General features: G+C 36.9%; 5 protein-coding genes across 9 annotated transcripts; 3 read left to right on the forward strand and 2 right to left on the reverse strand.

Annotated features, from left to right (window-relative positions):
• Positions 1-6797: 6797 nt before the first annotated feature.
• On the reverse strand, positions 6798-11492 carry oser1 (oxidative stress responsive serine-rich 1). Of its 2 annotated transcripts, XM_084426200.1 has the most exons (5): positions 11283-11492; positions 11074-11189; positions 10501-10606; positions 10277-10387; positions 6798-7941 (listed from the first exon to the last, which is right to left on the reverse strand). In XM_084426200.1, exons 3-5 carry the CDS (start codon positions 10584-10586, stop codon positions 7254-7256), a joined length of 885 nt encoding a protein of 294 aa, XP_084282326.1. In that variant the 5' UTR covers positions 10587-10606; positions 11074-11189; positions 11283-11492; the 3' UTR covers positions 6798-7253. The 2 variants fall into 2 exon arrangements, with proteins under 2 accessions (XP_084282326.1, XP_084282327.1); XM_084426201.1 differs by lacking the exons at positions 10277-10387; positions 10501-10606; positions 11074-11189; positions 11283-11492 and adding an exon at positions 9408-9515 and having other exon boundaries at positions 6798-8019.
• Positions 11493-22002: 10510 nt separating this feature from the next.
• rbpjl (recombination signal binding protein for immunoglobulin kappa J region-like) lies at positions 22003-37771 on the reverse strand. The gene is made up of 12 exons (XM_084426417.1): positions 37688-37771; positions 35479-35548; positions 33543-33677; positions 32717-32787; positions 32527-32642; positions 31414-31588; positions 30540-30677; positions 28367-28479; positions 25908-26048; positions 25661-25816; positions 25227-25330; positions 22003-22526 (listed from the first exon to the last, which is right to left on the reverse strand). Exons 1-12 carry the CDS (start codon positions 37719-37721, stop codon positions 22253-22255), a joined length of 1527 nt encoding a protein of 508 aa, XP_084282543.1. The 5' UTR covers positions 37722-37771; the 3' UTR covers positions 22003-22252.
• On the forward strand, positions 35153-59731 carry matn4 (matrilin 4). 4 transcript variants are annotated; one of them, XM_084426413.1, is made up of 19 exons: positions 35154-35483; positions 40260-40376; positions 41263-41826; positions 42973-43095; positions 43185-43307; positions 44980-45102; positions 45374-45496; positions 46253-46375; positions 46910-47032; positions 47916-48038; positions 48338-48460; positions 48746-48868; positions 49919-50041; positions 50548-50670; positions 52563-52685; positions 53189-53602; positions 54334-54486; positions 54786-54888; positions 58839-59731. In XM_084426413.1, exons 2-19 carry the CDS (start codon positions 40304-40306, stop codon positions 58897-58899), a joined length of 2844 nt encoding a protein of 947 aa, XP_084282539.1. In that variant the 5' UTR covers positions 35154-35483; positions 40260-40303; the 3' UTR covers positions 58900-59731. The 4 variants fall into 4 exon arrangements, with proteins under 4 accessions (XP_084282540.1, XP_084282539.1, XP_084282541.1 ...); XM_084426414.1 differs by lacking the exon at positions 49919-50041 and having other exon boundaries at positions 35153-35483; XM_084426415.1 differs by lacking the exons at positions 46253-46375; positions 46910-47032 and having other exon boundaries at positions 35155-35483; positions 58839-59730.
• Positions 59732-62386: 2655 nt separating this feature from the next.
• Positions 62387-63370, forward strand: LOC311301669 (odorant receptor 131-2-like; the record flags this gene model as incomplete). Its single annotated transcript, XM_084426945.1, has 1 exon — positions 62387-63370. One exon carries the CDS (start codon positions 62387-62389, stop codon positions 63368-63370), a length of 984 nt encoding a protein of 327 aa, XP_084283071.1.
• Positions 63371-69441: 6071 nt separating this feature from the next.
• Positions 69442-70425, forward strand: LOC311301670 (odorant receptor 131-2-like; the record flags this gene model as incomplete). Its single annotated transcript, XM_084426946.1, has 1 exon — positions 69442-70425. One exon carries the CDS (start codon positions 69442-69444, stop codon positions 70423-70425), a length of 984 nt encoding a protein of 327 aa, XP_084283072.1.
• Positions 70426-72089: the final 1664 nt, after the last annotated feature.

Raw genomic sequence — 72089 nt, forward strand, 5'->3', positions numbered from 1 at the left:
TTTTCTGTCCAATCAAATGCTCTCAAGAATCTAAAGTGTCCCGCCCCCTACATTATATATAGCTGCGGCTGAAATCGGTCACTTGATCACACATTTACTATTTTCTATATGGTGATTGGCACATAGTGCACTATATAGGAGATAGGAAACGATTGAGACTGACAGTGTAAATATGTTTTCCATCAGGGCGAATGAAGTCTGGTTTCACGTTAGCGTCACGCGAACCGCCGCAGCTCCGGTCCAGAGACACGACAGCACAGAGCGGATCATATGTGCGAGTCGTCGCAGATCACAAAACGTATCAGACCCATTTGAATTCTGCACAGAATGCTGTATTTTAAAGCGATGGATGAGATTAGAAGGAGAAACGGTTAGAGATTAGGAGGAAACTGCTGCTTTACCGAGCTCAACGGCTCTGGACGAGCTGTGATATAAACTAAAGCTATTGGCTATATATTTAAAAAGGGGAGGAGCTGCTCGATATGTCCCGCCCTGTCTTCCTGTTTCATTGGAAATTAATTTGAAATTTCCTTCAAAATATTTGAAACTCTCACCAGATAAAAAAATGTCCCGCAATTAAAGCAACGCCTTTGTTGTTTTCTATTCATATCACATGCAATGAAGTTCCAGTTTTACCATTTACTGCACTTTGTTATTCTTCTAGTGACGCTAATCCAGAAGCCACAAACAAGGAAGTGTGAAAAAGGCTAATTGCAAGTCTGGCATATTTAATAAAAATAGCTCAGTTCCGCATTGCAAAATAAGGCGGATATGCTTCTATGCTTCATTTGTATTTCTAATTACGGGGTTTGAGTCTTTGATAATGTGGACATCTGAGGTACAATTAATTGTTCAGATGTTGCTATTTTTTCCTTTGAATTAAATAAAATAGAACAAAGTGAGAGAAATGCACTCTTATAAGAGTCAAGAGCTTTTAATGTATTTAATGAGAAATGTTTTTTGACATTGAGTCTTTGCAAATCAGTGTTTCTGACCTTGAAAAAGTTGATACTGATGTTTTGGTCTGCCAGGCAGAGCTAGAATAGATAAGCGATGATGACACTTGACAAGGAGCCAGCATCTACCAGCATTGAGCTTGCAGTCATCATGATCATGATGAAGTGCTTGATGCAATCAATGTTCTGCTAAGCTTCACTGCATAGAAAGTCTCACCTCATCAGTCAGTGAACACGGAGATTTGGGTTGACTTTACACGTTTCCTCTCACATTACAAAGCTCATTAGAAGGTAGTTTAGAAAGTAATCAGAACAACTTTATCTTTGATCATAAGCCAGATGAATGCCAGCACTCTCATTTGCAAATGAATTGCCGTTAATTAGAACACAATATGTTGATTCACCTTTTTAATATGCATTCGATTGAAGATCAAAGTCAACGAGTGCTTTCATCTGTATTTCATATGCTTATGAAACCTGTAATTGAGTCCCATACATCTAATTAATATAGGAACATCATGCATTTTTTACATATTTATTTTAAGTTTAAAGATGCCACATGCTCAAATGGAAAGTATTAAAAGGACAAACAGAGTTTAATGTTTGTTTTAGGGCATACAGAGTAAATAAGGGATTGATTTATGTTACATAAAATGACTATTTTAACCCCCTTTTTGTGTCTGTTGAAACTAAATTGGAAATATGATCAAATATATGTATTTGAGAGATATAAAGACAACAAAATCTTTTGCGAAGATGAATTTTTCATCAATAAGATCTATCATGCAACGCATGCTGCATTTACAAAATAGATGTGAATTTTCATTTCATAACAGCTGTAATGCTAATGCAAATGGTTAATATCTAATATGTTATTTTAGATCTATCCAATATGACATTATTATGAACATGCCAGGGTAGAGTGTTTTATATACATAGAAATATAAAAGCCATGTGATCCACCTTAAAAAAAATAAATAAAAATTGAGCATTTCCCAAAATCCAGCTGAAGAGAAATGAGAAATAAGTGGTTGAACCCTTCAAAAACACATACCGACTCATCAGAGCGATCTAGAAGGGGTGAGATCTGGATCTTTCCAGTCTCACTCAACTCTGCTGACCTTTGACCCCCAGTTGCTAGGATCATGCCCCTGTGAGGGTGGCTGAGGGTTGAGTGGCGACAGAACCGCGCTATAGCTGTGCCGTTCTAAACACTTCCATATGACCGTTCATCCTACACCATGGGAAAAAGTAGCTCGGGTCAAAAAGTCCATCTAAACATTGTAAAATGTCTCTTTATATTATTAGTAGGTCTTGCTAAGAAAAGCATCACTGTTACTAGTGCTTACATAGTTCATTCAAAACCCCTAAGTATTCAATTTTGGTGCATAATCTTTTCCACACGGACATATATTTTCCCCTACGCTTCATAGCACTGCGTTGTCATACATAAAAGTGGAAATCTGAAAATTAGCCTGCATGTGTTAGAAGATAGCGAGAATCTCATCATCGGGCAATCTGTGCAGCCACCTTTAAAAAAAAAGAACATATTGTATTACATGAAATAAGTCTCCCGAGGGGACGCAACCCCACCAGGATGAACAATGCCGTTCCCTCTCCTGAGCCCTTGATTGAATGAGCCGAGGATTCAAGTACAAACATTCCAGCGTACAAAAGGAGCAGAGCCGGGAGGGCCGGGAATGAGCGGGGGTGAGGGACCGCAGGTGAGGAGACAAGTCTCGACAAAACCAGCACAGTAGCACTGCAGGAACCAGTCCGTGCACAGCAGCACTTTCAACCCGTAAAGCTTACTCTATCAGGTCTGATACGCAAAGGTCTAAATTATCAACATGAAAACCTGTTGCACACAATCTAATCTTCATAAGGCCGTGTGTAAAAATGTCCACCTTCAGGTCATGGTTAGTAAGACTTACTAAGACATATTGAGAGATATATAGAGTGACAACTGATATTTATATGCATTTTATAAAAGTATGTTATACAGATCTCATTAATAATAATGAGAATAAAAGACCTCATAAATAATATCTGCACCAAATTGCATATTTTTGCTTGTTTGTGCTCCATATTCTTACTACACTAAAAAAAAATGTTACGCCATTATTCAAGATCTACGCATTACAATTAATAGTAAAATTCCATCAAATTGTATTGAATAATCCTTACATAATATGAAGACAAGAAGACAAGCAGTCTCTCAGATGAAATTCAAGCCACTCTAGTTGCCCATGTCTTTATCAATGGTATGACTGTGAGGGAGGCCAAATTTGAGTCGCTTCACCGTCGCCTCGAGAACCTTCAGGGAGGAGTGGTGGCAAACAAAATTCTATCACTGAATAAAAGACAAACATTTCCAATACAATGAGGTGTATTTTCTTGCAAGAAAAGGCCAGCAGTCGTACAGTCACACAGAGTGGCACAGAGTGTGACAGTGAAGGGAGGGCATCCTTCATCCTTTATAGTCTTGACTCCCAGAATTGTATCTTTCTAGGCCAATGATGGTATTTCAACCATATGTGGAACATTCTTAGACGTGTTCATCATCATATTGTCTCCTTGAGTGGAGGCCCTCCTTTCACATTCCAACACTCTTTACCATTCCAATACAATTCCATATTAGAATATGGTTTGTGTGAGAACCACAAGCAACATAACTTACCAGTTTTGGAAATGTTGTTTTGAATTTACTGGACCAGTGTGTTAGACTATGTTGTAGTGTGTGTGATTTTGAGGGCTTTTGTGTCCTGTCTGAGGGCAAAGTTTGGTTTTTCAGCAAGAGTGAATGGTTTTGAGTGTAGAGCTTCATTTTGACCTGAAAATAGGATGTTTGGGAAATTGGGTGAGACGTTATGGATTTGTGTTTACTGTTTTGAGAATACGAGGCATAGTTTCAAGAAATGTGTTTAAGCTATCGAGAAAAACTGTAATATGAATAATATGCAAGGATTATTCCATTCAATTTGATAGATTTTACTATTAATTGAAATACCTAAATATATATATATATAAAAATACGTAGATTTTTTTGGAGTGAATATGAGCAATTTTCTCAACAAAAAACACATATGCAAAGCTATTTTTTTCTAAAGGTTTAATAAACTGTTCCATTAAAAAACATTCTGACTATTATTTCATGTCAGACTTTGCAGGGTTAAAACATGCATAACTGAAATACATGATGTGTGAGCCAGAAATGTGCACCGACAAACCACAGAAATGTTATTACGTAGAACAAGAAATAAAATCTCTCTTTAATAATATCTCAGTTGCCTCTTCTAGACAGCGATGAGATTGAATGGAGAGCAAATACAGAAATCTTTGTTAAAGCCACCTGATTTTTAGACGTTTTCCTTAGAAAATGACCTCAAATAAGTATGAGAATAATTGGTGTAAATAATAATAATGAAAATAATAACGGCAATAAATAGTCTCCTCTAGAGTTTCAGAACCTAAAATTGTCTCAAATTTTATTTTACCGAAACTCAAAAGTCAGAGACCACAGAATGAACTCAAACATTTCTCCCAAATCCTCTGAGCTGCAATCCACACTCATTTTACAGCTCTGGACTCTTAATAACAAGCGTTTCATTCGTCTCTATTTTAATTTCTCTTTAAGCATTTTAATAGAAACATCTGAGACAAAGTTGATGAGCTCTGAATGAGACAACCTCAAGCAATTTCAGACAAACCAACAACAGGCACACCACACCACAACACAAGCAGTGGCACATGTTCTCCCAGCACAATTCCCTGTGTTTCTTCAATCTGGTTCACAAAAGGCTTGATTATTAGGCAAACTGGTTAGCTGGGCAGCTTTTGTTGACTGGCAACATCCAACAGACTCTTTTGTGTGTTTCCATAGCTTTTCTTGGTATGCTTTGATGAGGTTCCCCTTTGTAAAAATCCATACAACCTCACAAGTCATTCTCACAGGAGCAGAGAGACAGAATTGAAACCAGTAAAGCAGAAAAAATGTGGATTGTTGAATAAGATTTAGACTTGCATCTACACACAAAGCAAACATTACAGATAAGTGAGAGATGACTTCCGCCGTGGCATTGAGCACATGTGATGATATGGAGTATCTGTGACGTGGTTGGAAACACAAGGTATGCTTCACTGGAATGTCCTTAAGGGCGTCTCACCCACTGACAGGGACAGAGTCACCTGACCGGCACATGTGCGCAGGGCCAGGGGACGTAAACACTGGGACCATTCTGGAATAAATCAATCTATTTACATGGATATTTATATTCCCTAGCTCTTGTGCTTTCTGTACGTTTACATATGAGAGAAAGAAGAAGATTGTGTAAATCTGAGTTGGTAACCCCGTAAACACCATGAACAGAGAATATGCAGATTATTACTTGACTTTAATTGTAAACTTGACTGCACTGAGTGTCAGTGGTGGATGAGTCAATAGTGTATTGGATGAGAACTGAACTGAACGATGACACTGTTTTCTGAAGAACTGCTTTATAGTTCTGCTTCATAATTTAATAATTGATGATCTTCTATGGAACTGAACCAACACTGAGCTGTCACTTCTGCTGAAATAAAGGTGACTGTACTGGGGGTTTGAATGGTTGAATATTAATATAATTATCCTACCTTTGGTCTGCCCATCCTTGAGTATATGATTACATCGAAACTTGAGGCCCATCTATAGACCAAATCCTGTCAATTCAAAAACCAGAAAGACCTAAAATTGAGAAAATACTCCATTTATTGCAGAATTTCAAATCAAATTGAAATTGACTACGGAGAAGCTGAGATCCAGATCGAGAGTGAACATAATTTTTGTTTCGAGACCGAGTCGGGGGAAAAAAGCACATTTATGTGGTCTTAAGATCAAGACTCCATGCAACTCCACACTAAGAAAATATATATATAAAAAAAATCGGTTCACGGAATGTTATGCAGATGTTGTGGTTTGTGTGATGTTTGAGATTTCTTTATGTGATTAAGTGAGATATCCATTAACTAGGCTATTTTATTTTGTGTCAAAAAGGCAAAGAGTAAAACAATGAGCTCATATCAGCTACTAAACAGGCCATTCATATGATACAACATTAATATGCATGTTGTTGATATTTGGAATCACTGTATGGTCTCTAATGGCTCACAAAATAAAGTTTAAAAACAACTAGGCCTACTTTACTTACCGAGTTAAGCAGAACCTGTGTGTGTGTGCGTGTGTGTGGAGGGAAAGTGAATGAATGCTCCAGTGTCTCCCCCTAGTGTCCATTACAGGAACATGATTAAAATTACGTCAGAAAAGGACTTGTTTTTTGAGGATTACATAATCATGGAGTACGAGCTCCATTGAATAACAAGTTTCTTAAAAGTTATGATCATATTTTTCTTTCTGATTGAGGTGCTATTGTCTTTTATGTTATATTTCAATGCAGTGCTGTTCGTTTTCGCGCAATAAAAAAAGAGAGTACTACTAGTTACACACTGGATTATCAGGTCGTTTCATTCCAGTTTACTTCAGAACTTTACTGGTTTTAAAGAGGAAGCTCCTCTCCATGTAACAACTGTCTTTATGTAGTAAAAATAAAAACTTAAGGTTATTTGCATAATGAACCCATGCAAGTATAACTTCTACATTATATCCTTTCAATTACTTTTTAAAATTAAAGTGGTTTATGGGTAAAGACAGCAAAGTAGTGCCATGGCTTAAAATTGTTTTGACTAAAATTCGACTACATACAGCAACATAATTTATTATTCCTTTCCTACAGAAATAAAACATCTTGTTAGCTCAGTCACAAAAGCAGCAGTAAGATACAAAGCAAGATGTCCAAGACAACAAAGTCATGAACAATCCCCAAAATGCCATTTTATTGAGAGTTAAGATGACATCACAGCCTCGGTCATGGTGAACAGAAATTATTACATGGCATTGTGGAAGTTTGCATATATCAGTGAAATCAAACCTGCAGTCTCTGGGATAGACCTTTGGCAACTTTAAAACGTAAACCAAACATAACAGTTATCAAGAAAAATCAAACAAAAAAACAAATGAAAGTTAGCAGTAAATCACAGAACGAGTCATGCTCCCATGATTCTTAGTCAGCACATGTTGTCCGGATGTTCTGGAGAAAGAACAAACATCATAAATCCTCAATACAAGTAGAACTGCTTTTAGATAACATCTTCATTACAATTTTTTATTATTCTTTTTAAATAAATCAATGGTTTTTCAATGGTTACAAGTACCCATCATCCATCTTTAATAATGCTTCAATTTGCTTCGTTAAATTAAACTTTTCAGGTGTACATCATCTCGGCCATGTGCGACATCTTCTTGGGGATGTAAAGGTAATATTCCATGTATCCGGAAAGGTCCTCTATTGTGATGTCATCCACGTAGGCGCGGGCCTGTTCGGAACAAGAACGAGGGGAGCTGGAAGTTCCGTTATTATTCCCAATGGAAGTTCTGCTGTTCGGAAGTTCACATTCGGAGATCACGTCACGAAGGCCGGTGAACGAGTAAACCTCGACCCCCTGCCAACCGGGACACTGGCATTCTCGTTGCCCACACGGGCACTGACCGGCTTCCTGCAACTTGGACAGAGTTTTAAAGTCAGGCGGAACAGCCTTACCTTCGCCCGCCTCCTGAGATCCCGGCCCACATCCTAAAGCGGGCCTGTTTTCGGGAGCGCCCTCGTCATCCGACGGCTTTCTCGGACTGAGGGGCGATTCCTGACCCTTAGGATAAGGGAGATGGGTTTCATACCCAGCGACCCCAAATACAGTGGAGCACGGGGCAGAGAACGGCACTTCATTCTTGACGCCGCTGGTGTCGTCGGGCTCTGGCGGGGTCTTGTGTTTCAGGTGTCCGGGAGGAGGAGACATTTTGCTGCAGTAGGTAAACTTCGGAGGATGAAGGATCGGAGATTTTGATCGTCGGCGTCGCTGGCTTCTCACAATTCCTCTGGATGACTTTCTTGTGCATCTATAGTACAAAAACAAAGGTGAAAACATATACATTTACTGATATATTTTTGCTGTTATTGCTTTAACCCTGTAAAGCCTACTGCAGTGTTTCCTCAATGTTGATTAGTTAATGGCGGCCCGCCACGGCAAAATTTTTGCCGCCACGGTAAAGTTAGGGCTCTACAAATGCGAGTGAAATGGTCGCACTGTAGAGCCCTAACGTTACCGTGGCGGCAAAAATTTTGCCGTGGCGGGCCGCCATTAACTAATGTGCACTTGTGCGACTGACCCAATCGAAGATTTTTTTTGGCGGCCGCCAAAGCGAATTTTTGTCCCGCCAGTCTTATTTGACCGGTGTGTAATGTAGATAAACTGCTGCGCTTGTGACAGCTGGGCGCATGTTTAAAAGAACGAGAGAGAGAGAGCGAGAGCGCGCGAGCAATCTCTTTGCGAAGCAAGGTTCCACGTTTTAATGAATGGTTAAACGACTGATCTTTCCAACACTGAACTCACGAGACGTCTGAATTGGTGTATTACAGAAACAGATCGGTAACACTTTACAATAAGGTTCCATTTATTAAACTCTGCACTTCTACAGAATGTATTAATCTTTGCTAATGTTCATTTCAACATTTAATAGCCTACATTATTGAAATCAAAAGTTGTATTTGTTAACATCTAGTTAATGCACTGTGAACTAACATGAACAAACAATAAACAGCTGTATTTTTATTAAGATTAATAAAGATGAATACATTCAGTAACATGTATTGCTCATGGTTCATGTTAGTAATAAACTAATGTTAAATCAAACCATATTGTAAAGCGTTTCAAAAAAATAATTTACAGAACACCTTAAAATAAGAACGTAAGGTGTGCTTACCCCCTTTACAGCCTATATGGTTAGCAAGATTTAGCCTTAATAAACTACAGCATTTACAACTGAATGGTAGCCTATTCAATTGTAGATGGTAGATTAAATAAGACTATTAGTTAAAATAAACTTTTTCTCTTGATATGACTTTTATATTGATATGATTATACACCAAAATAATCTATTAAAGAAGGATTTTATCTTACAAAGCTATGAAATCCTGAGGTAAAATTTATTTATTTTTTTTTAATTTTTTTTAAGTGTTGGCCACCGAAGACCATTTTTGACCCAGGTAAAACCCTGCAGGGCCAACAATGTTTGTGTGCGGACATTCACACTTCAAGCAAGAATCGCTATGAGGCACGAAATGTATGAATTTATGGGGGGTTTTTTATGCAATTTTTTTTTATGACAGCCAATGTAATTGTTTTTCTAAAACTGAAAATATTTAATGTTCATAAGGTAAACTTTTGTCACACAATGTGGCACAGTAATATTGTGTCGTTAAAGAAAAAAAAAAACTTTCAATTGTATGTGCTCCTAAATTTTGGACTGTGCTCCTGTTCGGAAAGACCTTCCCCCACTGCTAAAAAAAATCCTAAAGGAAACACTGCTACTGTACCATATTCGATACATTAATTTCTAAGGTCTCTATATAATTAAAATGATCATAACATTGCTGAAAACTGTTGCACATGATATACTACATGCCTTCCGCCTTTGATTAATAGTTTATTGTTTGCAAGTAAAAGGCCTTTTAGTGTAATTGTAAAAAATCCTTTAAGATTGTGTTTTACTTGACTTTCTACTGTGAAATCTTTACGTATTCTCATAAAGTAAGCACAAGAATACCCTATTATATTGTTAGCAATATTTCAAGATAAATACTTGTGTAGATTTACATAATTATCCATAAATCATTAAAAAAATAATTTTAAAATAAATGAAACATGATGCATCAGGCATTTGAGGATTCATTTCTCAATCGTCATTGTACTGCACTACATATCCACATATGTTTTGCCTCTCACAATTAAAATGACAGATCTTTGATTATAAAACTAAGCATTTAAAAATCATCTTACCAAGACATTTTGTTGGGAGATATAGAGAGACAATGGATATTTGCATGTTTTTTTTATGCAAGTAATTTGTAATACAGTTAGAAAAATCTTATTGATCTACATTACAAGCTATCAGAATTTCATCTTACTTTTTATATTAATAACATCTGCACCAAATTGCATATGCATGCGCAGTAAAATTTATGTTTTTTCTGCCTTGAATACGAGTTCAGTATTCTCAGTATATAATACTATAAATGAGACATATAAATGCCTGAAGTATCAAATATGATATCCAAACCTTTTTCTTTAGATTTGAGGTTCAATAATCTCTATTTTAAAAACAAAAATTCAAACTGATCATTTATATATCAGGCTTTTTAGGGTTAAGTAGGGAATCTTAAAGAGGTTCCTACCCAAGCCAGTTATCTTTCGAGGAGGTCATCTTGGATTTGGCTCCCTCCGGACTGCCTCGAACAACCAATCTGGAAGCCAAAGACTCAGAGACGCGGACTGTGTTTGTGGAACTGGAAAGAAAAACGTGCAATTATTCTCAGAGTACAAAAACCCTCTCTGCCAAAATAGTGAGCATCCACTTGTCTAGCAATCTAGAGCTGAAACAAATGAAAAGGCAACAAACCTTTCAGCATCCACACGCAGTTTCTTAAAAGCGGTCTGCAGGGTCTCCTCCTCACACTCCTTTTCTACTTTCTCCACAGCGGCCATAATGTTAGACAGCCTTAAAACTGAAACCAAAACCATAGGGAATAATACAAGTGAGCAGTTATGACAAACCCAAGTATTTATAGCAAGTTACTAACGCACTCAGTTACTTTTAACCATTAACAAAGATTTCAAACAGATTTCTAAAAGAAGAAAGACTGCAATGGCAGAATATATACTCAAAATAACATAGACATATTGTAATTTCCCCATGAAGGTTATAAAAAAAATGTATTATAAAATATTGACTTAATTAAATGCTTTTTTCAAATACACTCCAACATTGTAATTTCCTTTAACACTGATATTTTTATCACACTGCAGTAGTTGACAAGTTTTGTCTCATGTTATGAAACTCTGATCACACACACAATTCGCATGATGAAGTTTAGCTTAGCATCGAGTCCATCAAGGTGGCGCGGTTTACATTGTCAATTTTGCATGAACAATATACATCAACAACAATGGACCATTAGAGAAATATACTCACGGCCAAAGGACCAAACCCCGTGTAAAGCCTAGACATATAGGAGCTTGTTTCTCCTGTTATGAGGGTCTGTGTGCTCACAAAGCTAACGTTAGCCAGTTAGCATGCAGAAACGATATCTGTGAAAAAAAACTCGCTTTAAATCGACCGATAACAGGCTGTCGTCGGGCATAACTTGACCCAGACACTACGTAAATGTAGTAACTACTCACAATTATTAGAAGTAATCAATAAAGCATACACAATATTCTAGATTTTTCTCTCGCTAGTCTCTTGTTTACACTCAACCACTCAAGAGTGACTCTGCAACAACGCAGATCTTGATGACGTAGTACACGTACGCACAAACGTCAGCAGATTACGAAAATGCTCATAGAAGCTTCTCGGGTTGAACAAAATTAAAGTCTCGTTCAAGTTACTACACAGGTTTTACCCCACAAATGTATGCTTAAATAAGTTTAAGAATGACATTGATGTAAAATGCTCCTTTTGTGGCTTACATCCTGAAACTATTTCACATTTATTTTGGTCTTGTGAATTCACATATATAGGCCTAAGCTCTGGAAAGACATTCATTCATTTTTAGTTGACAATATTATTCCTGAGTTCTCCTTGTACTACAAAAATGTAATTTTTGGTTGTTTTAGTGACTGTGGGAAGGACAATGATGCACTCTTTCTAGTAAACCTAATCTTATTTGTTGCCAAATTCCATATCCATAAATGCAAATTCAGTAATAAAAAAAACACTTTTTTCGGTGCTAAAAACTTAAATGGAACAATATATTTCTACCATCTCTTCCATGCAAAACAAAAAAGCTGTTAAAACTGTGGTTGATTGTACTATGTTTAATGTGTTTATTTGATTAATAATCTTGTGTTTTGCTCAGTGTCTAGAATTTATTTATTTATTTTTATTATTATTTATTTTTTGTGTATTTCTTTAACTTTTGCTCCTTTGATTGTATTGTTGATTATCTTCAATAAAGTTAAAAAAATAAAAAAAAGCTTCTCGGGTTGTGCCTTTTAATTTGTAATGTAAAAAAATTTTTTTTGAAGGATGCAATTATATACAGAATATATAAAGTCCAATAATAAAATATATATGTGCAATAATATAAAGATATTTTTTATAAAGCTATACCTGAACCATGACCATTTTCTACACTGCTATCTCAGCCAATATTGTGTTTCTATAATCAGAAGCAGTGCGCATTGCTGACTGGTGTCCTCTTGTGGTGATCAAGTGAATTGTCTCAAGGCCTTCATATGCGCTCCATGCAAAACCTGCTTGCAGTTGAAAACAGGAAGCTTTGAGTTGTAAAGAAGCCAGACACAAAGTGTATCATAAGGCTGGAATTTATAGCAAGGCTGCCATGGAAGAACCACTTGTACTACTGTACAAAAAAACAAACAAACATTAACAGATGCAAAGCACATTAAAGCCAGATCCCTGGGGAATGGAAAAAGTTTGGTGATCTCTTGTTTACTCTTTTCCACACATGTGCATGAGTTTATGTTCGGAGAAAGCCATAGGAAGCCCTAAAACCCCAATGTCTGCTAAACGTGTCGGGTGTGGGCAGGATCTCACATGCAGACCAAGTGTTGCGCTTGTGGCTCAAATACTTTACGTTAAAAAAAGAAGAAGAATTTTATCGTCCACTTTCCTCATCCTTCTATTCGTGATTGTGTTTGATCTTGCAGAAAACATAAAATCTGAAGGGAAATGAGCTGTGAAATTCCCAGCATGTTCAAGCATTTAAATTGTAATTATGGGAAATGCCAAGACTTTTAGGCATGGTTTTACAGACAGGTCTTAAGCCAGGATTAGGCCTTACTGTAGTACAATTAGGACATTTCAGTAGCTTTTATAAACGTGCCATAGAAAAAAGAGGGTATATATATATATATACCCTCTTTTTTCTATGGCACGTTTATAAAAGCTACTGAAATATATTTCTGTACACACACACACACACACACACACACACACACACACACACACACACACACACACACACACACACACACACACACACACACACACACACACACACACACACACACACACACACACACACACACACACACACACACACACACACACACACACACACACACACACACACACACACACACACACACACATATATTATACATATATTATATCCTTCTCCATTCTCTATACTTTGGTCTGTTCAAGAAAAATGTTTTAAAAAAAATATTTGAAAGCATTAAAAGACCAGGTTCATGTCTATCCTTCTATTGTTCAACTGGTGGAGGTTGATATGGGATTTATAAAAGTAACTTAAAGTAATAAGAAATCCAATTCTTTTTAGGGAGAGTAATTAGAACACCAATTTAATTACACTGTTGAAGATGTGAGTAGTAGCTAGTAATTCATTACTTTTTTAGAGTAACTTACCCAACACTATGGTTAATATTAGTGCTAGACTTTGAAAGAACTGGACTGCGTTTCTCAAAAGCATGTAAGCGTAGATTGTAGAACCACTGGCTCCAATGGTCTCTATTGTCTCAACTTGGCTCAATATGCTTTTGAGAAACGCAGCCGTGATTGATACAATTTGATTATTTGCTTTTTTGTTGACTCTGCCAATATAATGGCTTTGTCCATTTGGATTTTGGACAATGTTGCAGTTTCAGGCTATCGCCTGCAGATGGTGCTCTAGTGCATGTTTGTGCTTGTGAAGAGCAATGTTTAAATAAAGGGCAATTTGTCATGTGTTGAAAAGATTATCTGTTCTCTGCAGTAATCAGGAATGAGGTTCCTCCCAATCAAAAAAAAAAAAAAAAAAATTCCTCATCTTATTGAATTTTACCCCATATATCACATTACACTGTTAAACACAAAGAGGAATTCTGAGCTTCACAATTACAGCTGATGGGGTTTATCCTAGCTTGAAAGATTGAAGCCCAAACGGTAGCACTGAAAGCACAGTGATGGGTAATAATGAAGTGTTTAGAGGTTATCTTTCTGTTTAGTCATTTCCACTAGGCCAGGCAAAGACAAACGCTGCATTGTTGAGCTCTTGAGGTCCTCGGAGGAGCCTTCATTCTAGACCAAATGCTTGTGAAAACAAACGTATAAGCTTTATAAACCATCATTTCTCAATTTATAGAAATGTCAAAGCATGGTGCATATTACAGGCCTCTATTCATTAACACAATGGCAGCCTTTTCTTCCAGCGCTTTCACTCTGGCGCCCGTGTGATGGGCTTGCAATGGAGGAGGGATTTTACACAGCTTTCTTTAAAATCATCAGATTTCAGCTCCCACATGAGGTTTTTATGGATGTTGAGGTTGTGTGCTGAACGTAAAGGCTTTCCTGCCCACATACTGTAGATTTGAGATTGTTGTGCTGCTTAAAGACTTAAAGGGATAGTTCAGTAGTTAAATTCTGTCATTAATTACTCACCCTCATGTTGTTCCAAACCTGAGCGACTTTCGTTCATCTTCGAAACACAAATGAAATAATTTTTTTGAGCTTTCTGTCCATTCGTTGACAGCTATGTAACTACCACTTTGACTCTTCAAAAAGTTCATAAAGAGATCGTAAAACTAATCCATATGAATTGAGCGGTTTAGTCCAAATTTTCTGAAGAGACTCAATCACTTTGAGTAAAACCCTAAATTAAATCTGTTCATCATTTACATTTAAACATTGATCAGCGAACAAACAGAAGCTCAACCAAACCTGCTTGACTCATGAGAACAAACCTCATTGGTTCTTGCGGAAGCTCAAATGTGCTGCGTAACATGAGAATGAACCTCATTGGTTCTTGTTGAAGCTCAAATGTGCTGCGTAACACACGAGAATTAACCAGATTTCATCAAAAAGATCTTCATTTGTGATCCAATAATGATTGAAAGTCGTATGGGTTTGGAACAACGTGAGAGTAAGTATTAATGACATAATTTTTTCGTTTTTGGCTGAACTATCCCTTGTCTTGCTGTGGGGTAATTGCTAAGGTGTTCTGGGTGGTTGCTAGGGTGTTTGTGGTTGCTAGGGTGTTTCTAGAGTGTTCTGGCTATTTGTCACAATGTTGCTAGGTGATTGGGTGGTTGCTAGGGTATTCTGATTGGTTGTCAAAAGAATCGAACTTCAAGCCCATTTCATTAGAGCTCATGTCCCTCCTTCATTGTAAGTCTACGTTTTTTTGTCAGTAGAAAAACATAATTTTGATTGTTTGGTAAAAGTAATAGCACACCTCTTCTTCAATATCATTAATTTCCAATGTGCCAAGTTCCCTAATCTTACGTATGAGCAACAGTATAATGATGTTTGCTTTAGCGAGCACCACTAATGAAATGAAATGTAACCCCAGACAGTCTTTTATCTGGGTGTCTGATGATGATTCTCAGTTTCTGCATACCTAAATAATTTGGATTTTATTTTTAGAATAATAGGTTACTATGAAAACACAGAAGTAAGATTGCGACTTAACTGCCTTAAATGGACAATTTCAGTGCAAACGTTCTGCACTAGCTGGAATATTCAGTCATATTATTTTTGGCAATAATGGAGTATGGGAAATAAACATTAAATGAAAGATTACGTTTTACAAGCATGTCCTGGGCATAGTCACAATTCACTTGTGACTCTTTATACTTGGTTCCAAAGTGAATAATATTGATGGTCATGCTTTTCAGATAACAGGAATGGGAAAATATTCACTCTTGGTCCATCCTCCAAAGCTTGAGATCCATATTGTGACATACGGTGGTTCGTGGAAAAAGTTGCTTTATGCATTTCTGAGAGTCGCCAGTCCATGTGTGTGTGTGTATATATACATATATATACTGTGTATACATATATAATTAACCACCCTGTTTATGTATTTATTAGTGCTGTCAAATCGATTAATCGCCTCTAACATAAAAGACTGTATAATGTGAGTGTATGTTTGAGTGTGTATGTATGGATGTAAATATGGATGCATATATTTATATTTCTATAAACACATATATTATATTTACAAACTTTTGTTATGTGATTAATCACGATTAATCAATTTGACAGCAGTATTTATTATTTTATTATCCTCTTGTTTTTTTGTCTTGATGTTTAATGTTGTGTCTGCGTCCTCTTGTTTGAGCAAAAAGACAATAATTCATTATTAACCGAAAATCTTGCCCAATGCAATAGCTATAAAAAACATTTAAAATGTAATGCTTGCCGTCAATAATTGGGTTTTATTGCTGCAACAAGTTTAATATTGTGCTGCATTTGATAAAATCAAAGTTATGTGCTATTATCAAGACAGAAGCAGTAGTAGTTTTATATTAATACAATAACAAAAAACAGACAAAATATCAAACCCTATCTTTTGTAGGAGCAATAATAGTGATGCTTGCTTTATGTTTGATGGCTACATTAATCTATGGTTTAAATAATGGAGTATTTTCATCATTCTGTGCTAGTGAACAAAGCAGTTGATGGTGGAATGTCCTCCAACCCTTCAAACAAGTGGCTCCTAAGAGCCCACACACCCACAGCTGCCGGTCAGACCTACGCGTACACACTGCTGTACATGTGAGTGCACACGCTGGGCTGGGGTCTGAGCAGAAAGGCTTATTGACTCTGAAAGGAAACCTGCTTTCTGAGAGGAAAGAGATTCCCACAGGAATACCAGCATACTGCCGCAAAGAGGAGGTACAAGGAAAGGAGAGCCATGCTGAGAGATGAGGTTCTGCTCTGGACTTATAGATGTTTCTCCCTTGAAATCTCATTTCAACCCACAGGAAAGGAAAATCACAAATGGCATCAAATATCTTGTTTCTGCCAGATAGAATGTATTTGGACACTTACCAGAAATGATCAGACCCAGTCTGCAATCAGAAGTCCTACAACTCAAACATTTCTCATCAAATTCTTCCAACACTAAATTATCTGCGCTGATATCCACATTCATTTTAATATCTTTACCATTTTTTTGTACACTCTGAAAAATAAAGGTCCCAAAATGAGTTTTTTTTCACAGCGATACCACTGAAGATCCATTTTTGGTTCCCCAAAGAACCTTTAAGTAAACGGTTCTTTTCTTAGTGTAAAGAACATTTTAATAATCTAAGGAACCCTTCTCCACCTTTTCCTTTTGTGCAATTGAAAGGTTCCATTGATATTAAAGGTTCTTCGTGGAACATCTGAGACTTCGTTGACACTTAAATGAGATCTCAAAAGAGCAGACTCTTGTCATGATTACATGGGAATGCTGGTGATTACACCAGGTAAGCTCTTTAACAAAACTTGGATGCTGGAAAATATTCTCATTCTGCATGAACAAAGCGGTGTTCTTTACAAAGTTCTGGGCTTTCCGCCCATGTTTTTGATCCACTTGGATTTAAGACATTCTGACAACATGGAACATTTGTGGGATTGCTGTAGGGAGCGATTCTGTTCCGGATGGCGGAAGGATGCGAGGTCAGCTGGTTCCCCTTCAAGTCAGGCATCATTACAGACGTCCTGCGGAGGCAGAAGGGCTTTCTAGAATGGACCGTTTCCAGGTTCTCATGCAGTCAGAACAAAGAGAGACTCCATCTCACACTTAGGCCCTGTTTACACCTATTAAGATGCATTTTGACCGATCACAAGTTTACGAGGGAGACACAAAGGCCTACCCGTTTTACCCTGGTGTTTTAATCCGTCTCTTTTGTCCACTTTCAACCACTTCTGTCCTGATTTCTTCAAGGAGAGGGTCTATGGGCGGGTAAATGTATGGGTTTTTCAGATCTTTCCATCTAATGGACAAAATAAGCTCTCACAATTTACATCTGAAAATGACTGTAGACGACTGAGAAACATACAGAGAGCATCAGCTTTAATTTCTGCTCTGACAGACGCAAGACCAGCCGAACACTGTGATTGTGTGTTAGAAATCAGGAATGGTGAGAAAACTTTGTGTTTGGTACGTTTTTCGTCTTCAAACTAACCTTGGGTCTCCAGCCGACAAAGTTTAAACCCCGTCTGGCTGGCGCGCATTAGGTCAGTAGGCGGAGAGTAGACTGTCTTTTGTGGCTGTTGAATGAACGGATTCGACCACATGAACGTTTACACTACAAAAGCAATCCGGTTGAATGCGTTTTCAACCTCTGGAGGTGGAGGAAAGTGGACAAGCTCAAAACGTTTTAGACCTCGCTTACACCTGTGTAACACCAAAACGCATCTTAATACCAGGTGTAAACAGGGCCTTAGAGAGACATGTGATGTCAAATAAATGCAATTACTAAAAAGCAAGCATTAATGAATTCAATATCCTCTAAAAATCTTTAAAGTGTGCATAGAAATCATAACATGACCGTTTAAGGCTTTCTCTAAGTTAATGTCTCCATCTTGTTGGTCTGGCAAATGTGCCTCATTCTTTGCTGTCTAGTCATCTAGTCTGTTTGTAAAATCTGGCAAACATCTGGAATCGGTCACTACATTTGCTAGGGTGTCATGTCAAACTAAGTATAGTTAATAGTGACCTGCATGTGGGTCATACACACCAGTCATGCTGATAAATGAAGATAATAAGGACTGAATGCATCATATTGAGTTATTCACAGTCAAACACAATGTCTGCTAATAAAGTAGGGCTATTAACTCGTAATATGTCCTGGCAGGTGCACAAGAATGAGTTTAAATGGCTTAGTTAACTCTAGAGAAAAGTTGCTTTTAATAGGCATTGAAGGGATAGTTCACCCAAAAATGAAAATTCTTTCAGAATATTATTATTAATATCATTAATACTCACCCTCATGTCGTTCCAAACTCGACTTTTGTTCATCTTCGGAACACAAATGAAGATTTCTGTCCCTCCATTGACAGATACGCAACTACTGTACTACGTTGACACTTCAAAAAGTTCATAAAGAGATCATAAAACTAATTCGAATTGAGCAGTTTAGGCCAGATTTTCTAAAGAGACATGATTGCTTTATATGATGAACAGATTAAATTTAGGCTTTTATTCATTTGTTTTTTTTGGGGGGGGGGGTGAACTAACCCTTTAAAAGCCATAAGAGGCTGTGCATTACAGTGATTTTACAGCACTACAATGGTAATATCACGGTAACGCACAGACTTGAGTGGCTTTTTTAACTTACATAATTTTGTGGTTTTCTAACACTTTACAATAAGGTTTCATTAGTTAACATGAACTAACAATGAACAATACTTCAGCATTTATTATCTTAGTCAATGTTCGTTAATTCCAACATTTACTAATACATTTTTAAGATCATTGCTCCAGTCTTCAGTGTCCCATGATCCTTCAGAAATCATTGTATGATGATTTGCTGCTGAAGAAACATTTCTGATTATTTTCAGGATACTCTGATGAATAGAGAATTGAAAAGAATTTGAAATATATGTTTTGTAACATTATACATGTCTTTTTATAGTCAATTTTGATCGATCTTTTATTTTTTTAAATATTATATGTACCTCACTTCAAAAAATACTTTGAAATCAGACTGACTTTCAAGTCAGTGACTTTCAAGTCAGTCTGTTTTTCTTTTGTGCAATGTTCAGGAAGAAGAAATATTAAGGAAAATTCGATGTTGTCAAACATGGCAAATCCTTCAAAGCATTTACAATAATCCATTTCTTACCATAGCAAAGGGTTTGATCTATTCCAAATCTGTCCACTCCACTGTACTCTACATTGACGCACTAATTGGCTCACATTTGGCCCCTGAACACACAAGTCCTTCGGAACAATGAGTACAAACATATTTTTCATTCTTCTCCCATCTTCTCTGCCCAGGCACTGGCCTCTCAGACCTTAAAGGGCCCTTCTCAGAGCTGTAAATGAGCTGTCAATCACAGGCTAGATCACTTCGCTGATTGGAGCAGAAGGCCGATCGGGGTGGAATGATGGGAGAGTGGTGATATATTAGACAAATGCTTGGCCAAAATAAAGGGACAGAGGTTTCTTTATGCTCCGAGCATAAGGAGACTGTTGATGCGCCACGTACACATGCCCGAAGTTTAAGTTTAAGCCACTCAGAGAGTTTCATTTCAAGCAGGAAGCAAAAGCTGAAAGAAATTTCCTTTTTATGGTATTGAAAACTATCCGTCCTGTTACATAAGAGGTGTGAAGAACGGATACAGATAGAAGAATAGGTCCCTTCATATCTCGTCTCAGAGTGGAATGGATTGATGTGAAAATAAATTCCAGGGGCCCGTTGGCAATGGTGGACACATGATAAAGATTAGTTGATGTGCTGATCCCTCTCACGCATATTTTCTTTAGTAATTAGGAGGAAACGAGCCAAAGACCTCTAAGACCCCTAAAAAATATGCGCAGACACAGTTTCACACTTTTCAACACAATTTATAGAGTATGTTCTAAGCTTTCATCCTTTGAAGATGATCTTGGATGTGGTAGTGATGCTGTATAATAGCCGCTTTGTGTAAAGTTATGTGTTGCGTTGTGTAAAAGATATCAGCAGCAGAGTGAGTCGCGATAGACGACATAATAACATCAAATACATTACTGCATCATTGTTTTTTAGATACTGTATGAGCAATTCTGATCTAATTACTCATTAAAATATTGTAGTACTGGTGTTTGTTATAGTTTAAAGTGTCGGGGTCCAAAACCCTGTACGCAGTCACAAATTAACAAGTATAATCAAATGTAACATTTATAAATATTTAGACCCATTTTAAAAGTTATTTTTAAAATACACTGCCCGGGAAGAAAAAAAAAAGTTGGTGTTTGGATTTGTGGTGGATTCAATCAAATTGTGGGGATATTATGTAATGCAGCATGACATTTTTGTCATACCTCCTTATTCTATAAAAACTGTTGTATTCGTGTTAGCTGGTGGGATTCTCAATGGAATTTGTCTGAGATCCTCCGGCCTTGCTTCTTCTTGGGGGAGATTCTCTGAGAACTGCTCAAGAGATCCTCCGGCCGTGATTAATGCATTTAAAGGACATTTGCTAAGGTCTGTTTGTCGATTATTCCTGCGCAGGAAGAAAGCTAGTTAGGGAAGCAAGTTAGTTAGGTAGACTATATATTAAGCGTCGATTGGAGACGTTAGGGATCGTCGATTGGAGATGGCCCAGGTATTTATTAAGCGTCGATTGGAGACGTTAGGGATCGTCGATTGGAGACGGCCCAGGGAGAGCGTCGATTGGAGATGTCCCCGGTAGACTTAGGTCAGATGAGATAGGACTTAGTTAGGTTTAGCGAAAAATCTACGACAGATTTAAATAAGCAGTATATGACTGGATCATTATTGCAGTGATTATTATGTTTCTACCATGTTATATGTTTGGCAACAGTTCTTCTAACCCTAATTGATGGAGGGTGTAGCTTTTCATTTCTTGAACAACCATGTAGGAAGACTCATCATGGCCATATTCCAGGATGACAATGTCAAGATTCATCAGGCTCAAATTGTGAAAGAATGTTTAAGAGGGAGCATGAAGAATCATTTTCACCTCTGAGTCCAGACCTTAAAATTCATTGAAAGTCTTTGGGATGTGCTGGAGGAGACTTTACAGAGTGCTGGACTCTTGCACTGATGCACTTCTTGATGAAAACAACATAATTTCTGTTATATTCTGTTATACATCTCATACTTGACGAATTGTACATTCATATACAGTACACTACCATTCCAAGGTCTGGGGTTAGTACTTAAATTTATTTTTATTTTTTTAAATAATACTTTTATTTAGCAGGGATGCATTAAATTACTCAAAAGTGACTGTAAAGGTTTGATGATGAATAAAAAGTTCAAAAGAACGGCATTTATTTGAAACCGAAATCTTCTGTAACATTATAAATGTCTTTACTGTCAAGGCATAAAAAACATAAAGGTTTGCTAAAGTGAACTATTGCTACAGCACACTCTGACATAAGCATCCATTGACCGATGAGAAATTCACAGATGTCATGAAGCTAATGAACTGTATTCCAACTTTATTTCAGACTGACTCGGCTCTCTCCACAGCCTCAATACATGGATCTTGTGCATTCACAATTGTCAAACGCTCCATCAGAGCTGTCTCTAGTGTGTAAGCTCATGTGATTCCATGCTGGGAGAGTTTTTCTCGTTAGCGTAAGTGTTAACAAGAGAGTAGAGTCTGAACCAGGGCTGGACATAATCTGACATAAATATTCGCCTGGATTAATCCTTGGTTCAAGGTGTGTGTGTGTGTGTTCTCAGCTCTGCATAAATAGGTGAAAGTTCATCCGAGTGAACTCCTGGTGTATGGTGTCTATGAGCGAGTCCGAGTCTGCGGTTCTCTCCGCTGTAGCGTTTGCTTGAGAGGGGGCGCTGTGTTCTGGTGTGTAAGTAAACGAGTATGAACTCCTGTAGATCAGCCCGTCAAATCGGATCAGAGATAAGGGCACTGTGATTGGTTGTCTCATCCATCTCCACTCGCCACTCAATATAGACACATCAGGAACGACACTCAGCAAAGACCTAGAGGACCTGAGATGGACAAAGTGTCATATTTACATGTTTACTTTGATTAAATACACTTATCTTCCATTGTCCATTTTGTAAAAAAAAAACATATATATTTATTTTAGTTTTAGTTTGTATTTATTTATTTCAAGTTAATAATTTTAGTTCTTCAGTTCTTCAACTTCAACTTATTTCAGTTTATTGCCAAGGCAATTTCTAATTTTTTATAATATTAATATTTTATTTTATTTAAGCTTTATTTCAATTAAAATGTTTTTAGTAGTTTTAGTTAACAATAATAACTATATATATTGCATGTAATCACTGTCAAACTTTGAAGTATTTAATGTTTTCCTCCTGTAACTTAAGATGAAGGAAGTTACACCTCACTGATTTGCAGTCATTTCAGTTGCAGATCACCCACTGACCTTCCTGACACTTGACTATACAGCTCTGAGAACCTCCCTACAAGGACCTGAGAGAGACCATCATTCCCCTCCAGCCTGCTGAGACAGGAATGTCACACCACGGCATCCCTGGAGCCTTGGCAAGGTGGACACAACAAACTAAAGCCCCTTTCACACAAAGATTCTGGAAAATATAGTGTCCCGAGATTTGTCCCGGGATCGTTTGATTTTGGTTCATTCACACAGTCAGTGATTTTCCGGAATCTCACACACATCCCGTAAAGATCCCGTAAAGACAGGTGACGTCAGGATGTGATAACTCCTGTCTGATCCCGGCAATGTTACTAGGTCCCCATCCCGGCATCAATCCCGGGACGTGTTTGCGTTCACACAGAAGGCACTCTAGCAATTTTACGGCAATTCCCGGGATCAACGCGCTGTGTGAAAGGGGCTCAAAATTATTGCACAGGGAAAAGTTTAGTATGAGAAGGAAGTTAGTTTTTTGTCTTGCTATGAACTTGCATGCACCTGTGCTGTATTATTTACTACATAGTGACTTATTTCAATTTATAAAATAGATAATGATTCCAAAATAGTTAATGATTGGATGAGCCATGTTCAAAGCCACTTAAAAATATCTGCATGCCTGTATCTGCACATCAGTTTATTTCAGTACTAATGTGGCATGTTTTTTTTAAAAGACATGGAGTGCAAAACCATTGGTTCATAATGCACTGAGTCAGAAATCTCCACTTCAATTGCACTTACATACGCCACACTTTGCAGGTCTATATTCTGAGGGGTTTGTGCATATAACATCTTTAACAGTACTAAATAACACTATTACTTTTTGATAATAAAAACATTTAACTCTATGTCAACAAAAAGAAACAATAATTTTGAATATAGCTTCATCCAATGTTCAGATTTCTGCTCTGGAAATGCATGCAGATTTAATTAGACAATGCCTCATTTACATATTTAAACATAACTTTTAAGAAAACTTGCAATGCAAATCAATTATCTTGTTCAAATGTGGTGCCTTACATTGAAGGTTTCAGCCAATGACCTGCAATATTTAGTGAATACTGAGATAATTACTATAAATTGTTTATTGAAAACTGTTGTCTTTATCACGTTGCTGTTGCATTGATTTATACAGCAATAAGCCACTATGGGCAGGGGTTTAAACTGTATACCATGTTTTAAGCACTTAGAACCCCATTTATTGTGATAAACTCACTGTAATTATGACCTCAAGTGGTTTATACTGTTTTGGTACAGTAACTAGCCTCCAATTAGCACAATATAAGAAACATCAACCACATTCTGTAACATCCTGTTGTTTCAGTGTGTATAACTTCCTTCCAGTCCTTCCTTGTGACATTTGGGCTTTATGATAAATGATGAGATCTGTACTTTGTAGAGGAACACTTCAGACCCTAATCTTGTGTTACACAGGACCTTCTGTGGTTTACAAGAACAGGAAGTCATAAACTGAAAAGAGTAGCACATTCACAAAACATGTCGTATTCTGACTCAAATAGCCTAAATAAGTTTTCCTGTTTGTATCTACAGTTTTGAGGAGTAATGGTAAGGTTTCATTAGTTAACTACATTAGTTAACATAAACTAATAATGAACTGCACTTCTAGAGCATTTACTAATCTTTGTTATTGTTAATTTCAACATTTACTAATACATTATTAAAATTAAAAGTTGTATTTTTTTCAGTAAGGGATAGTGTACATCCAGCCGGTTGTTATCTCAGAATAAACCTTGACAGGTCGATCAGCGGAGGGGTCTTGCATGAGCCTGAAGGGGTTTATTCTGAGATAACAACCAGCTGGATGTACATTATCCCGCTTATTACACGGCTACTTGCCACATAAGTAAATAATTTGACTCAAAATAATGATCTGAGTCGAAGTATTTTATTAGCTCTTTAAACGCAAAGCTTCCGCAGAGCTTCTCTGTTTTCAGCGGTTGTGATTGGGGAATAACATACAGATGGCGCGATTGACCAATCAGAATCAAGTATTCCACAGAGCTGTGTAATAACATTAGTTAATGCACTGTGAAGTGACATACACAACTGTATTTTTTATTTACTAACATTAACAAAGATTAACAAACTCATGGTTAGTTCATGTTAGTTAACAAATGAAACCTTATTGTAAAGTGTTAGCGGAATTATAGTTCTTATAGTATAATAGAATTATAGTATATAGCAAATAAAAGTAGCAGCAATCTTACCAGCTAACACCTACCTATCACCTACCCTACCTTTAATCCCGCTATTTATGATAAATTCTAACCTGAACATGGTCTCTGCCTCCATGTCACCAAACCAGACCTTTAAGTGTGGACTGAAGTTTTCTCCGTGAAGCTCCAACATGGCCACATGTCCCCCTCCATTTAGCTAAATCACAAAAACCATGAACACTTGTTAGTGTTGTTTAGGTAAGTAACCATATTTTCTTGAATGTACAGCTCATATTTACAGTTTTACATTAAATTACACTCTTAGAAAGAACTTGTAAACATTTGATCACTAGAAATAAAAGTATTATGAAATCATTTAAGACATTTCTCCTGCTATAGAACCTGTTTGGCATTAATAGTTCAACAACCCTAGAGTTCTATATAGAACCCCAGTGAACACTGAAGAGTGTAGCATTCGATTTCTCTTGAATTCATCTTTAAAATTAAATTTGAAGAGGTGAGAATCATTGAGTGCTTGATTTCTGACCTCTAGTCCATTGATCACAGGCACAGGGCTGATGGTGGTCGGGTGACAGGCTAGACTCTCACTGAAGGTGTATTCAACCACCTCTGTTCCAATGATGGTCCAACAGGATCCATCATTCAATAACACCTTATTACTTTCCTTAGGACACGGAGAGGCCTACAAGTTTGGGATCACATGAGGGTAAGTAAATGCATTTTCATGGTGGGGTGAACTATTCTTTTAATTAAATGTCATTGCCTGTGTTCACCTGGAACTGTATGATTTTCTCATTGGACAGGCAGAGGTACATGTGGTTGCTGTCTCTGAACTGGAAAGCACATTTATGAAGCTGAGACACGGGCTCATCCACGTCTAGACATACATGCTGCTTGTTCACCTTACGTATTACCTGCAAAGACAGAAAAGCGCATCGGGTAGCATTCACACAGCTGACCTTTTTTCCACCTTTTCTCATTCTTGCTTCTGAAAGTTTTAGATTTTTGTTTTTTAATTCAGTTTAAAAAGAAATTGAAATCTAATGGCTTCTACAGAAGCATTTAATCATGGTAGTGCGTTTATATGGTTTTGTTAAAAGGGAATTATTCTGTAAAGAAAAAGAATGATATTTTACTTCCATTTTTAATGAGATTTTTTATGTAAAAAAAAAAAATATATATATATACTGTATATTCTGCTCCCCAAAAACAGTAATATTGTGAAATATTTATTTCTGTGATTCAAATCTGAATTTTCAGCATCATGACTCCAGTCTTCAGTGTCACATGATCCTTCAGAAATCATTCTAATATGCTGATTTGCTGCTCAATTATCAATTATTATCGGTGCTAAATTATAAATAATGGTTCTTATTTATATATATATATATATATATATATATATATATATATATATATATAAATGTCTTAATTTACTGTCACTTTTTATTAATTTAATGTGTCCTTGTTAAATAATAATAATTTTTTTAACAGTAGTATATATATATTACAACTTTGAATGATGATATTTATCATGATTTCCACAACAACAACATCAACACATTTTTTTTTTGAAAAACTGTTTTCAACACTGATAATGAGAAATATTTCTTAAACATTAAATCAGCATATTAGAATGATTTCTGAAAGATCATGTGACACAGAAGACTGGAGTAATGATGCTGAAAATTCAGCTTTGCATCATGAGAATAAATAAACAATTTCATTATATTAAAACAGAAAACAGTTATTTTAAATAACTGCCTTTTGGCTTATTTAAAAAAAACATTAAATAAAGGTTCTTTATTTCCATTCCACAAAAGGTTCTTTATAGTGGAAAAAGGTTCTTTAGATTATTAAAAATGTTCTTCACATTATTTTAAAAACTGTTCACTGAAAGGTTCTTTGGGGAACTGAAAATGGTTCTCCACCACTGTGATTGGAACCTTTATTTTTAAGAGTATAAAGTCCTCTTCATTGTTCGTTCTCAGAAATCTGATATGAGCAAAAAAAAAAAAAAAAAAGATTCATCGGCCTTCTATCATGCACCATGCACCTGGTCTCATTCGACTGGCCCCCGCAACATCTGTGTGCTGCACAATATGCCTGACTGTTCACACTCCTCCAAACTGCAGCTCGGGGATCAAAAATCCTGCTGCATGAGGGCTTCAAATACACCCTTGCAAACCAAAACAAACCAGTCAGCGATTTCAAACAACTAAAACAACATTGTGAAGGTCTATTCTGTTTGCTAGTCTGCTAAATGTGGTATTTAAACGTTGTCCTTGGCATTTTGATCAAGTGCTTTATCAGCAAATTGTGGCGCAGGTTGGTAGCAGACCAGCTTCCAAAAAACACCACAGGGATGGAAATTTGTACAGAACAGACTTCAGAGGCATGGGTGAAAAAAACATAGATAAAAAATACACAGAACATGCAGATTCAACTCAACAAGGTTAAAAAAACACAAAAAAACATGGTTTTATTTACACTTTGTTAGCATGCAGTAGAGGACCAAGTACATTCCAGTAAGATTTGGTGAACACATTAAAAATAACTAAACACCAGAGAAACTTAACCCCAAAAAAAAAAAAAAAAAAATTCTGCAAGTGCACATTTTGCAGTTTAAGGTGTGCAATTTCTGTAGCACCAAACAGAATTGCAAAATAAACTAGATTTTTATATTTTCTGACCTGTACAACACTTGTAGTCATAATGCTAGGGTGTTGCGATGAGGTTGCAAGGGTGTTCTAAGTGGCAGCAAGGCTTTTACACTTAATATTCAGTAATATTATTGATCCGACTGAAATGACACAATTGGATTAGAACAAAACTTGAACTGAATTGAGCTAGATGAGGACACCAGTGTTTTCTGCAGAGGTGCTTTAGAGCTGAATCAACTGTCATTGAACTATACTGAATCAACACTGAAGGGACTCAGAAGTGAATAACAACACTATTGCCTTCTGTAGAGCTGCTTATAGCTGAATAGAACTTATTTCATTATTGGTGACTTTAACAGTTATTGAACTGACCTGAATCAATGCTGAACTGACTTGAGCTGAATAATGATACTATTGTCTTTTTTAGAGCTGCTTTACAACAGAATTGAACTTTGTTTGCATTATTGATCATTATATTTGTTGTTTATCACTGCTTTTTTTATAAAGTGCTACATATATAAAGGTGACTTGACATGTAATGGAAAGAAAAACGTTTTATACTTGCATACCATTGGTGGCAGCGCCACTCCTGAGTCAGTGCATACCAGCTGAACCACACAGCCGTAACAGATGTAGCTGTCACACATGGTGTATTCACTATGAAGCGCTTGCATCTCCTCCACTACGAACAGAGTTGAAACAGAGTGAGTATTAGTGTACAGCACTGTAGGGGGCGAGAGAGAAAATTAGACCTTACTCAGACCAGGATTTGGCCTTGGGCGCTGTACAGGGGTTAAACCCATTTATGCTACATTTATACCAGCTGCTGAACACATGTTGCTGACATTTACAATTGAAGCTTTTAGAATGTCTTTTCTTTGAGTGAAGTGTCGTATTTTGGAAAACTGATTTTACTCTCAAATGCGGCGAGGCACTATTAGCGTTTGTGAGAGTTGATTTACTTCTTCACGCTGGACGTCCAGCATGGAGTTTTGGCCAGTTGTTTCTAGACTTGTTTGGGTTTCTTGTGTTTATTTAGCTACTGTGGTGAACGGTGAATTAGTCCTAACAACATACAGTGGGGTCTGTGTATACGCATGGGTGAACCCGGGCTAAAGGAAATACTTCCGCAAAAGGGGTTTCAAATGTCATTAGAAGGTGCAGAATATGTTGTTATAATAATACTGTTAGGTGTGTAGTATATGCGCCAATTTTTTTAGAAGTCTCTGCATCATTTGCATGCAATAATTACTAAATGAGTCCAAATGTTATTAACCTTGTAAAACATATGACTGTTATAGACCCATATAATTTTTTTTTACATTATTACATTGTTTGGAGTTTAAGAAACAAATGGTAAAAAAAAAAAAAAAAAGTATGATATGTCCTATGAAGAGGACATCAGAAAATAAGAGTCTATAACCAAAACAATATATATATATATATATATATATATATATATATATATATATATATATATGTATTTTAACATTTTTATATTCAGTATACCAGTCCATTTTTAGTTTCCAGACTATTTTTTTCTATAACTTGTCCTCTGGAAAACAGATATGAGAAAATAATTTTGTATGCATCCAAACTATGCACAAAGACTTTTACAAAGATTCTCAACTATGGTATGAAAGATATTAGAGAATGATTAGATTTTTTTCAATTTTTTCAATTTTTACTTTACACAATATGTGTGTAAACATGGGGAAAAATTGGTTTTCCCATTATATACAATGGTCTTCTTTGGGCAACATGTAAAGAAAAAAAGAAGTAGCTATAAAAATGAGAGTAATAACTTGATAATATCTCATATTTCAAACAAATGTTGAAATTAAAAATCTCTTCCCTATTCACTTATTATGTCACCCTAAAATGCCTGATACGCATGCTGTGAGTCCTGGTGTCGTTTACAGTGGACATGTATGAAACTGATGCATGTCTAATAACAGAAAGTCATATTCTGATTGCAAACCCTACTAAAGTTGTCTTGAGATGTTAATTTACGACAAACAATATGAAAATTATTCAGATAATTACATGATTATAATTACAAATATCATCATATTCCAATAAGAGTGCTGAATTTAGTCATTCAGTCAATGTCAATCATATCTCTGAAAAGACCTGAATGAGCTCTTTACAAGACATCCAGACTTAAAACTGTGGCTCATATGGTCTCAAAGAAATTTGCTCAAATATAATGTCCTCTACAGAGGAAAAAACTCCATTGCTGACTCTCAGGAGGATACAAAAGACCATTAACCTAGGGTTCACAAACATGTAGTGTGAAATCTTGACATGATTCATTACTAACCAGTGTGAAATATGAACCCTGTGTTAGTAATTTCATGTGTGAAAAGCTCATAATTTATAGGTTTGGTCATTAAACATGGTTTTATTCAGTTATATTCCAACATTTTGGAATGGTCTCCCTTATCATGTGAGGGCTGTTCCTTCATTGGCCATTTTTAAATCTACTCTTTAAACTAATTTTTATTCTTTAGCTTTTGGAAACCTGTAATTGTTGTTGTTGTTGTTGTTGTGTGTTTTTTTTTTTTTTTTGCTTTTTGATAGTGTAGACCTGCTTTGTACTATATGTACAGCACTTTGGATCAATCTATATTGTGTTTAAATGTGCTTTATAAATAAATGTTGTTGTTGTTGTATATGTATGAAGGACTGAGATAAAGGATTAAAAGTAGAATAAAAGAGAAAAAGCATTGCATCTCAAACCTAAAGTGACAGTGAATGCCGTCCACTGTCTCGCGCTTGCAACAAAAGCCCCGTCTTCCACCGCCAGGTAACGTGTACTGACCGTCTGTGACCGCAAGCGGTTAAACAACGACACCTTTGAGCCTGAGGAAATACACACTGCAAAAACAAACACACATTTTTACAAAAAACTAAAACTATGGGCAAACAAAAGAAACACCATAATATTTAAACACTCACTGACATATATGCATACACATTCAGACTGACAAGAAGAAAGCAAACACAAATGACTGATATACTTTGACTAATGCCAGTCTGTTCTTTTTCTAGAACTTTGTCTCATTGTCTGTCTCTCCCACAAGACGGTGAGGAATTCAACGTCACTTGACTGATGCTCAGATGTCAAGCGCCTCTTTCTTCCCCGTAAAACCTCTCTGTGGATCCAATAGTCAATGTCAACAGCAGTTGCCCTCTTAGTGTGTGCTTTAGGATCAAAAGGTTAGAGGTCAAATGTCTGACTTCTGTGGCAATGGCTGCTGGGTGACTCTATTTAGCGGCTTGACCTCACTTCTCATACATGAAGACACGGCAACACAAACTTACAAGGGTTCGGTTTCTGCTCTAGATGACCCTTTTATATAACAGCCCTTAGTCAGGGTAGACGTCATATTTGATTTGATCCAAATGAGGGATAGATCAACAGTCCATTAAATAGGTTAACAAAACTAAAATAATAATAATAATAATAATTTGGGGGAAAAAAACATGACCTCATGACCTATAACCTTAAAACTGTAAAACTGAATTTCAGTGGACTGAATGTCTATCGCTTGCATCAAATTAAATATAGACTTTCAGAACTGCACACAAATACACACACGCACAGACTCACGGTCAGCATTCTTCATGGACTGTCTCTTCTGTGATGGTTTGGAGATGACTTTAATGAGCCTGCTGTTAAACGTGCCGATTTCTTGCCCTCCGCTGTGAAACAGGTGTAGAAGCAGGCGAAAGTGCTTTCGTTTGTCAGTATCTGAGATATACAAGGTTTTAGCGCAGGCAAACATCTGAAGGAAAGAATGAAATAGACACAAATGAGTCAGTTGTTAACGTTTACAAAAGTTCAAAAGCTTGGGCTCGAAAGTAAAAGAAGTCTCTTATGCTCATCAAGGCTGCATTTATTAATTTTTTTAAATGTAATTTATTCCTGTAATGCAAAGCTGAATTTTTAGCATCATTATTCCAGTCTTCAGTGTCACATGATTTTTCAGAAATCATTCTAATATGCAAATTTGTCGCTCAAGAAACATTTCTTCTTCTTATCTATGCCGAAACTGCTTAACATTTTTGTGGAAAATGTCATTCATTTCACCCCAGAATTCTTTGCTGAATATAAAAATCAAGAAAACAGCATTTATTATAAACAGAAATCTTTTGTAACATTATACATCTTTATGTCTTTACTGATCAAATGAATGCATCCATGCTGAATATAAGTATTCATTTCTTACTGACCCCAAACTTTTGAACAGTAGTGTAACTGTCAGATGTATATACTGTACAGTCTTAGAAGAAATACTGTAAAATGTCAGTTAATATTTAGATCTTTGACTTTTGGTAACAGACTTTGATTTCTTGGCAAATCTGAACATAGTTTGAGACATTTTTCAGATCTCTTCTTAAGAGGAGGCATGTTGGGTTTTTCCACAGAATACAAATCTGAGAACTCAAAAAACCATTTAATCTCATTGCTGTTTTTGGAGAGATATTAAAGAGATCTTGTTTATGATTGTTATATCCTGTGGGCAGGAATAAAGCAACTACAAGATCAAGCTCATATTCTTTGTTCATCCAACTGCCCTCCTTACATAAACCTAGTTGTAATCCAGGTAGAATAAACATATGATCCCAGCTCCAAATCTCTCTGTACACACAGGAGTCGTGTTCTCTCATAAGCCTGACAGAGACTCTCCTCTTTGATCGCTGTGTTTTGGCAATGTCTCACCCTCTTGTCTGTCTGCTCCTCAAAGCTCAGCTTGAAACTGTCTGTCCGTGGATCAGTGGAGCTGTCCAGACCCATGTACCCGAAAAGCTGACAACTGGACTCACCTAGACCTGATGCTGAGTGAATATAAATGGAAAAATTAGAGTGAATTACAAGATAGATAGTGAAGATACTCTCACAAGCCACTGACCTTTAAGCTGCTCCTGTCTGAGTTTCCATCCGTGTCCAGTGAGGTACACACAAGGAGGGGGACAGAAAAACCTGTGGAAACACACACACCATAATTTTTGGAATGAGACATGAAGAAAGAGATGTGCAATAGTCTTACTTTCTGTAAATGATGTTCCTGTGAGTGATAAAAGAACCTGGTGGAAATATGGCTAAAACAACCATTTGGAACAAGGAAGATGGTTTCTAGCTAGGCATAATCTGGTCCAAGCTGGTTAGTCAATCTTTATCAAACTAGACAGGACTGGTAGACCATCTTGAACCAGGAACAAACCAGCTTCCATGTTCCAAAAAAAAAAAAGTTTAAGCTGGTATGATTTTTCCAGCAAAGATTTGGTTTAGACATTTTCCCAAAAGCTAAACCAGCTGATTTTCAGTACATAGTGTGTGTGTGTGTGTGTGTGTGTGTGTGTGTGTGTGTGTGTGTGTGTGTGTGTGTGTGTGTGTGTGTGTGTGTGTGTGTGTGTGTGTGTGTACTGTACGTGTGTAAACCTTACATAATGTGGACAAAATGTCCCCACAAAGATGGCAATATCTGAAATCCTTTTCTTTGTGGGGTCATTTTCAGTCCCTATGAGGAAAACAGCTTATAAAACATACTAAGTGATGCTTTTTGAAAATGTAAAAATGCAGAAAGTTTTATGTGATGGGTAGGTTTAGTGTAAGGGGAGAGAACATACAGTTTTTACAGTATAAAAATCGTTATGTCTATGGAAAGTGTGTGTATGTGAATGCATGTGTGGTTCACTTTTTGAACATGTAAATGCACAGATGTAAATCATTTTTACCTTTTCTCATTCCCATAAGACTTCTGAGCAACTTTGGCATGCAGGATGATCACTGATTGGTCAGGTCTGAATTGAAGGTATTGCCTCACTGAATCTCTGGTTACTTTTTGCAACAAGGAGAAATTTTGTTCCTCCCTAGTGATGCACAAAAATATTTATTTTAAACTGGAATCCTCTCCATCCAAAGTAAACTATCTGTGCTTTTCTCAAAGATCCTATCATGGAATAGTTCTTTATATTGGGACACCATTCAAATTGGGGCATTAACAGCATTTTTGGCTGCCCTTGTTGCTGTGGTTAATGTCAGAAAGCTCAGCAGAACTAACCACAAATGCCAAGCAGCCTGTATGATTCAGTGATAGATATTATAGAGTTATAATGATAGATATACTGAAGCAAATAGTGGGCTGGATGTGTAGACAGTGATGCAGACAATTAGAGGACAGAACATGACACTTTCCCATCATTTTTGAAAACATTGTTTAATAGAGCTAGAAGATTTGATATACAGATTTTGGGGAAATATTTATACAAATAAATCCTTTTATCACAGTTTCCCTTTTAAATAATTTTAGGCACAGAAGAATAATCTTATAATGCTTGTTTTATTAAAACGTTAAGAAAGCATCTTTTATGTTCCACAGAGGAATGAAAGTATCATGGGATTGGAATTACAAGAGGATGAGTAAATGACTCATGATGTTTTTCATTTTTCGGATGGACTATTAAGCACTTTGCTCTCCATGTACATTTGAAACATGAAAAACGATGAATTTATTTGACTTTAATTAATTGTTTCATATGATCTATTTGCAGTTATTCGTTTCACTTTTCAATATCTTGTTTTATTATTACTCAATCTGAAATGGTTGATTTAATTAATATTATGGTAATCTCCTGCCCCAATTTTGTTCAGTATTTTTAACAGTGCATCATTTTCTGGGAGTCTTAATTTCTTTGATTAGGAGCCCAATGATATAAATGTGGTATTTCCCAAAAGAGTAAAATGCTTTAATTGAAAACTCACATAATTCCCAAGGCTTAGAATGTTTCAGTCTGTCTGCCTGGGTTTTTATTTGAGGCATTCCCAAGAGGATTTGGGGTCAAAGGCAGTAATGTTACTTACTACTTTGTGCGCATTAGGATGGAGATCAAATTGGATCCCAGTGTTTGGCTGATATTTTGAAGAATGTTGATAACCACTGATTTCCATAGAAAAGAGGGGGGAAAAAACTACGAAAGTCAATGGGGACCAGAAACTGTTTGGTTACCAACATTCTTCCAAAGATCTTCTTTTGTGTTCAGCACAAAAAGGAATTAATACAGGCTTGAAACAACTTGAGGGTGAGTAAATAATGACAGAATCTTCATTTTTGGGTGAACTATCCCTTTAAACGACCAGTTACAGTAGGCCTATCTAAAACACACTTTCCTTTCATTTAAACTGCACTCTTAAACGTTATTTGTCTCTTAAACGTAATTAATATTTCATAGAAAGCCTATAAAGAAAATAGCATCACTTTAAACGAAATTCAAAATGATAAAGTCAGCTCTGTGTTCAAAAGTGGCACTTCAAGAGCTCGTGCATCAATCGTGGACTAAAGCAGAACCGCAAGGAATTTCTGAAGGCTCACTAAAAGAAAGCTAATGTTCTCTCTCCTGCTGCAAGCAACCCCCCAAAGAAATCCTGCCTGCTCTTCCCATTTCGGACGGGGGTGGGATCTACATTTCAAACGTGCTCTGCAGATTTAATACCTGGCCAATGTCCTGACTGTTCACTCTATCCCAGAATAATCGCCTGGAGAGGTTACTACTCACCTTAAGGAACGGCTTGACACTTTTAATAGGCTTCCTGAACCACTTCAGCGTCGTTTTTGTCGTTTTTTTTGGATACCGTTGCACACTTGTACAGGAGAGTTTGTACCTGTGTCATTACCTGAGGTGAGTGAAGCACGCGTCTGATGTGTACAGGTGAGAGGCTTCAGCAGAGTCCACGATGGCCAACCCTGGAGAATTAAGAGGAAACTATCTTTGTTTCTTGTGTTTTACAAGTTTTATTGAGTTGTAAATTAAGCAAAACTACTGAAACTGTTTGTTTAATGACATGAAGACTGGCCTTCTAAAAAAAAATATGTATTACTTATTAGCAGTTGTGAAATGGTTAAATTATTTAATGTGTGCAACATGGTAAATGTGCTTAGGTGAGCAATATTTTCGTGCTATTTTTTTAAAACAGTGCTTTCAGGCTAAACGTCTTCTGCAATTTTCCCTGAGGAAAAATATTTTTTTAATTAGGCTAAATAATAATAAAAAAAACGTTTATTTTTTTATTTTTTTGAGAAGTTTTGAGAATGATTACTTGGGAAATACTAAATAAAAAATTGGCGCGATATTTAATAAAAAAAAATACACTTGATTTGTTGAATATATACAATCTATGTGCATTCTTACATGTTACAGTATGTGACCCATGTCGTGCTCCTACCTGCGAAAAGTGTATTTGTTTAAAATAGCATATTAACATACTATTCATACTATTTCTGCAGTATGTAGGCCTAACAGTTTAAAATAGCATATTAACATACTATTCATACTATTTCTGCAGTATGTAGGCCAAGCAGTAGCACGCACAGCAGCCTATGTAATTGTTCTGTAATGTATCCATTATAGTTTGCAATATAAAACTAAGCGCACTGTGGAATACTGTCTCCCACAATGCAATGGTCTCAAATTGGCCTACGATTTCCAAGAATAGGTCTCTGCAGGAGAGTAATGGGAGTTATTTCTGTCAAAGCTATGTTAACTGTAATTTTCAACCCATTATTTGTAATCTAGACAAAGTTGAATATAAATTGCAACATTTATTTAATGATCGATTGATTGATGACCTGAATCGTTGAATTAAACATGCAACATCATGAGGTTACATGACAAGAATGCAGTTTACTAATGTTTGAAACTTTTATTTCTTGCATATTTTATTCTGTTTAACATAATATTAAAGCAACTGTGACCGTAAACAGTAGCCTATACTGTGCAGTAAGTACTCCATTCTGAACACAGCCAAGAGCTGAACGAATCTAAATATAGATCAGCGTGTAACAGACTGGCCGTGTCTCAAAACCTAGTGTGCCGCCAACCTAAAGAGAATTTCCACAGTGCTGTCTAGAAAGGCAGCTCCCTTGGTTTTGGGACACCAGTACATGCTTTAGGTGCGCAGTGGTTGGCTGGAGGCGAAACCGCTATTATACTATAGTAGCAAAGCGTCACATCTGCTTTCAATCTTGCTTTAACTAGAAGCTGATGTTAGTTAATCTAACTGTGAAGCTGTCAGTCAATCTACTGCCAAAGAAACCACGCTTGTCATTTTCCTCCATTTGCCCTCTTCCTCTAATGCTCCTGTCTTCTCTCTCACTGCCTCACACTGGGTTTTTCTTTGGTCTGTCTGAGAGAAATGTTTACACTGTGAGGCTTTAACCCATGGAGATCCCTTTGGGCTAGAGCTGGGATCTGGGAAGCTTGAACAGTCTTCCAAAGATATATTCAGCACTCTGAAAGAAATGTGCTGTCACTCTTCTTTTTTTACTGCCTGTCACCTTTTCTCACTCCTCTACGTTACTATGTTGGGAGGCACTATCAATCTCTCAAGACTTTTTTTTTTCTCTCCTAAATTTTAATGCTCAGAGATTGCTGAAACGGAAACCTATGGTGATAGGGTCATATTTCACACCAGAGTCAAAACTTGCTTAAGGCCATTTTTAACAATTAAGAGCATTTCCCCCACCATGCAGTTTTGTACTGCCTTTAATTTATACTGATATATGATTTATGCTGAGAATTAGTATTTATTTATTTTAATGCTCAACAGTAATTTTAGATTTTTTTTAAATTATTTTTAATTATTTGTTATAATAATAAATATTATATAATATAAATAGAAATATGATTATGAATAAAATGCAATTTATTTTTCTTAAATGAATGCCCACCATTGTTAACAAGCATGTTTTAATCCATTTTTAATCAATAAATAAAAATATGACATAATAAATATTATATAATATAATATAAATAAATTTTTTTTAATTTTTATTTCTTTTGCTTAAAATAATGTCCACCATTGTTAGCATATTTCCCACACTGACCTGTTTCTCTGTCTCCTTTCCTTTGGTCCTGCATGACGCTCAGGTGTACAACAGCCGTTTTGAAATCTTCATAAAGTCCTCTGCTGTGCCAGGCACTCCACTGTTGTTCATGCTACCTGGTTTTACTTTATTCTCTCCTTTCGCAATGTGACGACAGTGTAACTGTCATAGCTCTGTTGTAAGAAGACTTCTCCATCTCCAATTCCAATAACTGTTATCAAGGGTATTTGTAAATCTATATACATGTTTGTTTTGAGAGATAGTCACCTGTACTCAGGTGCTGAATTCTCACGCCTCCCTCCACGTGGCAAGCAGTTACTGATACAAGTGAACATGGAATGAGCCGTAAAGTCCAAATAGAAATAAATGTGGGTGACATTTATTGCTGATTATGTTGTGGAGTGAAAGCATGGACACCAAACCATCTGGCTTTTCAGTTACTACCAACAAGCAAACAGGAATCATACTGAAAAGGATAAGTGATTTTACACAACTTGGTAGTCATATGGAATTTGCAGATGCAGGGCCTAACATTTTTAAATATGGGGGGTATGTGTTCATTAAACCAGCAAACCCCTTTTACAAGATCCTGCATGTTCTTCAAAGCCAGTTTAATGGAAACAATTTCAAAGTCAAAATTTTAGATCAGTACATACAAATGGACTGGAATAACAGCACCTCTTTATATGTCTGCTATGTTGTGCTTAATGTAGTGTAGTTAAAGATGACATGGGCTGCCATCCAAAAGCCAGCCATGGTGCTATATTCTCTGTAAACATTAAATAACCACTTTAATCTTCTGAATTTATTGGCTCTCTGCCAGCATGATGTGTGTGACCTACAGTGCTGAAATAATCAAAGCTGAGTTAAGGGTCTCCGCAGCTCATACGCACACACTTAAAGCCTAATGTACACATATAGCACAGAAGGCTTCATTGTATTTGCACACAGGGGACTGAAGTCTGCCGTTTACCTGGATGCCACCGAAACCGACAGTTATGTGCAGAATCTTAATCAAGGCTTGGAGAAACCACAGACCAGCACTGGTCATAGAGGTCACTCTATTTCATGCTGAGAGTAGTATATAGAGATGCATGTGCAATATATTTTCCCGTCTTTGTCTTTTTGAAAGGGGTAAATTCACCCTAAAAGGAAAATTCTGTCATTATTTACTCGCACACATGTTATTTCAAAACCGTATGAAATCCAGACTGACCAAAAATGACATGACATGTTTGATGTCAACGAGGCACGTTTGAATATGTAATCTGTAGAAACAGTGTATATTTTTCTAGCACCAATGTTAACAAATGAGAGCGTTCACATCGGAAGCGGGACGGACACTACTGTTCAAATGTTTGATGTCGGTAATTTTAGAAGGTTTTTGAAAGAAGTCTCTTATCCTCACCAAAATACAGCAATAAGGGTAATATTGTGAAATGTTATTATAAACTTAAATATGTGTTTTCTATTTGAATATATTTTACAATGTAATTTATTCCTGTGATGGCAAAACTGCATTTTCAGCATCATTACTCCAGTCTTCAGTCACATGAGCCTTCAGAAATAGTTCTAATATGCTAATTTTTTTTTTTTTTATCTTTTTTAATGTTGAAATCAGTTGTGCCTCTTAATATTTGATATGTGATCGATTTTACAGGATTCTTTAATGAATAGAACATCTTTCTTTTGTTACAATATAAATGTTTTTACTGTCACTTTTTACCGCATGTACATACTATGTACTTATAGTAATTACAATAACTGGGTAATAACTAGGTACTAAACCTGAACCAATCCCTAAACCTAACCTTAACCCATGTAGTTACCTTATATTACCAGTACGGTAACTACACTGTAAGTACACATACTGTAAAATAAAGTGTAACCAAAAAAAGCTTACTTACCCCAAACTTTTGAACAGTTGTGTATGGCCTTCTGTCTGTTCTTCGCATAAAGCTTTCATATTTGCAATATAGTGCACATCATATGGACAACTTTTATGGTACTTTTGTGGAGTGGAATGGCACGAGGGTAGGTAAATGATGACAGAATTGTACATTTTGTATTAAATCTTTCTGTAAGCATATCACCTTCAACTCTGCTGTTCAAATCCTGTTTTTGATTGAATAGATAGGAATGCAGCACAGCAGTAATCTGTCTGGCTGTTTTATCTGCTGAGTTCAGAGACAGTAAAATGAATGCCAAATCATGACACACTCTAGTGATACCATGACCACTGATAGTGATAACCCTTATCAGGCCCTTGGAGAGGTAGATCCCTTTTCTAAGTGACTGACAGCACTCTGTTTACAGCGCCAGTGTCCCAGACGCAGTTATTTTCCAGCAATTACTTCACACAGCGTTTGAACTCGGAGCCTGTGGTGATGTGATTGGCCCAAAAGTCTATTAACTCTTCCATGTTAACGGTCTGTTTAGAAGTGCTGCTGTGGACCATCTGTTTGGTGTCGCCGTTTTATTGCAAGCTCAGACTGGAATGTATGGCTGCCTTTAAAGCACAGATTTCCCTTGACCTGCCATTTTTCTGTTTCCTTCTCTTCTCCACCTACAGCCAGTGGGATTTTTACGGCGAGATCGGGCCTTTGTCGACGAAACATGACACATGTGTTGGTGTATGTCGGTGTGCTAATAGCCATAATGGCTGCAACAGAAGCAAGACCTAAATCAGGTTGGTTAAACCGCCGTTATAACACTAATAATTCAATCTTGACAGTAACAGCGGTAGACACTACCTCAGAGTCTGTTTATTACACTAAGCATTTAGTGGTGGCACAATTGTGTTGGTGTTGGCAAATCAGATGGCCATTGTAGAGCATGTTTTGTTTTTTTATCAGCTAGATCTGTGGTTCTCAAATGATTCAGGATCCAGATTTTACATGCAAAGATAAACCAACATGTATTATATTTACATGAACTGCATCGGCTCAATATGCAAAACTATTCACATGAGGTTAGGCTGAAAAGTCAAATGGACTGCATAATATTGTCTTTATAATTTGAGTGTTTGGTTTCTAAATGCCTCTTAAATTTCGATGGTTTCATGCCATTAATTCACCACACAAAGCATGTTTATCCTTGCTTTGATGGTGAACCTTTATTTAATTTATACTAGATCTTTTATTTCTGATCATTTTGTTCATGGTTACCAAGGAGCAGGTCAGCCATCTTCCTAATTTGACTACTAAATGACAGATTAAGTTGGACCTGAAAAGAGTTTGATTAGACAACATTTAATGTCAGCAACAGAAGATAATAGTGTTTTCTACTCCCTCTTAAAAATGATTACAAAAGTTATTAAAACCATTTTGGGGTTCCCTAAATAGTCTTTCAGTGATCAGTTCTTATAAGAACCATTTTTTTCCTAAGTGTCAAGAATATTTTAGTAATCTAGAATCTTTTTCCACTATAAAGAACCTTTTGCACACTGGGAAGGTTCTGTGGAGGTTAAAGGTTCTTCATGGAACCATCGATGCCAATAAAGAACCTTGTACTCACTTTAAACTGTCAATATTGTCATTATGTGGTTTTTAATTCTATTTTCCCACATTTTACAGCTGAACCAAAGTGCAAATCTGGTCCGGTTGACCTTGTGTTCATCATCGACGGCTCCCGCAGTGTTCGCCCCCATGAGTTTGAGACTATGCGCAAGTTCATGATTGACATCATCCATGAGATGGACATTGGCCTGGAAGCTACAAGAGTTGGTGTGGTCCAATACTCCAGCCAGGTCCAGAACGTCTTCTCCCTCAAAGCCTTCAGCAAGCCAGCGCAGATGGTCAAAGCTATCAACGAGATCATTCCATTGGCACAGGGCACAATGACCGGCCTGGCCATCCGTTACTCCATGAATGTAGCCTTCTCTGCCGAGGAAGGCGCCCGTCCCAACGTTCCCCACGTAGCTGTTATCGTGACGGACGGCCGCCCTCAGGACCGCGTGGCTGAAGTGGCAGCTGCTGCGAGAGAGTCTGGGATTGAGATCTACGCCATTGGTGTCGCCAGGGCCGATATGACATCACTGCGAGCAATGGCATCACCACCGTTTGAGGATCACGTGTTCCTCGTGGAGAGCTTCGACCTTATTCACCAGTTTGGGCTTCAGTTCCAAGACAAGCTTTGTGGTAAAGTGTTTATCCGTGTGATATATGCTCAAGAATCCCAGTGAATGAATCTAGACATTTGTGTTGAACTTTTCAACTTTTCCGATTCTTTTCTACCTCAAACCTCAGCTCAAAGTTGCAAGTTTTCCTTAGCAATAACAAAAAGATATACAATACTGTTTGAAAGTTTCGGGTTGGTACATTTTTTTTTAAGCTCTTGAAAGAAGGTTCTTATGCTCACTGAGGCTGCATTTGATCAAAAATGCAGTATTTTTACCAAATTTTGTTTATTTACGTGACTTATTTGAAAATCTTAACAATTTAGTTTAGTGTCCAATTCTCACAAATAATTAGTTGCTCATAATAGGATATTGGTTGTTTATTAGTACTCATAAAGCACATATTAATGCCTTATTTTGCATGACTTTATTCTACATCCCTCAATCCTATACTATACCCAATACTTAAATTTAATAACTACCTTACTAACTATTAATAAACAGTAGTTAGGAGTTTATTAAGGCAAAAGTCGTAATTAATAGTTAGTTAATAGTGAGAATTGAACCCTAATCTAAAGTGTGACCATCTTTTTCATTATAAATGATTTTACTGTCACCTTTGATATGATGCATCCATCCATGTTGAATAAAAGTATACATTTATTTTTAAAAAGTATTACTGACCCCAAACTTTTAAATTGTGCTGTATACATTCGTGAAATAATATATATTTAAATATTAAAATAAATTAGTTCTTAAAATTCTTTTAAAAATATTTAAAGATTATTTAATCCAATTTATCACAATCTTAACATTTTTATTATTCTTTATTGTTATTTTTTTCAACAAAAACGATTTGCCATTTTTGTGAGAGTAAAATTGACTAAAGATAATCGATTTTGAGGAATTGACTAGTTTAAAGGACATTTTTGTCAAAAGTAAAAACATTGGTCGTGAACATTGGTTCACATTGTCCTTTGATCTTTAAATCAGTCCCACCTTTAATTTTTTTCTCGTTGAATATCCTATTTCAACAAGGATTCAAATGCTTAAATCTTATGCTGACTTTAAGCATATTAATGCTGTTGCTTTTATGCCCTGTGATTGTGAACACTATGATTTAGTTGTTCCTGCTTTCGCAGTTCTCATATGTGCATTGGATTTGCAGGGATGGACTTGTGTCTGGAGTCAGATCATGGCTGTGAGCACATCTGTGAGAGTTCGCCTGGTTCCTACCACTGTCTGTGTCTGCCTGGATACACGCTCAATGAGGACGGCAAGACCTGCACGCGTATGTACCCTTACAAACTACACATCACAGAAGTATGACATAATTATCATTCCAGTGGTGCTCAACAGGTGTGTGTTTGCTTCCTGCAGCCATTGATTTATGTGCTGAAGGGAAGCATGATTGTCAGCAGATTTGTATCGCTTCCCCTGGGTCATTCACATGCGACTGTAACACGGGATACACACTCAACGACGACAAGAGAACTTGCACAAGTTAGTGATGCATGTGCTTGATGATATTTTGTGTGTTTATGAGCTGATTTTGTTGTTGTACAGTTTGAGATGACTAATGAAAATACTATTTTTATAGTTTAAAAAATAATGATTACAAATTATATCTGCGTAACAATTTGAGTGAATTGTAAAATTTACATAAACTTCTATTTTAGTAGACTATACAGACAAGGGTTACATTCGGAATAGCATAATACCATACTATTTAAGCAGTATTATGTATACTGATTACAGAATGCAAATTTTGTGTATGCATGGAATATCTGGACTGCTATCAATACTAAAGTGTGCAGTATATAATATATACTGCACAGTAATATATAATATATACTGTACAGTATGCAGCATGCAGTACACTAGCATTCCATTCCGAACATAGTTGAAGGAACATCATTGTATACTAAATATACACCTCTTCTGCAGGTATGCAAGTAACTGTGTGCTTGCTTACTTTATACTTAAATCCAAACTTAAAGATCCCAAGAAATCACAGAGTGAATTTCTCTCCTGTATATACATATTTTCCTATTGAAACTGGTGCAATTTAGAATTTTTTAAAGGGATACTCCACTTTTTTTGGAAATAGGCTCATTTTACAACTCCCCCAGAGTTAAACAGTTGAGTTTTACCGTTTTCGAATCCATTCAGCCGATCTCCGGGTCTGGGCGGTCCCACTTTTAGCATAGCTTAGCATAATGAATTGAACCGGACAAGACCATTAGCATCTCTCTAAAAAAAATGAACAAAGAGTTTCGATATTTTTCCTATTTAAAACTTGACTCTTCTGTAGTTACATCGTGTACTAAGACCGACGGAAAATGAAAAGTTGCGATTTTCTAGGCTGATATGGCTAGGAACTATACTCTCATTCCTGCGTAATAATCAAGAAACTTTGCTGCAGTACCATTGGTGAAGCAGGCGTAATGATATGACGCAGCACCTGATAATAGTCCCCAGCTCAGTAGCCTATTATCAGGCGGCATGTGCTGCGTCATATCATTACGCCTGAAAAAAAAAAGTGGAGTATCCCTTTAAGCACTGTTTATTATTCATTTTTTTTAATTGGCTTTTCATTTTAGTTTAAGTTTTAGTCATTTTGTTATGTGACTTTTGTCATTTTAGTAGTTTTTTTATTTTTTTTATTTAGCTTTAATTTCTATTTATTTCAGTTTGAGTAATTTTAGTACTTTAACTGCCAAAGCAACATATCTAATTTTAGGTTTTAAGTATTACATCTAATATTATATTTTATTTAACCTTTATTTTAATTAACAAAAACATGTTTGAATAGTTTGTGGTTACACTTTATTTTACAGAACATGTACTAACAGTGTACTTACAGTGTAGTTACCCAAGAAAGTACTGGTAATATAAGGTAACTACATGGGTTAAGGTTAGGTTTAGGGATAGGTTCAGGGTTAGCACCTAGTTATAACCCAGTTATTGTAATTACTATTAGTACATAGTATGTACATGCAGAACAGGACTGTAAAATAAAGAGCTACCATTTTAGTTTTAGTTAACTACACTGAGTGAAGCAGGAAGTACACTAGCCTATCGAAACGAATAGACATGAACTAAAATCCAGAAAGCATGGGGTCTTTAACACCTAATTACTCAGACTTCTCTCACTGTTCTCTGCCCGTTCCAGTGATCGACTACTGCTCGTTCGGGAATGATAGCTGTGAGCACCAGTGTGTGAGTGTCCTCAACGGTTTTAATTGTCGCTGTCAAGAAGGATTCTCACTCAACGATGACCTGAAAACCTGCACAAGTTAGTGAGAGCAACCGGGACACAAATATTTCCTCCCTGCACTCACAACACTTTTTAAAATTAGTATGCAGTATACGGTATATGCTGTGCAGTATGCAGTATGTTACGCATTAGTAGTATGCACTGCGTATACCATATTAATACAGAGCAGGTGATTCAAGAGAAACTGACATTTGTTGGATGTTTTCATAGCCAAATACAAACTTAGAGATGAATCTTGCATGTATTTTCTCATCACCAAAGTTTCATGCTTTTGTCTGCCTTGTTCCAGTGATCGACTACTGTTCATTTGGGAATGATAGCTGTGAGCACGAGTGTGTGAGCGTGCTTCAGAGCTTTTATTGCCAATGCCGTGAAGGATACTCGCTCAATGAGGATGAAACGACGTGCACAAGTCAGTGAGGGCACACACAATTCACATATGAACGTTTTATATACCCACAACACTACAAGCCTATGATTACATGCTAGACATAGACATTATCCTAACTAACATTTTTTCAAGCACATGGAACAGTCTCTATAATGCAAAGGGAAAGTTTGAAATGTCATCACAGCTTCCGCATGGCTGCGTTATGCTGCTATAAAGCACACGCTACTTATCTATCCATTCCTGCTGTTACCAGCTGGTTAAGCAACTGAACAAAAACAAAGTGTTTTAGTGTTTTAGCTTCTAGTTCCACACAGACTTTATAGTAAACAGTAAAAACTGCAAAACAATCTAGAGCTGCTTATAAGCAGTATGGAGAAGCTAATTGATTAGCCTATTATCTTAGCAAGCTACAATCAAGTTACTTTTTGTTAGCTGTGCTACAAGCTACTATCAAAAAGTAGCAAACTAAATTAAGGCTATTCGTGACAAAGCAGTAGTTACCTGGACTGGAACAAAATTTGTAAACAATAAAAAGATTTTCCATGCTACACTGCAACTTGTAGGCAAAAGTAGCTTGTTACTGGAAAAGCTAAACTGTTTTGAAGACAGCTAAGCTGTTATCTCTGACTGAAGCTACTGAAGCACCTCTAAAGAGACACATGCACATCGTTTTTGCCGCTTAACTATTCTGAAACACAGCTTGTATGTTACTGTGATGTGATTTATTTGCTCTTCCTGCTTTGCCAAAGCTTTCTAACTCTTCTCTGCCCGTTCCAGTGATCGATTACTGCTCATTTGGGAATGATAGCTGCGAGCATGAGTGTGTGAGTGTCCTGAATGGCTTTCACTGCCGTTGTAACGATGGATACTCACTCAACGATGACATGAAGACCTGTACAAGTTAGTGAAGGCCATCGTCAGTTTTTACATTCATCGAATCAACGGTGTTCCTTCAAAATCTGAACGGTTTTCCTTCTATTTTTCTTAATTGTCTACCATTAGTATTGCGGCAACCCATTGCTAAATTGCAAAGCTGCTAGATTAAACACCAACAGATGTGGATCCCAAAGGGTCTAATATCCTTCCTCTCACTGCTGTCTGTTCTTTCTCAAAGCACTTACAGCTTTTGTAAGGGATTTTAGATGTTTGTCTACAAGGTTTTAGCTGCTAAATTAGGCCACACAGCCTCTCTCCAAAACCCTGTCCTCCTGTTTCACCCCCCAAAATAACAGTATATAAAAGTCCCCAATGTGAGCATGTGATGACCAAATCAAGATCATTGGTAGACACTTGAGAAACAATAAGAAGGAAACTTAACTTAGAGCATTTAAATGCTGTAAATCACAAGTTATATGTGAGATTAATTCGAAAATTTACCATATTCGGCACTGAATGTCATATACTTGAATTCTAATCCATCTAATCCATATTTAGTGATCGATTACTGCTCATTTGGGAATGATAGCTGCGAGCACGACTGTGTGAGTGTCCTTAAAGGCTTTCACTGCCGCTGTAATGATGGATACACTCTCAATGATGACAAGAAGACCTGCACAAGTTAGTGAAGGCTCACAATCAACCTTCCTTAAGAATCAATTCCCTTCCATTTTTTGTCAATTGCTTACCATCAATATTTCGGCCATTGATTGCTAAGCTTCTAAGAGCTTTCCAAACAAGTGGCGTTTTTCCAGTTTGAACACTTGGTACATTCAAGTCATGTTGGAAAGATCATATTTACGAGTTAAACGCACACGAACTTCAGCACAAAGTCGTAATTACGAGTGGAGAAACTGGATTTTCTTTAAGCCCTGAGATTCCAAGTTAGGGACGTGTCAGTGAGAGTCTGTATCTGTATTAATGGTAAATTTGTGAAAATTATTGAACAAATTTGTTTTCATTTGTTATAAAATCTATATTGCATGGACAAAATATGATAGTATTGTACAGTTACGGTAGAATATATAATGATAAAAACATAAAGTAAAAACACACAATGCACATTTTATGCATCATTTTGTAGATTTAGAGTTTATAAAAATCTTGTTGAATGTTATGCAGAAGAGGTGCATTGCCATTTTGCTCCGAGCAAAGTTATTACGACTCATAAATACAAACTTCCCAGGATTGAACGCACTAACTGTTCAAACAGAGATGCTCTTTATATTTTGCTTGTCAGGAAAAAAATCCTTTACTTTTTCTATGTTGATTGAGACCAAAAAGTCTCTTACACCCATCTTGTTTAATGCACCATTTGTAGTGGACTTATTTAGGCTTTCTAATAATTCATGGTAGACAATTGAGAAATATTGTGAAACATTTGGAAGAAACTTTCCTTTAAAATACCCAAATGCTGAAAAAATGTTAATTAGGGATTAATGAAATATTTACTATATTCTGCACAGTAATATCCTGAATTCTAATCCATCTAATCCATATTTAGTGATCGATTACTGCTCATTTGGGAATGATAGCTGCGAGCACGAGTGTGTGAGTGTCCTCAAAGGCTTTCACTGCCGCTGTAATGATGGATACACTCTCAATGATGACAAGAAGACCTGCACAAGTTAGTGAAGGCTCACAATCCATTTTTACATTCACTCGTTTACTTTCCTCACTTTTTTCTCAGTTGTCTAGTATACATTTTTGGACCATCCATCGCTAAACTTATTAAAGCTTTTCAGTATGATAGGTTTCCAAATTGATCTCCAACAGACATGGTCACAAAAAGAGCTGTGGTTTTATCTGTTATAATCTAATCATGATTTAAAGAACTGCGGAAATTTCTGAACTATAACGTTTATATAAAAGAGAAATGTTTATCCTGTTTGGTCATGTCCTTAAATCCATTTAATCCATATTTAGTGATCGATTACTGCTCATTTGGGAATGATAGCTGTGAGCACGAGTGTGTGAGTGTCCTCAAAGGCTTTCACTGCATTTGTAACGATGGATACTCACTCAACGATGACAAGAAGACCTGCACAAGTTAGTGAGGGCCACGTGATTCAAATCCACACACACACAGCCCAATTTGATACTTAAGTACAAAACCAAAATATTTCATATCTTTTATAATTCCAGTAAGTCCATGCTTAACTCCAAATCCATAAAACAAGCACATCTCAGTAGAAAAATAAATGTAATAAAAAAAATGCAAGTTTCCTTTCTATGCTTCTTCCTCTTACAAAACATTTTGCTCTTTGCCAACTACTTTGGCTGCACGTCTTACTCCACATTTTGAGCTTCTCTGCTTCTTTCTGCCTGTTCCAGTGATCGATTACTGCTCATTTGGGAATGATAGCTGTGAGCACGAGTGTGTGAGTGTCCTTAAAGGCTTTCACTGCATTTGTAACGATGGATACTCACTCAACGATGACAAGAAGACCTGCACAAGTTAGTGAGGGCAACATATCATACATATATACTGTTAATTAGAAATAAAATGAGATATACACTACCATTCAAGTTTGGGGTCAAGTAAGATTTATTTTTGTTGAAAGATGTTAGCACTCAATTGATCAAATATGACAGTATTTGTAACAAAAAAAATTATCACTATTTCCACAAAAATATTAAGCAGCATATTAAGTGATTTCTGAAGGATCATGTGACACTGAAGACTGGAGTAATGATGCTGAATAAATTACGTTTCAAAATATATTCAATTAGAAATTTTGTTTTCAATTGTAATATTATTTCACAATATTCCTGTTTTTACTGGTTTTTTTTTTTTTTCAATCAAATAAATGCAGCATTGGTGAGCATAAAAGACTTCTTTCAAAAAACATAAAAAAAATGAAAAACCTTAACCCATTCCCAAATTTTTGAACAGAAGTGTAAATCTGAAATAATGTGGAGATAAAGTTGCAATTGTAAAAAGTCAAGTCACAAAGTTATTATTATTTATGTTATTTTTTATTTTATGAGGCAGCAATTGGCTTCCACTGGGTTTGCTGGTAAAAAGCAACCAGTACCAAAACAAGAATTAACAGCAAGGACAAAACGATCAATCAATCAATCAATCAATAAAACATTGCAAGGACAACAAAAAAACATAAACACATCGGTTACATTAAGGCAGGTTTCACAGACAGGGCTTGGATTAAGCCAGGAGCAGGCCATATTTAAATTAGTACATTTTAGTAGAAAAATAAAATTACTGGTGTGCATCTTGAGACAAAACAGTGACACTGACATATTTTAAGATATATCAGTGCAAGTTTGCTTTCAGTTAAAACAGCTAATACATCCATTTTAGTCTGGGACTAGGCTTAAGCCTTGTCTGTGAAACCTTTAGATGTTAAAAGTCTACTTCTTAAGCATTTAACAACAACTTAAAAACAGTAACTTATGGGTGCTTATCTGTGCATACAACTTGTGTATTGCTTGCAGTGTTCTCTGCTTTTGTAAAGTGTGTTTCTTGCCATCCTCTTCCTGTTCCAGTGATCGATTACTGCTCATTTGGGAATGATAGCTGCGAGCATGAGTGTGTGAGTGTCCTCAAAGGCTTTAACTGCCGTTGTAAGGACGGATACACTCTCAATGATGACAAGAAGACCTGCACAAGTTAGTGAGAGTAACTGGTCCACACGATCACTGTTCCAGATCTATGCACACAAAACTAACACAATGCTAACCATGCATGCTTGCTCTGTTTAACTTAGCAACAGGCTTTTTAAATCATTCTCTCATAATGTTGCTTTTTCTTGCCGTAATAATTTCTTATAATGGACAGCTACCTCATGATCTTGCATGTTTTGTTTTTTGGTCACAACAGGGGGTGCTGTTCATAAAATATTTAGTTCTAATTATGATTTTTCAATTTTACCTTTCAGAATCATTAAAATATAATATTTAATACCTTTCTGAAGAAATTGACTTCTGATGGTAGTTAGTTTTGCATGACATATTTTAAGGAGATATTCTCTACCCTATGCCATTTAAGTATAAATCTTTGCTTATTCTTATTGGGGAAAAATGCTTGCATTATGATCAGACCCCTCAAGTAAAGTCATTTCCAATTTAGTGGATATTTGCTCACTAAAACACTATTTCCTTTGTTTATCTCTTAGTGATCGATTACTGTTCATTTGGGAATCACAGTTGTGATCATCACTGTGTTGGTGTGCTCAATGGTTTCTACTGTCGCTGCAATGAGGGATACACTCTTCAGGAGAACGGAAAGACCTGCCAGTGTATGTATCAAGCACCGCACTGATCCTGTTATATTGACTGCAGTAAAGTGGATTATAGGGGTCCCATTATGCCTTTTTTTATGTTCAACTTTCTTTAGTGTGTAATGTTGCTGTTTGAGCATGAAAAAGGGCTGCAAAGTTACAAAGCACAAAGTTACTCCAAAGGAAGTTATTCTCTGAAACGCTTCTATTTTAGTCACAGTATTCCTAATTTAAATAATTCCCACCCAAAGCATATGCAAAAAGAATGGGGCGAGGCCTCGTTGATTTGCTTTCGTTAGCCGACCAATCAGAACACACAAAGATAGTTGCGAAGTGTGTTGAAACTTATGATTCATTATGATGACATTTCCGAAACATGCTGGAAGGAGGGGCTTCGTAGAGACTGGAACTAAATATTAAGCGTCAGTTCTGGCAGGTCAGGTTAGTCAACTCGCATCAGCTGACTCTCAGCTGATCCTCGTCTGCCTATAGGAATACGACGCCTATCACTGCATACATATATAAGCTCATCAGTATTATTAACAGCTATCGCGTTTCTCAGGAGCTAATTCCCTCCTCCACCCCCAGCTCCTCCTCTCGTCAGTCAGTTTGGCATTCTGATTCCCCCTGATTCTGACTAAAATTCTCTAATTATGTTGCACATTAAAATTAATTAATGATATCTGCAATACATTCATGTTGGTTCTGTTCTGTTTACCCTAAGCGGGGTTATTGCTGCTCTCTGTGCTCTTATCCATGCTAGGCTGAACAGAAAAGAACCATACCGCCAATCCTAACTGTATGCTAATTGTCAATCGTATTTGACGATAGTGGTCCTGGCAGAAAAAGCGTTACTGACAGACTGGGAAGAGAGGTGCTGCAACAATGTAAAATATGTGAAAACTAATGTGTGTTTTGAACATTCAAGCATGAAAACCTATTCTAATAGAGGTCAAAAACAAAATCAAGACTTTGAAAAAGAGCATAATATGTCCCATTAAAGAAGTTTTGGTATTAATGTACTTTCTCTTTTCCCAGTGTAATGCACAGAAACAGCTGTTAGTAGGTTTTCCCAAAACAATTGCAAAAATGTATAGTTTTAATAGTTCTAAGCAGTGGTAGAATTTGCTTAGTACATATTAATGTCTATATTTTATTGGTTACAACAACAGCATGCTTTTCAAAAGCAAAACATTTACTTTTCCAACTATCATTCAAGCTTTTTTTTTTGCTTTCACAACATTTGAGATGAGATAAGATTTATTGACCTTTCCGAGTTGATTATCAGATTAATCCACCTCATAAATATATTCTGTTCCCAAACTGCGCTCAAATTGCTCAACACTGTATGGTTACCTTTAAAACTGTTCAAAATCAGCTGGCAAGGAAGTGAAGCGCCCCCTCTTTAAGCCTGATGACCTTCCCAGACCTTGGCCATGAACAGCTGGAAAGGCCAAAAATATCAAGTGTGTCGTTTATCACTTTTTAAGTTTACTTAAAGGCTCTGGACATTTGCTTTAATGAGTCCAGTCATCTTTTCACCAGATTTCCTCTCTGTCTGCTTACAATGTCATATTTTTATTGTTTTTCTATTTGAATAAGTGTCAAAAACATTTCTTAAAATTATGCATGTATATGCATTTATGCGTTAAATTTGCATTCACTCTTTAGTGTCACATGATCCTTCAGAAATCATTCTAATATGCTGATTTGCAGCTCATAAAACATTTCTTATTATTATCAATGTTGAAAACAGTTGAGCTGCTTAATTTTTTGTGGAAACCAAAATATGAATGTCTTTACGGTCACTGTTGATCAATTTAATGCATCCTTGCTGAAGAAAAGTATTAATTTCTTAAATGATTTCGATGTGGTTTAAGACACACTCTTCATGTTTATGTCTTCTGCAGCGGATAACTTATGCAACACAGTCGAACATGGTTGTGAACACCAGTGTGTGAGCACTCCGGGATCATACCACTGCATATGTCCTGAGGGCCATGTGCTTCAGGACGACGGCAAGGCCTGTGGAAGTAAGGAACACTTTCATTCAGACGACCCATATTACAGATGAGATTGTCCTAAACTTTAGTTTAAAAGGGGAAATGCCTAAAGCTGAATTCCTAAAGCTGGAAAAGTTTCTATTTGCAATGTATAGATTGGTGTCTGCAAGAACTGCATGCTTTGTTGTCAAAGGTGAAGTATGTAATTTTTTCAGAGATCACTTTAATTAAGTAAGGTGTATTACCATTAGTATTACTATTGCTCCTACTTTTATGAAAACCATCGTATTTGTTCCTAAACCGAGGCTAAATATTAAACTTTGCACATTTCACCAATGAGTTTTGCGGGAAGCACCTGGTAGAATATGAAAAATTATTTTTGCAGTTCTATTTTGTGGCACAACAATTTTACACATTAAAAACACTTTTAGACGCCTTTATAAATCTAAAAAAGTCCCACTTTCTCTGCTAAGCATTAAAAATATGTGTCACAGTTCAGAAATACATGTTTTGTTTCTTTTGCCCTCTTCAAGCCTGTCGATCCTCCAACATCGACCTAGTCCTCCTCATCGATGGTTCCAAGAGTGTGCGGCCACAGAATTTCGAGCTGGTCAAGCAGTTTGTCAACCAGGTGGTGGATCAGCTGGACATCTCCCCTAAAGGAACACGCGTGGGTCTCGTCCAGTACTCAAGCCGAGTGCGGACAGAGTTCACGCTCAGCATGTATCAGACAAAAGAAGAGATCAAAAAGGCTGTGATGAATGTGGAATACATGGAGAAGGGAACCATGACAGGCTTGGCTCTCAAACACATGGTGGAGAACAGCTTCACCGAGGCTGATGGAGCCCGTCCTGCTGGGAAGAACATCCCACGGGTCGGCCTGGTCTTTACGGATGGCCGTTCACAGGATGATATTCAAGAGTGGGCCAAGAAGGCCAAGGAAGCAGGTATTGTTATTTAGGGGTGTGACAAAAGTGTAACAGTAACCAAAGTGTTACAGTCACAGAAATGATACAAACACGTAAAAAAGAATTTTTGTACACAAATTGGAAAGAAAGAATTTATCTTTTATATTAAAAATATGACTTAATGTTTCTTAATTGTTTTTCTTTATCAAAATAGAATAAATCACATTTTAGTCTAGTCTAGCTAAAAAAAAATTTGTAAATATTATAATCTTTTATATTTTTTTATTTATTTCTAGAACAGATTATAACAAATTAGATAGATTTGAATTATAAAATTTTAGATGATTAGAAATTAGAATGGAAATTCTCCCAAAAAAAAAGTCCTTTATCAAACTTGAAAAAAGTCAAATTGAGTCTAGTTAAGCTTTGTAACATTTAGTTATTTTTTTGTAAATATTATATTCATTTATATATTTTGAAATATTTTCGATTATTTATTTCTAGGACAGATTGAAAGATATTAGATACATTTTTTTTTTATGTTATCAGATATGTCTCTAATTGTCAAAAAAAATTGAACCTCCTATAAAATTTATAAAAAATATACATTTTGACAAAAATTTACAGTCAAAAAAGCTTAAGCTTAAAGCATAAGCATCTTCTCTCTTACATTTTATTGAAAAAAAATGTTTTTTTAATTTATACCTTTTTTACTCATTAACATGAAAGGTCCGTCCTTTGGAACATTCGATGTGTCTTGTGTGTTTCAGGTATCACCATGTATGCTGTTGGTGTGGGTAAAGCTGTGGAGGATGAGCTGAGAGAGATTGCCTCTGAGCCTGTGGAAAAACACTTCTTCTACAGCGCCGACTTCACTGCCATCAGCCAGATCGCAGAGAACCTCAAACTCAATGTCTGCGCAGGTGCGTTTGAAACACTGAGAATACACACACACATAGATCTGGATTAGATGGAAAAGATATTTACACAGCATGTTGTTCTTTAGCACCATCTAGAGCCTGATATACACACACACACACACGCATTATAACCTAAGAAGGTGCCAATGAGTATCCTTTACATACAGTATATTCATTATAAAAAGCATTTCCCTCACTTTTGCATTTCTGCCAAATGCATAACTGCAAATGCAAATTTGAGGGAAATTCTTTTTATAATGAAGATTGGTTATTTCATTCTCACTTATTGCAACATTTTTCAGCTGAGAGTCAAGGAGAGATCGAGGTGAAGAACCCCTGCGCTTGTGAAAGTCTTGTGGAGTTCCAACAGGTTACGATGTCCACCCTAGACCAGCTCACCCAGAAACATATCCTTTATATATTTATTATAAATCCTTTAAACAATATGCTTTCTTTTCAGCACATTCAACTACACCATGCAACTCCAGCACCATTTTTTTTGCTCATTAGTGCTGTTTATTAAGGCCAGCATCATTTCTACTATTCTGAAAAATCCCTAACCTTAAGAATGATTTCTAAAGGATCATGTGACATTGAAAACTGGAGTAATGATGCTGAAAAATTCAGCTTTGATCACAGGAATAAATCACACTTTCAAATATATTAAAATAGAAAACAGTTATTTTAAATGAATAATATTTCACTAATATTTTACAGTATTTTTTATCACATCAATGCAGCCTTGGTGAGAATAATTGGTGAAAATTCTTTCAAAAACATAAAAAGTCTTGCAGACCCCAAACTTTTGACCGGTAGTGGATAACTAGTGGATTTACGCATTATTACAACCAGCTAAAGTGTTTAACAGAAGCCCCTCTGTACGGAGAGAGTCTAGATTGTGTCTGTCGGTCTGATCTGTTCCAGACTGGCCCCTCTGCTTTGGCTTCTGACATAAAGCTCTGTGACCACACGCTTCAATGGCTCTTTGTTTCAGATCTCTCACTCAGCATCATTTATCCAAGCTCAAAAGAGCCCTTGTCCGTGTCTGAGGCCAGAAACAGATGGTTCTGAACTACTAGATGCAGATGCACGTCTCCGCTGGATCCTTTTAACTAAAATTTGATGAGATTACAAGGAAGGATGATGCTTCATGGCTCTCATCACAGTTAGATACTGCTGATAGATGTCCTTCACAGTTGGATGTAGTGGTTTGCATGCTTGCTTTGATACTTTGAGCTCTGTTGCATCTCTAAATTAAAGTGGCAGAGAGGCCAAAAGAGGTCATTCACTAAGCAGGCGTACGCACAAATTTGTGCGTGAAATGTGCGTAAGAACGATTTTAAGAACAAATGACGAATTACCATAAATTTCGTAATATTCTAAATGTACAAAGAAATATAGGAACAACTGAAACCACACGTAAGCAAAAAGCACTTACTCTGTATGGCTTTATGGTCACCGTGATTTTGCCAAGTAAGACATGTTCCTGGATCAACATATTTTGTTGATCCTGGAATAACATTCCTGTCCCAAAATTTAGTCCTTACCCTATCCCTACCCCTAAACCTAACCCTACCTATAACTTTTCCCTAAAATCAGAGGGAAATGATAGGTGAATAACACTGATGTTGAAGCACCTCACCCTGGTTCTAAGCCTAAACTTGACATAAACTGTAAACTTGTCCCTCAAATCTGATTGGTTGATTGGAAAGTTGTTCCAGGATCAACAAAGATGTTGATCCAGGAACATGTGGTACTTGGTGAAATCACGTTCACCATGGCGGTCTAATCATGTTAAGAAGTGATATTTCATCCTAACACGACTATAACTATATTGTAGTATTGCATTAATTGTATTATATAATCCATATATAAAATTATATAATAAAATGATTAAATAATACAATCTAATTTCATCTTAAATACATTTCATCATATATAATTAAAGAGTAAGAAAAGCTGTGTTATAGCTTCAGCTGCGAGGTTTCTCTGAATAACACAGATGTACGCGTATGTCCAGCTGGCTAATGAGAGGTCTGTATAAAAGGTGTTTATTGTGAGAACTGGTGAGAATGGCACACTTGGCGTTGCTCGAGGATCGGGCGAGAGCGTGTCTGCAAACAGCGACAAGTTTGACGAGCCTGACGAAAGGCTGTAAGGAAAGCGTGTGCGGAGTACTCCGAATTCACTAAGATCAAAATGATGTTAAGAACAAATTCATGTGCGTACGAACGTGTTGTGAATTAGCTGGAGATTTTTCGAGAGAAGTTCTCCTTTGCGTACAAATACAAAATAATCCATTCCACACAATTATTAGTGAATGAGACCCATTGTCATTTACCTTTTGGTGTAAATATGTAAATGTTTTATTAGTGGTGCAAGCTAAAACAAACCACTATAGACTTAATGCGCCAGAGAAAAAGAGATGGTCCTCACTGCAGAACATGAAATCCAGGGGGAGGAGCTGGATCCAGATCCAACTCCTCCCACCTTACATATACCTAAACCTACCCATCTCCACCCCCTGATCCCTAAACCCACCCCTAAACCTACCAATCTCCACCCCTTAGATCTGGATCCAACTCCGCCCCCTGGATCTCGTGTACTGCAGTGAGGTGCTACTGGAGAAAAAAGGACACAGCATCGTTAAAATTTTGTCTTTGAACTTCCGTTTTTGCGGTAGCTCTGTATATTTCTATGGCATCGTTTTTGAAGAGTAATTAGCTGGTGAAGTGGATTTACTTATTGTAGAGTTAATGAAAGTTATCATGAGCATTGTAATGTTTGAAGTGGATGTCATATCAGATGTCAGTAGACTAGGAAGATTTTAAAACGAGCGGTTCATTCATAAATCAATAAGATATTACCTTCATGCTGTGGAAATACAAACCGGAAGACAGAACACAACGAGCGCCGTTCTGAAAAGGGGCGGGGCTACATAAGGTCTATAGAGTGCATTAGTGCCCACCCATTTTCGGCGGCGTTGGTTCCGGAGGCATTTTTTCGATTTATTTCTCCCTTAGGGATTTAAAACAAAAAATTTGCTTTGTTAAAGCGTTATAGGACATGAACCAACCCGATCAGTTATGAGGTGAATCATAACATCACAAACTTTAATTTGAAGCAAGAAAGTATTTTAAAATCGGACTAAAAATAAAAAAATACAAGACTGTGTAGTAGGGGAGTAGTTGGGAGTAGGTGGAGCTAAAGAGCTCATAGGTGCGCTTTGCTTCTTGTGACGCTGTGATTAGAGGTATTTTCTGTACAGCATCATGGGTAATGTAGTTTTTCACCACAAATTCTTCTGTTAAGCAGGATTATTTAAAAAAAAAAAGTGAAATTAAAATAATGCAGACTGATGGCTTCAACAGAAGCAAATGTGACCCATGCTGGCAAAATCAGAATGCGCACATGGGCTGATTACGAGCTACAGGCAAAAAATGTGAAATATTTTGAATTTTAGGTTTTCACAAAAATGAGTTCAAGCCATCGTCTAGTGATCCCAATGCTCCAAATAGCAATTAAGCATCTAAAAGTATCTATATTTGTATGGTTTCTGAGAGGTGTACCTTCCTAAATCATGAAAAATTGATTCTTTCTACTCTCTTCTTGCAGCATTCCAACTTTGTGAATATTCATAGCGAATTCTAGATGACATGAGTCTGAACCAATGAAATGTGATTTTCAAATCCATGCTGATGTAAACAAAACCAGCTTGTTGCTAACCAGTCGCAATAACACCTTTGGTGATGAGTCAAAACACCCCGCGCGGTGGCGCATTGTGGTATCATGGAAGCATCCATCCTCTGAAAACACGAAAAGTAATTTTCAAGCTTATTTAAATTTTTCATCAATATATCTCTGTTTTGTAATGGATATGGATGATAGTGAGAGTACTCAGTAGGTGGCTAATGCTTTAAATGCACTGCGTTCGGCGAATCTTGTCTGAGCATTTGACATGGAACACTTTGCTCAACTTAATGACTACTTCAGTGATAATGTGCCACCACCAAAACAAGGTGATTGTGGACATTAATGTAGCAAATCTTGAACAATAGTTGGGCATGGACACAATATGAAACTGTCACGACTGTATTAAAATGAACCTTGCTAGCTGTGCTTCTAAGGAACCAGCTAAAAAACACCCAGGATGTGCAAACAAGCGATTAGAAACCACCTAGAACACACTAGACTATCAGCAAGTTTTGCACTGGCAAACATCTCTCACATCTTCTTAAGAAAATGTAAAAATAGAGTTTGAATATATTTAACAGCCAAAAAATGCAGAAAGGTAAGATGCTGCTAAGTATGATTATATGATCATTTATTATAGTATATTTCCTTAACTTTATGTCACTGTCAGCTATGACCAAGCGATTGGAAGTGCTGGAGAACCAGTTGCTCACAAGAAAATGAAAGAGCACGTCACAAAACCGTATGGAGGAGGAAGGGGCCCGCTGGGGGTCAAGGGTCCTACAATCAAAAGATCTACAGGTGTAGATGTCTGAGGAATGAGGCCAAATAACTCTGTGCCATGTTTGGACATGGCTAATATTGTTCCCTATTTATACATGATCTGTATTGTATGGTTTATAGAGAGGTATGTATTTATGGCAAATTTGATATTAGCATTTATACACTAAAAAGGGAAATTAAGTGTTTGGTACCACTCTGAAATATTGTCATCATTATCATGTTTGCATCTGTTTTTTTTATATCGGAACCAAATTTGTGTGGATCTATAAAACCTTCCTTTTATGCACATATATATTGCAAAAAAAACAATTAGTTACAAATGACACTCTTAGAATCATTAGTTTACAGACAAAATACTGATACCAAAAGAGAGAGACACAATGAGGCAAATGAAGCACTCCATATTACCAAAGCTGTTTCCCATCAATGTTGTGCCTGAATATTTGAAATACTCAGAGGAACATGTCTGATATTTGTTAATTGTTTAACTGGACTGCAAACAGATCTTTTGACTCAAGAATGGCCTGAATGGTTTGTTAACACTAAAATGAGATTTGTGTAAACAGGGTGCCCCTTAAGATTGCAGTTTTTTTTATTTTTATTATTGTTATTATTGAAATGTAATTTACGCATACAGAATCCAGATAAGATACCTCAGTTTTTATGTTTTCAAGACGTTTGCAAAAAGGCCCCATTATAAGGCTCTTATATGTGAATTCTTCTATGTTTTTGGATATTTCCTAATAACACTCTTTTTTAAAACAATTAAAGTGTGTCTGTATTCTTTCACATTGGGAAATAAAAAAGGTATAAAGATGTATTTAGATAGAACAAGTTTCATAACTTAATTGATATATATATATATATATATATATATATATATATATATATATATATATATATAATATAATGCCCTGGTTATATCAGTGGATGTCTCTATAGAAGCAACCAAATCAAACCACTTTCACAAATACATTTTGAAACTTCACAAACACAGCACCACTATACTTTTTTATTTCTATAAGTATATCTACCGTCTTTTTTCAGAAATATTTTTCTTGTAAAGTAAACGTGTGTTATCTATCTTTAAAATAATTGTCACTTGGTTTGACATGTTATGTAGCATTAAAGTGTTTTTAAGCGTGGCTTCATTGTCAAAATTGTTTAGGACACTGAGTATTAAATACGATAAAGTTTATTATTACTTGAATATGACATGCATCCTTACTTTTTTTCAGACTTGCTGATTGATCAACATTTACATCAGACCCTTAGCATTAACATTTCAAAACAGGATCTCTCTTGATGCCAACAGACCTTTAAACGTCTAAAACAATCTCTCTTATTATGTTCCATGATCTTTTCTGCATCTCCCCATAGACGTGCTAATCACTCCCAGGAATACAAGCTTCAGAACAACAAGTGTTCCTGACTGCTTTGACCTTCTGCCTGCGGATCTCAAGGGCGTGAGACGCTGGAGTCTCTCCTGCCATCGCTCTTGCTCAGACTAGACTCAGTGGAGGTTCTGAAATGTCAGAGATTCCCGCTAGTCTCAGTGGAAGCACTAATTACCCCAAACACACTGCAGCTCAGATGCTGAAAGGACAGATGTCTTGTTATCCCAACAATGCTCCCTTTTGTGAATGATTGGCTTTTTTAGGAACACAAACACATGCTGAGGGAAAGGTCAGAGTTTTCCAGAAAGGCTTGAGTTCATTGTTTGTTTGTTTTTGAACAGCCATGTGATATGAAGATGATGTGAAGACAAGGTGATGCAACTTTACAGCCTTATTGGGATATTCAACTAATATTTATTTAACTGATGATAAGACTATATCACAATCATGGATTTGGCTAAATCTGTCAAAGCCAAAAACAAAATAAATCCAATGATATTTCATATATTATTTACTATATCATTCAAATTTGCTGAATTGATGCTCAAGAAACGTTTCTTTGAAGACAACTAAGACAATGCATAATTCCTAAGGATGTTCTTTGTTGCATTGTTTATTTTATGTTATAATATGTTGATTTTATTTTTCAGTAGTGATAAAAAAATAGTAGAAACTATTCCAGAGGTTACATTGATTTTAAGTTGAGGTGTTTTTATCTATAAAAACTACAATAAGATAAAGGTTCAAATGTCATGGTGATCTGGATGTTAGACTCTAAAAATGCTGGGTTGTTTCAAACCATATTTGGGTCAAATATGGACAAACCAACATGGACAAATTTAAACCAACAATTGGGTTTGGTCATATTTGACCCAAACATGGGTTAAAACAACCCAGCATTTCTAGAGTGTAATATCACACCATAAATTGTTAAAAATGCATTTTAAAGATATGGCCAAAGGATATTTGCAGCATATTGTGACAAAAGGAGCTTGAGTGTTAGGTTTTCCTAGGCCTCACTGAGCTGATGGTGACTGTGCTATACAGATTGAATCAGAATCGAAGAGTAGGCTGGTTTCCAGTTTAGAATCCTACATTAATCAATATATAAGAATGATATATAAAAATTAATGAATATTGAAAACCCATTTGCACAGACATTTTGCAAATTCAAAAGTGCACTGAGATGACAATGTGTTTGCATGCCACATCACTACATTAAACAATGATATTTAATGTTTGCATTTGAAAACCTAGTTTGAAACCTTGATAAAGAGTGAGATCGTTATTCTCTATAATTAGAGACTTATTGTCACATTTTATTTTCACTGTATGTTGCTTGCAAACATTGGTCTTTAGCAGAATATACAGCTACTTTTGAATGGCTGTCAGTGGAGAAAGATGTTTTTTGGCAGCACAATGGTGCAATCACAGAACTTCCTGGAAGAAGAAAAAAATGGGCAAAATTTACACCTTTAGGGGTACAACAGCTTATCACTGGGACAGGAGGAGGACAACTTTGTACCTTATGTAGCCCTAAAAGGTGCATTTGAGTAGTAATATGCACCCTTAAGGTAATAAGGTACAAAGATGTTCCTTTAAGGGTACTACCCCACTGACAAGCTGAGAGTGTAACCAAAACTTGACTTCATGTTTTCAAGTCAAAAGTTTGTCCTGAGGTCATGCCATTTTGCTTTAAAATAAATATTTGCTTTACTCTTCTGACGTCTCATGAGGTTAGTCATGCGCAGACACCAACCTCTATTACCAAGACGATCATCACATGATATAAAAGGAGATTTTTCACCAGACTCTTTTATAACAGGCTGGGAAGTCTGCAGAGGTATTAATGTAAAAACATCTGAACTTTATGTGGCTCTTTGATCAATTTAATGTTAATTTGCTGATGCAATTGAATTTTATATTGAGAATAACATTGTTCTATCTAGACATTCTAGTAATCTTGATGCACAATGTTTAACCTTTCATGTTCTCTATTTTTTTTTTTCAGAAAGTTGTGTTATTAAAAGATGAATGTTTCACTGGTGGGTAACATCACCCAACCCACAATTCTGCGGGACAGCTTTAGCACAGCAGTGGCTAAGAATGTGATAGTGGTTAGTTTGTGCATCTCCATCAACTATATCAACGGCACGCTCATCCACACCTTCATCAAGCATGAGATCTTTAACGGAAACCCTCGGTACATTCTCTTCATTCATATGGTGTTCAACGACATGATTCAGCTGATTATTACAGTCCTTCTTCATGTGTTGAGCTACATTGTGTTTACTATCAATGTCTCTTTCTGCTGTGTCGTATTGATGAGCGCTATATTCACAACGCTCAACACACCACTGAACCTGGCCGCCATGGCTATAGAGCGCTACATCGCTATCTGCAACCCTTTGCGCCATGCTCAGATCTGTACCGTACCTAAAACATACATCCTTATCGGCCTAATCTGGAGCCTGAATGCCATCCAGGCTCTACCAGACCTGTTCGTCCTGTTGGCTACACAGCCACGAACCTTCTTCTACACCAATATCTTCTGCTTCAGAGATTATGTGTTCAATAACTCATATATGATAGAGAAGAGAAATGTTGTGTATATTATTTACCTGGCATTTGTTGGGCTGACTATAGTGTATACTTACATAAAGATCATGTTTGTTGCAAAGGCCACAAGCTTGGATGCTGGCAAAGCTCGAAGTACCATCATCCTACATGGGATCCAGCTTCTGATGTGCTTGCTAACGTTTGTCGGGCCCTTCCTGGACAAGCTGCTGACGGCTATGTTTCCGATGCTTATTCTGGAGATGAGATTTTTTACTTATTTAGTCATCCAGATAATGCCCAGGTTTGTCAGTCCTATTGTGTATGGCGTGAGAGATCAAACATTTTGTAAGTACCTGAAAAGATACTTACTGTGTACAATGTTTGAGATGAGGAGTACGATAAAAACTCTCCAACCCAAAAAGAATTTGGTGAAAGTTTCCGATAAATCCATATGAAGGCTCATTATATCACAATATTGTAAAGAAAGCAACATTTGTGAATGAATCTGATTTGTAGACATGTGTGAAAGAAATTAATAAATATATACTGGTCTACATATGCGGTGATTACAGATTAAAGCACATAATGTAAAATGCAAATGATAATTTGAGTGTATGCATGGCAGCTGTATGTGGCACTCTACAGACATAAATGTCAATGGTAAAAGTCTCTTTATGAAAAAGAAAACACACATATAATACATGACTTAAATCTGCAGTTTCAACCTTTTCCATTTTCATAGCTTTTACATGGAAAATATCAGACTCAAGTATCCTTTTCACAACACAAAATAAGTGTTTCATCTATATCTATATCTATATAACATCTATATATAAATGTTTCATTCACGGTAACTGCCTTTCATAAAGCTCTTACTATAAAACTTTTTATTTGCATCTCTTCTCGTTCAGTTTAATACATTTGTCTAATATTTAATCCAACTGAACTTAATGGTTGATCAATGAATCATTTGGTACACCTATAGATTTCTATAGATATTGATTCTATAGACAATTTCCATATAACTTGTTTACAATTTCCGATATGGATAACTAAATGTAATGAATTCTTTTTACATAAGTGATTTATAATAACCACCACTATGTTCAAAGTGTGCACACACGTGTGTTTGTGTGTTTGTTTGTTTGTGTGTGTGTGTGTGTGTGTGTGTGTGTGTGTGTGTGCGAGAGAGAGAGAGAGAGGGAGACAAATTTGCAATTTGTGAACATAGAGATAGAGCACAAGGGAGAGGAAACAGTCGATGACTGTGTAACATCAGATTGATCAGAGATGCATCAAGGGAGACAAATACATCAAATACACTATATTATATTACTCACCCGTATATGTTCAACTACAGTATAGATTCAGTCATATGCCACAGTGAGAATATTTACTGTATTGGCAGCAAACTCTGTTCTAGCACAAAACCTCATGGCAGTTTCATAACCTCATCACAACTTTTGATAACACACTAGATACTATTACAAACATTATGGATTCAATTACATAAGTTAGGTACTGTAAGTGTATTTTCTAATGTGGCAACTGTAGCCTGTATTACTGTAATTATTTCAGTAAAAAGGGTGATTTGAAACATGTATCTTGCATTGTTTGCTGTTGAATGAACTGATTGTTATACTAAATTGAAAGAAGCTCATACTGTTGTGTTTCGGTGATTAAACCAAATTTTCTCATTACATATTACAATAATTATGTGTTTGGAACAATGATTATGTGGACTGAAATGTGTATGACTGTAATGAAAGCAGGGATCAGGTTTTGAAAGAATGACTAGCTGTGTTACAAGTGTGATCAGTTTAGATTTTTGTACTAAGAGTTTTGAAAATGTACCCCTTACTTGTGAAAATAGTACCAAAGCAAATAAAAAACGCACTCATGTAACCTCGGTTCCCTGAGAGTAACGGGAACGAGTATTGCGTCTGCTAGATGCTATGGGAAAACTCTTTTTCTCAAGAATATTGAAGTCTTTATTTTAAAACGCAGTGCAGCAAGCACAGTGCAGAGCTGTATAACCTATGGCGAAGCGGCGAGGACGCACAAACCCTCGCGCGTGTCAAACCCGCCAAAATGGGCATGGCTGCCTATACAAGCAGCCCATTTCGCCATAGGAATCAGATTAAATCGACTGAAGCGACAGTACCTGAACGTGAAGCTTAATAGCACGGCCGTCAACGCTATACTCGTTCCCGTTACTCTCAGGGAACCGAGGTTAAGTTAGTAACCAAGTACGTTCCCTTTCGAGAATGGTTCACTCGTATTGTGTCTGCTAGACGCTATGGAAACCCATTTCAAAATGCCGTGCTATTAGCTGATGAATTCGCTCTGAACTACCGTGTGGAGCTGTTAAGCCCAAGGCTTATAGTAGAACTAAAAGTCAAAATCCAACGGGGACCGGACCAATGTCGGAGCCCGCGAAAGGATACCTAGAGGTTTAGATAGAAAGGACTCATGCCTGCAGAGCCGGCATTTCCAAGTTCTAAAATCGTACAAATGTGGACGGTGAAGACCAACCGGGCGCCGCACAAATGTCTTCAATTGGTACCGCCACTGAACCATGCCCATGAAGAGACCATGCCCCTTGTGGAATGGGCCCTGATGCCTATGGGGCATTGAAGGCCCATTGAGGTGTAGGCTAAAGAGATAGCGTCCACTATTCATCGTGACAATCTTCGTGACTGGGAGCCCTTTGGTGCGGCTGCCGAAGCATACAAAGAGCTGTTCCAACTGTCTGAATGGGGCAGAACCCTCTAAATAAACTCTGAGAGCCCTAACAAGTCAGAGTAGACTCGATTCTCTATCGTCTTCCGATAGGGGAAGGGCCGATAGTGAAATGACCTCCTGAACGGAGTCGAGAGCACCTTGGGTACATAGCCATGTCTTGGTCTGAGGATGACTTTGGAGTTGAGGTGGGTTAAGCCTCCTGCTCCTTTTGAGGAAGCGCACGATCAGGTTGTTCCAAGGACTGGCCGGCCACAGGAGCATGGAAGGCTGCTATGGCCGCCACGTATAAGCGTTTGAGCGTGGGGGGTGGGGAGTCCAGCAGCTCTTGAAGAAAAGAAAATACCGGTGGTACTTCGCACGAGCAGGGGTCTAGGTTCCGAGCTGCACACCTGCCGGTGAACACTGACCACTTAAGGGCATAGAGGCGTCTCATTGACGGAGCCCTAGCTTAGGTGATAGTGCTTAGGACTCTGTCCGGGAGGTCCCTGGATACCCGTTGAGGAGCCATACATGAAGAGGCCACAAGTCGGGACGGGGGTTCCAGACTGTCCTGTTCGCCCGCGTGAGGAGGTCCTTCCTCAGCAGCATAAGCCAGGGAGATGTCTCTAGCAGCTGCATTAACTCAGGGATCCATGTTTGGGTGCGCCAGAGAGGGGCTATTAAGAGGACTGCACTTGTTCTCCCTGATCCGTTCGATGACCTGAGGGAGCATAGAGACCGGAGGGAATGCGTAAAGAGGACGGCTGGGCCATTCGTGGGCCAGCGCATCCCTGTTCTTTGAAAAGAATGTTGGGCAGTGAAAGTTGTCTTCTGTGGCGAAGAGGTCTACCTCTGCCCTCCCGAAGACACTCCAAATTAAATGAACTTTCTGAGGGTGAAGAGACCATTCCCTGGGGGGGACATTGTCTTGAGATAGCATATCTGCACCCTGGTTCAGTATGCCTGGTACATGTGCTGCTCTTAGCGAGTGCAGGTTGGTGTGTGCCCATAAAAGGAGCTGTTTGGCCATGGTGTACAGGTTGTTCGACCTAAGACCACCCTGGCAATTTATATATGACACCACTGCCATGTTGTCCGTCCGGACTAAGATGTGGTGTCCCGCCAGGTTTGGGAGGAAGGTTTTTAAGGCTAGAAAGACTGCTCTCACTTCGAGGCAGTTGATATGCAGGCGCTTCTCCGAGCTCGACCAGAGGCCGGAGGTTGGCTTGCCCTCGTACAGAGCCCCCCCAACCTAGGTCGAAATCACCTTGCTCCTCGAGACTAGACCCATGCTTACACCAGACTGGTTCCAGCTGGTGTCTTTCCAAGGGGCCAGGGCTTTGATACAGCCATGGTTTAACCTGATGCGTAGGTGGCCGTACCGCCACACATGAGCCGGGACTCGGGGGCTTCAGCCAGCGCTGAAGGGGACGCATATGCAGTAGGCCTAATTGGAGTACTGACGATGCGGAGGCCATAAGGCCCAGTGCCCTTTGAAATGTTCTGAGGGGTAGGTAAGAGCCCGCTTTGAACGAAGCAGCTAGCTGTTGAATGGAGAGAGCGCGGTCTGGCATGAGCCAAGCTCTCATCTGAAAAGAGTCGATAACTGTTCCCAGGAAGGTTATACGCTGGCTGGGGGACAGTACACTCTTGGAGAAGTTGATACTGAACCCAAGGAATTCTAAATGGCTGAGGAGCCAGGATCTGTGGGTTTGTAACTCGGCTAAAGAGATAGCGTCCACTATCCATCGTGACAATCTTCGTGACCGGGAGCCCTTTGGTGCGGCCGCCGAAACATACAAAGAGCTGTTCCGACTGTCTGAACGGGGCAGAACCCTCTAAATAAACTCTGAGAGCCCTAACAAGGCAGAGTAGACTCGATTCTCTATCGTCTTCCGAATCCGATGCTCCCTTTTGTGAATGATTGGCTTTTTTAGGAACACAAACACATGCTGAGGGAAAGGTCAAAGTTTTCCAGAAAGGCTTGAGTTAATTGTTTGTTTGTTTTTGAACAGCCATGTGATATGAAGATGATGTGAAGACAAGGTGATGCAACTTTACAGCCTTATTGGGATATTCACTAACATTTATTTAACTGATGATAAGACTATATCACAATCATGGATTTGGCTAAACCTGTCAAAGCCAAAAACAAAATAAATCCAATGATATTTCATATATCATTTATATCATTCAAATTTGCTGAATTGATGCTCAAGAAACGTTTCTTTGAAGACAACTAAGACAATGCATAATTACTAAAGATGTTCTTTGTTGCATTAATTTATTTATTTTTTCAGTAGTGATAAAAGATAGTAGAAACAATTCCAGAAGTTACATTGATTTTAAGTTGAGGTGTTTTTATCTATAAAAACTACAATAAGAGAAAGGTTCAAATGTCATGGTGATCTGGATGTTACACTCTAAAAATGCTGGGTTGTTTCAACCCATATTTGGGTCAAATATGGACAAACCCAACTGCTGGTTTAAATTAACCTTTTAAAATGTTTAATTTAAACCAACAATTGGGTTTGGCCATATTTGACCCAAACATGGGTTAAAACAACCCAGCATTTCTAGAGTGTAATATCACACCTTAAATTGTTAAAAATGCATTTTAAAGATCTGAGGAAATAAAGATATTTAAGGTCTTTATCATGGTGCTTTCTTTGCCACATCAAATTGACTTTTTCTTTATTATGTTTCATATGGCCAAAGGATATTTGCAGCATATTGTGACAAAAGGAGCTTGAGTGTTAGGTTTTCCTAGGCCTCACTGAGCTGATGGTGACTGTGCTATACAGATTGAATCAGAATCGAAGAGTAGGCTGGTTTCCAGTTTAGAATCCTACATTAATCAATATATAAGATTTATATATATTATATTATATTATATTATATTATATTATATTATATTATATTATATTATATTATATTATATTATATTATATTATATTATATTATATTATATTATATTATATTATTATATTATATTATATTATATATAAGAACATTTATGAATATTGAAAACCCATTTGCACAGACAGGCTGCAAATTCAAAAGTGCACTGAGATGAAAATGTGTTTGCATGCCACATCACTACATTAAACAATGATATTTAATGTTTGCATTTGAAAACCAAGTTTGAAACCTTGATAAAGAGTGAGATCGTTATTCTCTATAATTAGAGACTTATTGTCACATTTTATTTTCACTGTATGTTGCTTGCAAACATTGGTCTTTAGCAGAACAGAATCACAGAACTTCCTGAAATTTGTTCAAAATTTGCACCTTTAGGGGTACAACAGCTTATCACTGGGACAGGAGGAGGACAACTTTGTACCTTATGTAGCCCTAAAAGGTGCATTTGAGTAGTAATATGTACCCTTAAGACAAGCTGAGAGTGTAACCAAAACTTGACTTCATGTTTTCAAGTCAAAAGTTTGTCCTGAGGTCATGCCATTTCGCTTTAAAATAAATATTTGCTTTACTCTTCTGACGTCACATGAGGTTAGTCATGCGCAGACACCAACCTCTATTACCAAGACGATCATCACATGATATAAAAGGAGATTTTTCGCCAGACTCTTTTATAACAGGCTGGGAAGTCTGCAGAGGTATTAATGTAAAAACATCTGAACTTTATGTGACTCTTTGATCAATTTAATGTTCATTTGCTGATGCAATTGAATTTTACATTGAGAATAACATTGTTCTATCTAGACATTCTAGTAATATTGATGCACAATGTTTAACCTTTCATGTTCTCTATTTTTTTTTCAGAAAGTTGTGTTATTAAAAGATGAATGTTTCACTGGTGGGTAACATCACCCAACCCACAATTCTGCGGGACAGCTTTAGCACAGCAGTGGCTAAGAATGTGATAGTGGTTAGTTTGTGCATCTCCATCAACTATATCAACGGCACGCTCATCCACACCTTCATCAAGCATGAGATCTTTAACGGAAACCCTCGGTACATTCTCTTCATTCATATGGTGTTCAACGATACGATTCAGCTGATTATTACAGTCCTTCTTCATGTGTTGAGCTACATTCTGTTTACTATCAATGTCTCTTTCTGCTGTGTTCTATTGATGAGCGCTATATTCACAACGCTCAACACACCACTGAACCTGGCCGCCATGGCTATAGAGCGCTACATCGCTATCTGCAACCCTTTGCGTCATGCTCAGATCTGTACCATACCTAAAACATACATCCTTATCGGCCTAATCTGGAGCCTGAATGCCATCCAGGCTCTACCAGACCTGTTCGTCCTGTTGGCTACACAGCCACGAACCTTCTTCTACACCAATATCTTCTGCTTCAGAGATTATCTGTTCAATAACCCATATATGATAGAGAAGAGAATTATTGTGTATATTATTTACCTGGCATTTGTTGGGCTGACTATAGTGTATACTTACATAAAGATCATGTTTGTTGCAAAGGCCACAAGCTTGGATGCTGGCAAAGCTCGAAGTACCATCATCCTACATGGGATCCAGCTTCTGATGTGCTTGCTAACGTTTGTCGGGCCCTTCCTGGACAAGCTGCTGACGGCTATGTTTCCGATGCTTATTCTGGAGATGAGATTTTTTACTTATTTAGTAATCCAGATAATGCCCAGGTTTGTCAGTCCTATTGTGTATGGCGTGAGAGATCAAACATTTTGTAAGTACCTGAAAAGATACTTACTGTGTACAATGTTTGAGATGAGGAGTACGATAAAAACTCTCCAACCCAAAAAGAATTTGGTGAAAGTTTCCGATAAATCCATATGAAGGTTCATTATATCACAATATTGTAAAGAAAGCAACATTTGTGAATGAATCTGATTTGTAGACGTGTGAAAGAAATTAATAAATATATACTGGTCTACATATGCGGTGATTACAGATTAAAGCACATCATGTAAAAAGCAAATGATAATTTGAGTGTATGCATGGCAGCTGTATGTGGCACTTTACAGACATAAATGTCAATGGTAAAAGTCTCTTTATGAAAAAGAAAACACACATATAATACATGACTTAAATCTGCAGTTTCAACCTTTTCCATTTTCATAGCTTTTACATGGAAAATATCACTCATATCCTTTTCACAAAATAAGTGTTTCATCTACACTGTAAAAAATTTGCTGTAGTTATGCAGCTGTTTGCCAGTAACTTACTGTATATTTAAATTTATGTTATTTACTGGCAACAGTTTGTTCAAAGTTAAATGAACATTAAACATTAACAAGTCTTTGTCTTTGTCTTTACAGAATAAAATTATAAAATAACAATCTAATGCAAAGCATTCTGGGAACCAGAAATCTTCATCAACCTTTTTCTGTTTTTTTCCTTCAGATTTTGGTACCCAGAATGCTTTGCATGAGGCTGTTATTTTAGTTTTATTCTGTAAAGATAAAGACTCGTTAATGTTTAATGTTCATTTAATTTTGAACAAATTGTTGCCAGTAAATAACATCAATTTAAATCTACAGTAAGTTACTGGCAAGTAGCTGCCAGTAATACTGTAATTTCTACAGATTTTTCTAACAGTGTATATATAAATGTTTCATTCACGGTAACTGCCTTTCATAAAGCTCTTACTATAAAACTTTTTATTTGCATCTCTTCTCGTTTATTTTAATACATTTGTCTAATATTTAATCCAACTGAACTTAATGGTTAATCAATTAATCATTTGGTACACCTATAGATTTCTATAGATATTGATTCTTTAGAAAATTTCTGTACAACTTGTTTACAATTTCCGATATGGATAACTAAATGTAATGAATTCTTTTTACATAAGTGATTTATAATAACCACCACTATGTTCAAAGTGTGCACACACGTGTGTTTGTGTGTGTGTGTGTGTGTGTGTGTGTGTGTGTGTGTGAGATGAAGGGAGAGGAAACAGTCGATGACTGTGTAATATCAGATTGATCAGAGATGCATCAAGGGAGACAAATAGGTAACACTTTACAATAAGGGTACATGAATAATCATGTACTAATGCCTGAATTAATAGTTACTTCAACATGAACTCATGATTAGTGAAGATATGAACTAATCATGAACAAATGAAGAGCTAACCTTAACTACGACAGGAGTCATAAGAATTCATATATGAATAACAGCAGCCTTAACTACAGGTTAGTACATGTGTTTGATAGTTAATGCATTAATTAACACTTAGGGTTAAACAAAATCAATCAGGCTCCGTAAGATGGAATAAGAAATATTTTGACTTTGAAATACATATAAACAATTTATTACTGTCATAATTTAAACTATTGACACCAGCAGCTTCATCATAAACATTACTGAGAGGCACGGGATTAGTTTATCATTAATTTCACTGATCCTCCTTATCAAACATAAAATACTAAATACACTAATAATTCATCTTAATAGGCCTTAATCTGTTTTGTGAAATTCTTTTTCCCATCAAACTA

This window comes from Rutilus rutilus, assembly GCF_951802725.1.
Source record: "Rutilus rutilus genome assembly, chromosome: 12".
NCBI classification, from domain to species: Eukaryota; Metazoa; Chordata; class Actinopteri; order Cypriniformes; family Leuciscidae; genus Rutilus; species Rutilus rutilus.

Bases quoted from the DNA above. Each gene is read 5' to 3' on its own strand.
- oser1 (XM_084426200.1), bottom strand. From the start codon at position 10,586: ATGGCCGCTGTGGAGAAAGTAGAAAAGGAGTGTGAGGAGGAGACCCTG. The intron at 10,388-10,500 runs GTTTGTTGCCTT...TTTTCTTTCCAG, and splicing joins CTGCGTGTGGATGCTGAAAG to TTCCACAAACACAGTCCGCG. The intron at 7,942-10,276 runs GTAGGAACCTCT...TTTGTACTATAG, and splicing joins TCGAAAGATAACTGGCTTGG to ATGCACAAGAAAGTCATCCA.
- rbpjl (XM_084426417.1), bottom strand. From the start codon at position 37,721: ATGCAGGACCAAAGGAAAGGAGACAGAGAAACAG. The intron at 31,589-32,526 runs GTGAGACATTGC...TCTTTCCTTCAG, and splicing joins AGGAGCAGACAGACAAGAGG to ATGTTTGCCTGCGCTAAAAC. The intron at 28,480-30,539 runs GTTTGAGATGCA...CTCTGTTCGTAG, and splicing joins GGCATTCACTGTCACTTTAG to TGGAGGAGATGCAAGCGCTT.
- matn4 (XM_084426413.1), top strand. From the start codon at position 40,304: ATGACACATGTGTTGGTGTATGTCGGTGTGCTAATAGCCATAATGGCT. The intron at 43,096-43,184 runs GTATGTACCCTT...TGCTTCCTGCAG, and splicing joins GGACGGCAAGACCTGCACGC to CCATTGATTTATGTGCTGAA. The intron at 53,603-54,333 runs GTATTGTTATTT...TGTGTGTTTCAG, and splicing joins CAAGAAGGCCAAGGAAGCAG to GTATCACCATGTATGCTGTT.